The 72,089-nt window shown below is 38.0% G+C and overlaps 1 pseudogene; it reads left to right on the top strand.

Annotated features, from left to right (window-relative positions):
• The first annotated feature begins 21,924 nt into the window (after window positions 1–21,924).
• Window positions 21,925–45,803, top strand: LOC114203218 (eukaryotic translation initiation factor 2A pseudogene; annotated as a pseudogene).
• The last annotated feature ends 26,286 nt before the right edge of the window (window positions 45,804–72,089 follow it).

Here is a 72,089-nt window from a genome sequence, read left to right as displayed (position 1 = left end):
CAAGTGTAACAACATTCAAATTATAGGGATCCCAGAAGGAGAATAGAGGGGGTGGGCAGAAAATGTATTTGAAGAAATAATAGCTGAAAACTTCCCAAATCTGGGGAGAGAAACAAAGATGCAGATTCAGGACACACAGAGATCCCCCTACAAATTTAACCTGAGGAGGTCCACACCAAGACACATTAGTAATTAAAGGTCAAAAAGTAGTAATAAGAAAAGAATTTTAAAGGTTGCAAGAGAAAAGAAGACAGTTACATACAGAGGAAACTCCTTAAGGCTATCAGCTGATTTTTCAGCAGAAATGTTACGGTCCAGAAGGGAGTAGTACGACATATTCAAAGTGCTAAAAGGGAAAAATCTGCAGCCAAGAATATTCTATCCAGCAAAACTATCATTTAGAATAGAAGGAGAGATAGTTTCCCAGACAAACAAAAGTTAAAAGAATTCATGACCACTAAACCAGCACTGCAAATAATGTTAAGGGGGACTCTGTAAGTGGAAAACAAAAACCATAAGTAAGACTAAGAAAATACGGCAGCAATATATATATATATATATATATTTTTTTTTTTTTTGCAAAATTCAGCCAAGAGAAGCACAAAAAATGCAATGTAAAATATAATACCAAATATCTGAAACCTGTAGGGGAGAATATTTAATGAGTTTAAAATTTAGAGATCCTCAGCTTAATATAGACTGCTATATGTGGATGTTATATATAAACCAAATGGTAATCACATATCAAAACCTGATAATATATATGCAAAAAATAAAGAGCAAGGAATCCAAGTATACCACTAACAAAAACCAGAAATCCATGAAAGAGATTAAGAGAAGCAAGGATCAGAGAAAAACTGCAAAAACAATCACAGAAAAGTAACAAAATGGCAATAAATACATATTTATCAATAATTAGTTTGAATGTAAATGGACTAAGTGCTCCAATCAAAAGACATAAAGTGACAGAGTAGATTAAAAAAAAAAATAAGACCCATCTATATGCTGCCTAGAAGAAAGTCATTTCTCACCTAAAGAAACATGCACATTTAGAGTGAAGGGATGAAGAAATATTTATCATGCAAATGGATGTCAAAAGAAAGTTGGAGTAGCAATACTTAGATAAAATAGACTTTAAAACAAAGACTGTAAAAAGAGACAAAGCAGGACACTATACAATAGTAAGTGGGGCAATCCAACAAGAAGATATAACAATTGTAAATATTTATGCACCCCACATGAGAGCACCAAAATACATAGAACATTTAATAACAAACATAAAGGAATGAATTGACAGTAATACAATGATGGTAGGGTATTTTAATGCCCCGGTTACACCAATGGACAGATCATTCAAACAGAAAATAAACAAAGAAACAATGACTTTGAGTGATACACCACGCTAGATGGATTTAATAGATATATTCAGAATATTCCATCCTAAAACAGCAGCACGCACATTCTTCAAAAATGCGCAGAGAACATTATCCAGAATAGATCACATATTAGGCCACAAAACAGACATCGACAAATACAAGAAGATTGAGGTTACACCATGCATCTTTTCTGACCCCAACACTATGAAACTAGAAGTCAATCAACCACAGGAAAAAATCTGAAACAGCAACAGACACATAGAGGTTAAACAACACACTACTAAATGATGAATGGGTCAACAAAGAAATCTAAGAAGAAATTGAAAAATACATAGAATCAGAGAGGGAGACAAACCATGAGAGACTCTTGACTCAGGGAAACAAGTTGAGGGTTGCGGAAGGGGAGGTGGGTGGGATGATGGGTCAACTGGGTGATGGGCATTAAGGAAGGCATGTGATATGATGAGTACTGGGTGTTATATGCAACTGATGAATTATTGAACACTACATCTGAAACTAATGATGTACTATACGTTGGCTAATTGAATTTAAATTTAAAAAAAAGAAAAAATATATAGAAACAAATGAAAATGAAAATACATGGTCCAAGACCTTTGGGATACAGCAAAAGTGGTCCTAAGAGAGAAGCACATAGAGATTCAGGACTACTTTAGGAAACAAGAAAAATCTCAAACAACCAACCTAACCTTACATCTAAAGGAGCTAGAGAAAGAACAACAAACAAAGCTTAGGCCAGCAGAAGGAAGGAAATAATAAAGAGGAGACCAAAATAAATGATATAAAAATTTAAAAAAAGCAATAAAACAGATCTATGAAACCAGGAGCTTATTCTTTGAAAAGAGCAACAAAATTGAAAAACCTCTAGCCAGATTTTCAAAAATAAAAAATGAAGAACTCAAACAAACAAAATCACAAATGAAATAGGAAAAATTACCAACACCACAGAAGTACAAATAATTTTAAGAGAATACTTTGAAAAACTATATGCCAACAAATAGGACAACCTAGAAGAAACAGATAAATTCCTAGAAACACATTATCTAACAAAACTGAAGCAGGAAGAAATACAAAATTTGAAGAGATTACCAGCAAGGCAATTGAATCAATAATCAAAAAAACTCCCAATAAACAAAAGTCCAGGACCCCACAGCTTCACAGATGAATTCCACCAAACATTTAAAGAGTTAATACCTAGGGGCGCCCAGGTGGCTCAGTCAGTTAAGCCTCTGCCTTTGTCTCAGGGCATGACCCCAGGGTCCTGGAATAGAGCCCCATGTCAGGCTCCCTGCTCAGTTGGCCTCCTGCTTCTCCCTCTCCCTTTCCTCCTCCCCCAACTTGTGCTCTCATTTTTGTGCATGCTCTTTCTCTCTCTCTCAAACAAACAAAATTTTTAGAAAAACACTTAATACCTATTCTTGTCAAACTAGTCCAAAAAATAGAAGCAAAATTTCTAAATTCATTCTATGAGGTCAGCATTACCTTGATGCCAAAACCAGATAAAGACTCCACTAAAAAAAAAGGAACTACAGGCTAATATCTTTGATGAATATAGATGCAAAAATCCTCAACAAAATACTAGGAAACCAAATCCAACAATATATTTTAAAAAATCAAAAACTATGATCAGGTGGTATTTATTCCCAGTATGCAAGGTGGTTCAATATTCCCAAATCAATCAACATGATACATCACATCAATAAGAGAAAGTGTAAAAACCATATGATTATTTCAATAGATGTAGAAAAAATATTTGACAAAGTATAACACCCAATCATGATAAAAGCCCGCAACCAAGTAGGTTTAGAGGGAACATACCTCAACATAATAAAGGCCTTCTGTGAAAAACTGACAGCAAACATACTCAATGGGGAAAATTGAGAGTTTTCTCCCTAAGGTCAGGAAAAGACAAGGTTGTCCACTCTCACCACTTTTATTCAACATAGTACTGGAAGTCCTAACCACAGCAATTAGACAACAAAAACAAATAAAGACATCCAAACTGGTAAGGAAGAAGTACAACTATCACTATTTGCAGATGACATGGTAATATATATAAAAAACCCTAAAGACTCTACCAAAAAAACCCCAACAAACAAACAAACAAACCTACTAGAACTGGTAAATGAATTCAGGAATGACATAGGATAAAAAATCAATATACAGAAATCCATTGCATTTCTATACACTAAGAATAAAGTAGCAGAAAGAGAAATTAACAATCCCATTTAAAATTGGACAAAAAGTAATAAAATAACCTAGGAATAAACTTAACCAAAGAGGTGAAAGAAGATCTGCTCTCTAAAAACTATAAAATACTAATGAAAGAAATTGAAGACAAAATAAAGAAATGGAAAGATATTCCATGCTCATGGATTGGAAGAAAAAATATTGTTAAAATGTCCATACCACCCAAAGCAATCTACAGATTTAATGCAATCCCTATCAAAATACCAAAAGCATTTTTCACATAACTAGAATAAACAATCTTAAAATTTGTGTGGGATCAGGAAGACCCTAAATAACCAAAGCAATCTTGAAAATGAAAAACAAAATTGGAGGTATCACAATTCTGGACTTCAAGTAATATTACAAAGTTATAGTAATCAAAACAGTGTGGCATTGGCACAAAGATAGACACATAGATCAGTGGAACAGAATAGAACACCCACCCCAGATAAACCCACAATTGTATATTCTATTGATCTTCCACAAAGGAGGCAAAAATATGCAATGGGAAAAAGGCAGTCTCTTCAACAAATGTTTTAATAACTGGACAACAACATGTAAAAGAATGAAACTGGACAACTTTCTTATGCCACACAGAAAAATAAACTCAAAATGTATTAAGGACCTAAATGTGAGACCTGAAACCATAAAAATCCTAGACCATAAAAATCCTAGAAGAGAGCACAAGCAGTAATTTCTCTGACATTGGTCACAGCAACATCCTTCTAGATATGTCTCATGAGACAAGGGAAATAAAAGCAAAAATAAACCATTGGGACTACATCAAAATGAAAAGCTTCTGTATGTGAAGGAAACAAGCAATAGAACTAAAAGATGACCTATGGAATAAAATAATATATTGCAAATGACTTATCAGATAAAGGGTTTAATATTCAAAATATGTAAAGAACTTATACAACTTAACACCCAAAATCATCATCATCATCATTATCGTCCAATTAAAAATGGGCAGAAGACATGAACAGACATTTTTCCAAAGAAAACATATAGATGGCTAACAGACACATGAAAAGATGCTTAACATCACTCATCATCAGGGAAATGAAAATCAAAACTGATGAGATAATTTCTCACACCTATGAAGACGGCTAAAAACAGAGGCTTAAGAAACAATTAGTTTTGCTGAAGACGTGGAGAAAAAGGAAAACCCTTATACTGTTGGTCGTAATGCAAACTGGTGCAGCCACTGTGAAAAACAGTCTGGAGGTTTCTCAAAAAGTTAAAAATGGAACTACTCTATGATCCAGTAATTGCACTACCTGGTATTTATCCAAAGAATGAAAAATACTCATTTGGAGTGATGGAAGCCCATAAGTGTCCATTGTAAATGGATAAAGAATATGTGGTATATATATATATATATATATATATATATATATATATATATATATATGCAAAGGAATATTAACCAGTCATAAAAAAAGAGTGAAATCTTGCTATTTGCAACAACATGGATAGAACTAGAGAGTGTAATGCCAAGCAAAATAAGCCAGTCAGAGAAAGACAAATACCATATGCGTTCACTCATATGTGGAATTTAAGAGACAAAATAAATGACCAAAGGAAGAAAAGAAAAGAGACAAACCAAAAAAGAGACTCAACTATAGAGAAAAAATAGAGGGTTACCAGGGGATAAATGGGTGGGAACATGTGTGGGCTAGGTGAAGGACACTCATCACTTACCTTGATGAACACTGAGTAACAAATGGAATTGTTGAATAGCTATGTTTTATACCTGAAAATAGTACAACACTGTACGTTAACTGCAATGTAATTAAAATTTTAAAAATGGCCTCCCTTGTCAAGATAATTCTTATCTTCCTTCCTTCTGCTGGTTATGCAGACTGCAACAAGTGGTACATGTATCAGAGCTCCCCCTTCAGGGGCTCTTGACTTCATTTTAAATGAGTTTTTTTTTTTTTTAACTCATTTTTACAAAAGTCACTCACTAAATAATGCATTCCGACACAACTGAAGTATCTGTCAGAGCACTTAGGGTATTCAGAGAATGCCTGGTAGGAAATAGCAACATTATGATACTTCAAGGATCTTCACCACCACCCCCCCAAGAACTTTCCCACTCAACTTCGAAACAGTCTGAAATAAAGATTTCTCCAGTGAAGAAGTGGAGCCATGGCAGGATCTTTGAATTTTACATCATTGGGATAGCTTACTGTGATAATTATATATAGAAACTGTTCCAAAGACTAGAGAACAGTAAGAGAACCATCAATGACAGACAATGAAATCAGCCATGTGCCTGAGGGCCAGGATAGTGGGGTTTTTCCTTCCCTGGAAGAGTGGGACAGTCAACTGTTGGAGCTCAGGACAATACATACATGTTAACCAGATCAAACTCTGGGATTGGCACCACAGTAAAGAGAGGAGAACAGACAGTCCCATTTTTATGATTCAGTGCTTGTGGGCCAGAAGGAAGTATGTGTAACATGCAGTAGTAGACTGAATGAAGAGATCAGGTCCTATCCCTAGAATACGTAAATGTTACTTTATGAAGAAAAAGATTCTTTGTTGATGTGATTGAATTAAGGATTTTGAGATTGAGAGGTTATTTTGGATTATCTGGGTGGGCCCTAAATGTAACCACAAGTGTACTTATCAGAGAGAAACAGAAGAGCCTTGACACAAATTGCAGAAAAAGCAATGTGACTGAGGCAGAAATTGGAGTGGTGCAGCCACAAGTAAGAAATGCTGGTAGTCCCCAGAAGACTTAAGAGGTAAGGTATGGATTCTTTCTTAGAATCTCTGGGAGGAGTGCACCCCTTCAACACCTTGATTCTGCCCAGGGAAAATTATTTGGCATTCTGGCCTCTAAGTTGGTGTTAGTTTGTTATAACAACCACAGGAATCTAATACAGATGCCTACCATGTATGAAAACCTGTAACAAGTGCTTTGCATATATTCATCAGTTGTTGGCACAACTGCAATTTTAAGTTCTAGTGTTCCATGATTAATTTTTAGAAATATGAGGAGCACCTGGGTGGCTTAGTTGGTTAAGTGTCTGCCTTTGGCTCAGGTTGTGATCTCAGGGTTTTGGATCAAGCCCAGAGTGGGGCTCCCTGCTCAGTGGGGAGTCTGCTTCCTCTCCTCCCTCTGCCCCCTCCCCACTTGCATTCTCTCTCTCTCTCTCTCAAAGAAATAAATAAAATCTTTAGAAATATGAAACCTTAGACAAAAAGATGCTATATAACTCACCCTAACTTCTTGGTAGGTGGCTTAGATTGGGGCAAGCACACAAATAAATAGAATATAAGGTCAACTCTTTCCTTGTAGATTTTAGTTATTTATTTGACAGAGAGAGAAGGAGAGCACAAGCAGGGGGAGCTGCAGGCAGAGGGAGAGGGAGAAACAGGCTCCCTACTGAGCAGAAAGCCCATTGATAGAGCCCTGGGTTCTATCCCAGGACCCTGGGATCATGACCTGAGCCAAAGACAAACACTTAACCACCCAGGCACCCCTAGGTCAACTCCTTCTATGTCTCTTTTGTGTTCCAATGCCAAGGTCACATAAAGAGATGCTTAATATGTGTTCATTAAATTAATAAAGTTATATAAAGGGCATAAAATTTTTAAAAAATAGTGTTCCAGGGATTTTAGGGGGAAAGGAAATTAGAGAAGGCTTAGAGAGACTGAAAAGATATAGAAGAAGTGGAGAATATATAAGAGATGGAACTGTGAAGGGAGAGATGGGATGGTGGAGAGGAAATTTGAAAAGAGCACCTCCACTGTGCAGTGATCTCTTGTTAGGCCAAGCCTAATTCTGCCTTTGTTGTCTTCCCAAGTGATTCATCCCTGCCTCCCTTCCTGGACTTAGCTCAAGCTGCTTCCTATTTTGGGGAGCCCTTATTTTTCTGGGTTGTCTATTCAAACTCCAGCCTTTTCTCAAGTCTCAGTCTAAAGCTAAGAAGTCTTCTCAGACACATGCACTTCTCCAGTTCTCCCTCTCAAAAGTGCCTCATATACACCTTGGTGGCCCAGTCAGTTGAGGGACCGACTCTTGATTTCAGCTCAGATCATGATATCACGGTCCCGGAATGGAACCCCACATCCGGCTCCACACTCAGCAATGTGTCTGCTTGAGGTTCTCTCTCCCTCTCCCTCTGCCACTCTTGCTTGTGCTCGTTTTCTCTGTCTAAAATACATGAACCTTAAAAATAAAGTGTCCCATATGAATGAGTCTAGAACTCCCCAGCCTAACTCAGCTGAATCAGAGTCACATTAATTAAAATTAATCTTTACATGCCTTAAGACTGTTATTATGGTTCACTCATATATCAGGACACAAAATACGGATTCAGAAATGATTCAGAATTGACGGGCTAAAGCCAGGAATTATAAAATTACACATTAATTCACTTGACCAATTTATTCCAGAGCTAATGTCAGTTTCTGGAGGAACATGTAAACAAAACACATGCTCCTCCCCGCCAACCTGCTCCCTTTAAGGAAGGAGGTCACAGTCTTACTCAGACCTGCCATTGTAGTGTGAAAGCAGCCATGAGCAATATATAAATAATGTGTAATAGAGGTATAACACCGTTCCAATAAAATTTTATTTAACAAAACAGATAACTGATCCATGGATTAGAGTTGGCTGATCCCTGAACTAAGTTATAAGTCATTGAAAATTGGAGGATATGGCAATAAAGTGATGAAAGGATGGACATAGCTATGGAAAGAGAAAAAGTTCAAGTTTCCAAAGATAATCAGTAGTTCTTATTAAGCACTCAAAATGAAGTAAATGCTTAATGACATTTCCCTCCCTAAACCCTTTCAGAGATTCTCCTTTATTTATAGAATAAAGACCAAAAATTATCTGTCTGGCACTGAAAGTCAGCACTTTGATTGGAAGTGGCTATGTGAGATAGGATTATGACTAACCCTTATCTCAATTCTGTATTTGTTTTATTGTTTATTTGTTTGTTTGCTTGTTTTTGTTTTTTAAGATTTTATTTATTTATTTGACAGAGAGAGACAGAGCACACAAGCAGGGGGAGGGGCAGGAAGAGGGAGAGGGAGAAGCAGGTTCCCAGCTGAGCGGGGAGTCAGATGCAGGGGTCAGGGCTCAATCCCAGGGCACTGGGATCATGACCTCAGCCAAAGGTAGACGCTTTACAGACTGAGACACCCACGCACCCCAAAGCTTCTGTATTTGTAATGTAAGATAGGATAAGATTATAAATTTACAAGAATGACACCAAATATAAAATGAGTAAGAATAAAGATGAGAGCAATAAATGGATGAGAGTATGTGAGGCAATGGCTGCTTGAGAAGCTTTGCTTTTTAGGCAAGGAATGGGGTTGATAGGACTAGTTTTAAGGTCTGAAGTTTCATAGGGTCATAGATGAAAATTAGCGGGATAAATTGAGTTGAATCTAATTTCAATATTTTGTTCTCTCAATAAAACATGGCCATATCATCAAGTTTTCCTTATTTTTCATTTTATTTATCAAAAATTTCCTTGTTAAAAATATAATAAAATGGCTAGTAGCATGAGTTACAAAATCAGACTTCTTGGGATCAACTCCTGGTTATTTCATTATATATGGATCCTAAGCAATTTGTTTAAATTCGACAACATAAGGTTGTTTTTTTTTTCCAATTATAATTGTTTCTTCTTATTGCTGTGAAGATTATTTGAGGTAATGCTTATAAGGAACTAGAACAATGGCAGGCTCCTAGTACTCACTTAATATATGGCTGTGGCTTAGAATTATAATTATTATTAATTACTGGGTCCTCCATGAGATTCTTTAGAGATTTTTCAATGAATAGGAGGCTATGAAGGTTGCTGAGGACTTACCTCAAGGCAGCAGGTCCTCCACAGTTTTGAAGAGTGCTGCTGAGTTGGTTATGTCAATGATTCTAATTAGAGTATTTTTTTTCCACTGTGCTAACCCTGTAGGATCACAGCAAAGCAAATATGAGAATGACAAAGCCAAAAATTTATTAGGAACTGAGATGAGTCTTTTTCTAAATATTTCTTAGGCACAGAATGAAGGTCTTAGGGAATTTTCTTTAACTCATTCTCACATATTATTTCACTAATAAGCTTGTAGATCAGGTAGAAAAAATAAATTACCCCCATTTTTGTGAGGAAACCAAGGCTCACAGGGTTTTGACAAGTTGCAAGGATTTAATCTTACCCATTTCCTGTAAGGATTTAAAATCACCCAGACTTGGAGTCTATTTCTTCCTTCTCTGAAAATCCAAGGTCCTAGAGCAGGGAGTTTTTCTTATGGACCCAGTGAAGTTATCTTGATAGTATCATATGTTCTACAGAAGGAGAGGGATAGACAGAAATTCTATACACAGAAATCTCAGATTGTAATTGGAGGAGATTTTTCTCCTAACTTTGAGACCATGGGTGGGGGCACATTCCTGACAGCTGGTTTTAGCTTAAAGCTGAGGCCCAGAAGTGGAAGATCTGCTGGGGCATGTGCAGTGTCTTCTTGGTCCTCTCTCTTTCTCTGCTCCTTGTCCTCATCTTTGAGAGTGAGTTAAGGCCCTGAACTGCCCCTAAGATGATAAATGAGTAAGCTCAGAACAGAAGCTCCCCTACCTTATCAGTCGTCTTTCAAGTGGAGATAGCAGTGAGGCCTGACTAGCAATGAATCCTCCTAACAAGAGGCTCCTCGACATGTAGACACTTTAATGAGACTGCCCAGATCTGTGGCCTGACACCAGGGCAGAAGGAGAGAGAGAATAACGAGATACCTCTGTCACAGGGACAGGGAGAAATAATGCACATGGTCAGAGGGGCAGTTAATTCAACTAAAATATAAACCTCTTGTCAGGAATCAATTACTCCTTGGTAATGGCAGGTTGATTGTTTGGCAGGGGCTGGAGGTGGAGACCAGAGGGAAAGGAGAGTGGTTGTATGGAGTCAAAGAGAGGGGACACTCACTTACCACAGGGCTCTATAGCAGTCTCAACTGTGCTCATAGCACCCCCTTCAGGAAAGCTTTATTGACCAACTCTATTAAAAAAGTAACTTTTAGACTTTTGAGATTGTAGCCATGAAAAATCCGCCACAATTTTTATAATTTATTATTCTGCTTCCAACACTTGACCTTGCCTAGTAGGAGTGGATGATAAAGGTAGATTCTCAGTCTCAATAATAATTCTCAAGAAGGCAATTTTCCTACTTCCCTAGAGAATCCATTCTAGTAATACCAAAAGCCCTGAAATGTTTGCCAAAAAGTGAGATTATATTCAAATAAATGAAAGATTATTTTTCTGATCCTGAGCATTTGAATGCTGATGGGTCAATTTAGAAATATTATGAAAACATAGGAAACTTGGAGGTTGCAAAAGAAAAGAAACTGAGGAAGTGAAGATCACGGAATGTGGGGGAGAACATGGTGTTTCAGAGTTTGGATTCTAGGGTGGATTTCTGGCTCTCAGTCCCAAATCTGTTGCTGTGTAAACTTGGGCAAATTATTAAGTCTTCTGTCCCTTGGTTTCTTCATCTTTAAAATATGGAAATATATGCTTAGGGTTGAGGATGCAATGATATGTGTCAAAAGCTACCTACACAAACAATGATTTTGATTTAATAGGAGAAAGATGGTTTATATTTTGGGGAGAAATAAAAAAATTCATGAAAATTCATAAACCTCCAACCCTGTCCTAGTTTATTCAGACTGGTATAATAAAATATATGATAAATTGGGTGACTCAAACAACAAACATTTATTTCTCACCATTATGGAGTCTGGGGAGTCCAAAATTAAAGTACCAGCAGATTTTATGTCTGGTGAGGACCTGCTTCTTGGTCACAGATGGTTGTCTTTTAGCTGTGTCCTCACATGGCAGAAGGGGCAAGGGATACTTTCTATAAAGAAACTAGTCCTATTTGGGAGAGTTCTATCTTCATGAGCTAATGAAGACCCCACAAACTAATAGCATCACATCAGGGATTAGGTTTCAACACATAAATTTTGGAAAGGCATAAACATTTCATCCACAGCAAACTCTCACCTCTCACTTGAGATGTTGAAAAAGTGCCTGTCTGATGACTTTTATTTTCAATGAGAAGTGAACCCATTTTATCTGCTAACACTGGGGATGGGATGAGAATACAAAATGGTTAACAAGGAGAAGAATGTTGTAAAGTAGACATTATGGAAGTGGTAGAGTGAAGTTGTCTGAGAAACATGGTAAGATAGTGAACTGTGTTGGGGTAGGAATCATAAATATGTAGTGATATTAAAAGTATAGGCAGGCAAAAAGGCATATTTGATATCTTTAAAAGTTGGTGTTGAGCAAAGAAACTACAATGCAGTGAGGATGGGACAAGAAAGTTGAATATTTCTGTAAGGAACACAGATTTAAAGTATTTAATGAAGAAAATAAATTTTACAAGGACCACATGGATGGATGGATGGATGGATGGATGGATGGGCAGATGGACAGACAAATGTATAGATAGTCAAAACCAATGGACAGCAGGTCTTAATGAGAGTAAATAGTCATTGCAACTAGGCTACTTGAGCTTGTGGGGTAGAAGGAAAGGATATGGTCAGAGTGGGCTATTTGAATTCATGTTGAAGATGCAACAGAGTTTGATGATGACAAAGTGTAGGGCATGACCATGGGTGTGGCTGTGAAGTTGAGAAAAGATCCCTAGAGATGAAAAAGTTAGGATTGAGAGGCCAGGTTTTCATGTTTAGGTGTTCACATGGGTAGTGAAAGTCTCAAGATGACAGATCTAGAGGAGAGAGGGACTGTGAATGGGTGCTGGCAACTTCAATAAGGATAGGGATAAAGGAATAAGAGGCCAGTGGGTGACTATAACTTGGAGGGAGGGTATTGGGTTCCTACAGAACCTGATGGCAGCAGCCTTAAAGGAGGCTACAAGTATCCCACTAACAGCAACATCTGTCCTTTGTCCTCCTACAACTCCCCCCAATCACTACTTTCCTCTCACAGATGCTGGTTTTGACTTCTTGTTTTTTGTGCTTTATTCTCTAGTGTTGTGGTAGTCTCAGGAAATAGTATTTTACAAAATGCAAATGCATTCAGTTTGCTGCCTCATTTACAAAGATAATTTTCCCATTAAAATCAGCTTTGTCTTAATATTCTTAAAAACTTAAAAATGACCTATCTCTTAAGCATTCATTATTATTTTTTTCTATATGTTTCCCATTAGATTTTACATGATTTGGGCTTTATACTTTTTAAACAATTGATAGTCTGGAAACAATCATCTATTTACCAGTGGATGAGAATCTTCCCAGCTCAAATTCCTCTCAGAGTAGCAGGAGGTTAGTGTGCTATCTTAAAGATCTTGTAATCCTTGTAACTAAAACATTACTTGAACTCTAGTGTGAGACTTTTAAGATGACTGAAGGAAAGATTTCCCTGCAGGAAAGATTTGTAGCAGCCTATAACCTAATTTTCGTGGCCACTATGGTAGGACAGCATCTCCCTTGCTTATCTTCTGGAGGCCAGCACCCTTATCACAAGCTATTATATTTAGGATATAAATAAAGAACCATTTTTGGCAGAGGCCCTAGCTTAGGTGACATGTCTTCACTTTTACAAAGTGCTGAGATGCAGAATCCCAGAGCAAAAGGGACAGTATCTTCTTTAATCTTTGTATATCAGTGGTTTAGACACAGTGATAATAATAAGAGCTACAATGTATTGAGCATTTATCTTCAGAGCACTAAAGAAACACTTAACATGCATTTTTCTTCTTCTCCTTCTTGTTTTCATTTTTCTTTTCTCCTCTTTCTTCCTCTTCTTTTTCTTCTTCTTCCTTTTCTTCTCCTCTTCCTCCTTCTTCTTCTTCACTATTGTTATTATTGTTAGTGTTATTTGTGAGAACACTTAAGATCTATTTCCTTAGCAAATTTCCAGTGTACAATACAGTATATTAATTATAGTCATCATACAATACATAAAAGCCCCAGACTTGATTCATCCTGCATAATTAAAACTCTGTAACCTTTAATCAACATCTCTCCATTTCTCCCACTCTCCAGTCCCACTGTTCAACTGTCTGCTTCTATGAGTTTGACTATTTTAGATTCCATGTATAAATGAGATCATGAAGTATTCGTATTTCTCTGTCTGGCTTATTTTACTTAGCATAATGTCCTCCAAGCTCATCCAAGCTGTCTCAAATGGCAGAATTTCCTTCTCTTTTTAGGCTGAATAATATTCATTGTATGTGCATACCATTATTATTTATCCATTCATCTGAGAAAGGACACTTGGGTTGTTTCCACATTTGGATATTGTGAATAATTACATACATGCACATTTAGTTCTCACATCATCCCTTCAGGTAGATATTTCAATATTCTTTGCTTTGGGGATAAGGAAACTGAGCCATGAAATATTTTAAGCAGGTGCTCAGACCCCACAGTTAGTAAAGTGAAGAACCCAGGAGATTTAGATCAGAAATGGAGACAGGCCTCTGTCTCGAATCCCAGTTTTTTCCCCTACATTCTACTTGTGAAGATGATCATACACTGGTATGAGAAGCTGAAGATTTTAAGTAAGAAGGGGGTTGTGAGTCTCATTTCCCCAACCTTTTCCTTGGATGATCCATGGGAAAACCCTACTTGTGGCGGTAAGCTGTTTGTGCAAAGTTGGTGATCTAGTTTTCTCATTCTAAGAGGAGATGAGAATGTGTGTCTTTTAGCAGCCAGAATGTCTGTGCCCACCAGCTCATTAATTCAAGGACCTCTCTATGTCCACAGCCACCCAAAGGCAAATACGTTGCAATTTAGGTGATCCCTACAGGTCCTGAGGTGCTAGAAGTGATAAATGTTTCCATGCCAGTATCCTTTCAGGCAATAAATGATGGTTCTGTTTGTCAAAGATCCCAGTGAAAAAGCCTCAGCCTAGAGTTAATATTAAAGAAAAGTGGAAATGCTCCTTCTTAAGCCTGAGTGAATACCACATTGCTTAGAACCCTAGTGATGAATGACCTTTTCTTCCTTCATCTTTGTCTTGACACCCCAACTACCCCCACGTACTCATGAGAGCTTACCCAGCCCCCCTTCTTCCTGTCAACTTGTGGAAAGCTCTTTAAGTCCCACTTTTGCTATCAAAAGGTGTTTATGTCCCCAGAGGCTGAAGAGAATATTTGCTTATCTCCTTTCTTCAGCTTCACCTGGTTTGAAAATGAAACATACATATGCCTCACTTCCCCTACTTCTTACCTCTCTCATACACCACTCTGGGGAAGTTTCCTAGGAACCTCTGCATGCATGTCCTTCCCTTTATTTTGTAGACAGTCTTGTTAGCCTCACAGCCTTTCCCTAGGACCCAATGGCCCCTGGATTGCCAGCTCTAAAGCATTCATAGACCAAGATTCCTCACTGAAACCTGACACAAACCATGCATAGATGAGGTAAGATGCAAGCATTAAGCTTAGTCAGTATATCCAGCTTGTCCAGCCATATATGGGAATCTGGTTCCCATTCTTGGAAATGATCAATGACCTTGATTTTTTTGTGACCCCAATCCACTGGCACAATTCTGCCAAAATTATCTTTTTAATTTTTCAGGCTACTTTTTTGGACAAAAATCTTCAACAAGAGTAATTAAGAAATATATGGAGTGCTACCATGGACTGAATTTTTTTTTCCTGATACCGTCTCCTTTAATGCTCAATATTTGCACAAAATCACAAGCCAATAAGTGGTAACTGTGGGATTGAGGTACATGCATTCTTATCCCAAATTTGCAGGAATTTTAAAGCATGATCTGCATATACTGACAAGGAAAGGAATCAGTGACATAGTATTCTTAGCAAGTAATAGTAAAATAAAATGTAGAATAGTATATCATTAAAAGTTCAAAAATCCAAAATCAATAGCAAAAAATATATTTTTTTATTGACAAGTGGGCAGAGGAACTGAACAGACATTTTTACAAAGAAAACATAAAAATGGGCAATAGGTACATAACAATGTACTCAACATCACTAATTAACAGGGAAATGCAAATCAAAACCACGATAAGACAACACCTCACATCTGTTAATGGCTATTAAGAAGAAAAGAGACAAGTGTTGGTGAGGATGTGGAGAAAAGGGAACCCTTGTGCACTGTTGGTGGGGATGCAAATTGGTTCAGTAACTATGGAAACCGTAAGGATGCTCCTCAAAAAATTAAAAATAGAACTATAATTTACTCCAACAATTTCACTTTTGGATATAGGAATCAAAATTACTATCTTGAAGGGATATCTGCATTTACATGTTCATTGCACCATTATTTACAACAATCAAGACATGAAAACAATCTCAGTGCTTATTGATGGATGAATTGTTAAAAAGAAAGAAAAAGAAGAAAGAAAGAAAGAAAGAAAGAAAGAAAGAAAGAAAGAAAGAAAGAAAGAAAGAAAGAAAGAAAGAAAGAAAGAAAGAAAGAAATCATAGATACAGAGAGCAGATTGGTGGTTGCCAGAGATGGGGGGGGGTAAGGGTGGGCAAATGGATAAAGGTAGGCAAAAGGTACAAACTTCCAGTTATAAAATAAATAAGTTCTGGAAATGTAATGCACAGTGTAGTGACTATAGTTGAAAATACATTATTTTATATTTGAAATTTGCTAAGAGAATATATCTTAAAAGTGCTCATCACAAAAAGAATGAAATTGTGAAAGATGATAGATATTAACAAAAATTATGTGGCAATCATTTCACAGTAGATACATATATTAAATCATTATGTTGTATATCTAAAATTAATACAATGTTACATGTCAATCATATCTCAATAGAACTGTGAAAAATAAATAAAAGATCCATAAAACCTATCCTCTGTCAGTATCTGTACTATAGTCATGTCTCTGCCTAGATGTGTGTTTGCCCAGATGTCTGAAAGGGTGCACTTGACTGCAATACAAATACCCAAACCACTCCTGCAGGGTGGAATTTTGAATAATGCAATAATGAGGCAGATGATTGGTGAAGACTCCTTTAGATTTGTTGGGGCTCAGGGAAGTCTGCCCTAAGGTATGTCACAGTGACATATTGATTATTTTGAATTAAAGTAACTTAAGAAATAGCCAGTGCAAGAACACCCTGAGTCTCCTGTGTTTCCAGGAAACAGAAAATAAATCTCCCATGTGAAAAGTACCCTCCCTGCTAGAGAAGGTAAAGAGACATCCTTATAGGCTGAAGCAGGAAATTCAGGGCCAAGGATGCCCATATAAGCAAACTTGTTACTTTTATTAAAATTACTATTCCAGTCCAAATTCTGTTTAGAATTTCTTACTAATTGAAGTTCCCAAACATAAATTTTCTTTGTCTTATCAATTCCTCACAAATTTACTGTATCTTTGTCTAAAAAGTATAAAAGCAGCCTGCCTGGGCACCTGGGTGGCTCAGTCGTTAAGCATCTGCCTTCGGCTCAGGTCATGATCCCAGGGTCCTGGGATCGAGCCCCGTATCAGGCTCCCTGCTCGGCGGGAAGCTCCCTGCTCCCCGCTCCCCCTGCTTGTGTTCCCGCTTTCACTGTGTCTCTCTCTGTCAAATAAATAAATAAAATATTTAAAAAAATAAAATAAAAGCAGCCTACCTTGAACTCTTCTTATGTCCCATATTTATGAGATTGCTATATGTATGGATTAAATTTAATTTTCTCCATTTATCTGTCCAATATCAATTTAATTCTTAGACCAGCCAGAAGAATATTGAAAGATAAAGAAATTTTTTTCTCCTCAACAAGTTTTAAATCATAATTTAACCTAGAGTAGGAAGGGGGTGGTTATTGACTGGAAAAAAAAAATTGAGAACAGGCACAATTAAACTGAGGGCTCAAGTGATGTCATCAGCATCCCATCTCTCCCTCTCTCCATGCCTTGCTTACCTAATACTCTGTGCTGATATTATTTTCAGACAGACTCTTTGATATGGAAAATAAAAACAGAAAGCCAAAACTGACTACTGGCACCTCCAGCCTTAGGTGACCCTCTCAGGTCATGCTGAATCTCCAAGTAGTAGCAGATGAGTTCAGAGAGATAATGGGTGGAGAGAGCAGATATTATTTATGCAGCCTTATAGGTCATATCAGGGCCTTAGATGTAATTCTAAGTACATTGGGAAAACATGAGAGGGTTTTAAGCACAGGTGAGAACCAAACTGTTGCATATGTTTAAGGACACTTTTATCTGTCATGTTGAGTCTGGATTGCTGGGTGGCAAGAATGGTTGGAAAATAATGATTGAGGAAGCCATTGCCACAGTTCGTGAGAGGGGACCACTTGGGCCAAGGTGATGATAGTGGAAATAGGTATGGACAAAATCAAGAAATAAATGTTTCCCAGAAGACTGATGGATTGATTATGCAATTTGAGGGATAGAAATAAACAATGGAAACCAGAATGACTAAAGTGAAGGAAAAAAAGTTCTTGCCTAATATAGCTTCTTTCTCTAATATTTCCCTCCTCCTTCAAAATCCTACAAAGCTCAGTGTCTAAACTATTAAACAGCAAGTGTACAGCCCTGGACTGGAGACAGAGAGGGAAGGGATCATGAAATCAGTGCTCCCAAGGGCTTTGCAATATAGGTGGAAAGGCAAAATTGGACATTGCAGGCAATGAGTTTCATTGACATCTAGTTGGCTCTAAGTCAGCCTGAGGTAAGAATAAAGGGGAGCTGGGGTGGAGACAAGTTTGGAGAATTTAGAAGATCTGAAAAAGCTCCATGGAGCAGAGAGGAAATGAGCTGAATCCATAAAGATGGGAAAGGCTTGGATAGGTGGAGTAGGTCCTCAAGATAGAAGGGGTAAAGAGAGATGAGTCTTCAAGGTAAGAGGGAAAGATCAAGTAAAGGCTGGAATCAAGATAGAGGCTGGATTAATTTGCATTAAGAAAAGAGTTGGTGAAGTAGTTTGATGTGCATAAAGGATAAGAGCTCTAGAGTTAGACAGACCTGGGTTTTAATCCCAGCTCAGACACAAGCCTACTCTGTGATCTGGGACAGTCTCCAAACACAGGAGGGTCTCAGCCAAAGAGGATAAAAGTGTCCATCTTTAAAATAGCATATGTAATGCTCTTGAAATGAGCCTGGAACTTAAGACCTTTGATCAATGCTGACTATTAATATTGGAAATATAGTATAAGACAAACATAAGAACATCGATTTTAGAGTTAGAAGTACTGGTTGATCAGCAGAATCATTGCTAACTATCCTGGGAAGCTTCAACCTGGTGCGCTGGTTCAGGCAATAGAAAACTCACAAGACTTTTCAAGCAGACTCGAATAAAATTCAAGAAATTAGATATATAGGTGTTAGAAGACAGATGGGAGAAAAAGTAGATACTAAGGTAACCTAGATATTCAGAACTTAAAAAGAACTGTTATTCCTAGTCTTTGGGGAACAAAATAGAAGTGGCATTACAGAATTCAGGAGTCAGAAAGAGGTACCATCTGTCAGGTGCTGAAAACTTTGAGGGTATGCCCATTATCTGATTCTCAGAACTGTGGAGGTCTAACTCGTACTAGGGTTAGGACGTCTAAGAAAAAACTCGTGTCTTGGATCCTAAGACATCACATGTAGCTAATGCCCTGATTTGTGTCCTGAGAAGTACTAAGGAGGCCAAAGGTAAGGAGCTGCACTTACAGATTGCTGCTGCAAAATGACAATAGGAACCAGAACAGAGAGACCCTTCCCATCTTGCAGTCTCCAGTCACATTCCAATGCCTCTCGTTGTCAGGACCTAAGTGAAAGTCAGTTGATAGGTGTCTATAAAAATGTAGTTTGAAAACTTTCAGCCTAGCATCACAGAGCAGACTATGCAAGGGTGCTCTAGATTGAGAGTTTGTAGTCAGAGAGTTTGTAGTTTGTTTTCTTCTTTGTATTGTGGGTATAATACCTTAGTTGCAAGAATTAGAAGTTGTTAAAAAGGAAACCACAGGCCAAAAATGTAGCCATTTGTCCTAGGCCACATCACCAAACCAGAGCATAATACCTAGTCTAATTACAGTTTCAACCTCCCCCAGAAATTGTTGTCTTCACTGGTCAGTCAGAAATTTTCTGGTCAGCACCATTTAGATGCTGTCACATGGGCCCTCCTCATCACTCAAAGGAATATGAGGTAATTCACCTAAAAAGATACTTTTGTCCCCAAAAGATGACTACATCTGAAATAATCCTTTTTTTTTCTGTTTATTACTTCCTTATTCTGCCTTTAATAACATTTTCCTTTATGTAGCCCTTTGGAGATGAGATGCTGTCCAATTCTTGAATTGATTACTAAAGTTAATTAGATATTTAAAATTTACTAGGTTGAATTTGTGTTATTTAACAAGATAAAGCAAGTATAGCATCCAGCAGAATGCTTGGCCTGTGGTATAATCAATGGTATTATGATTGTGTGATTAACAATGCTTACATTTGAATAGCTATTTAAAATTTTCTAAAGCATGCTTACATCTATTCTCACATTTAGTACTCAGAACCCTCCTGGGAAAAGAAATAAATTTGGATACTAATGCTCATGTTACTGAATGATCTATCATAGCTGCTAACTCAGGAAATAAATGTGTAAGCCCTGGTGCATTGCCATAGCCAACTGCCCCAACACAGGAAATCTTGAGGGCCTGGAGAAATAAAAACACAGCTCCTGGCTGGGCTTGCCTACACTGTTGAGCAAACTCTGATAAACGTGTTGTAAGAGAAACCAATAACTCAAGAGATGAAGGTTTGAAAAAGAGAAAAGGAGAAATTTATTTTGGGTGTCCACTGCTGGGGGAAGGTGGCAGTCTCAAGATTTAACCACCAACCTCTCCACCTACATGATGGAGACCTAAAATTTTATAAGGAGAGGTTCAAGGGGGTACATGCTAGAGAGTAGGCAGAGAGCTTGTGTCATGGGTGGGGGTCTGTATGTGTCCAGCACATAATCATGGGCAGGGAAGGGATCATGTGGGGGGTGGTCTTCTAGGCATTCTATTGCTATCAGGATTTTTCTGGCCTAGTGGTATTTCCAGTCATTGCAAAACACCTTCATCAATGCCTCAAGAAAGTGCAATAAGAAATAAGTACAGTGGGTTTTAGTTAGAGCATAAGGTAAGCAGTATTGTCTCTTTCTGGTTTTAACTTTTGGGGTCTATAGTTAAACAAGAAGGCTCACTAACATTCAGATTTTATTTTGTTTGTTATTAGAACAACTCAGCAAAATAAAATTCCAGTTTATTGTTGGAAAACATGGTTTCACAAATACATCAAAGGCCAAAAAATAAATAAGTAAACAGCAACTTCATAGACAAAAGAGGAAAATAAGAAGCCTTTTATCTTTGCCTTTTTAACCATCTCATAACAAACCAACTACTTATAGTACAGCTAAGTACAGACAAAAAAATTTTACTGGAATGCTCAGAATAAGATTTTTTATTGTTGGTTTTGCTTTTTTTTTTTTTACAAGTTTTTTTTTCTTCTTCTTCTTCTTATTTGAGGTATAATGAACATGGTCACACCGCAAGTAAAGTAAGAAGCAAGACAGAGAACGCTCTGAAGCCTGGTTTGGTCATCCAAGATAATTAAAAATGGCAGACCACTAACAATGTGTACAAAGATACAAAATGTAAATAAAAAATAGAAACACAGTTTCTTTTTAAAGTACTTTTAAGAAAAAGAGCAAGACCTTGGAAGTTTGGGTTCTTTTTCCTCCCCCATTGCAGATTCCCATTATGGCTTAGGGTGGCAGGGTGCGTGTATCACCTGCAGTGGCACTGGCTGCATGGGGCGGCTGGGCAGGACTGTCCATTTCAAGGTGGACTGCATTTAGATTCTCACATGGGAAGCGGAGGGTGAATATGTCATGGGAGTGTTTGTTTTTATTGTTTGACTTTTCGTTTTTTTTGTTGTTGTTGTTTGTTTTGTTTTTTTGCTGTCTAGTCATCCTCATCGGTCTGCTTCTTGGTGTGGACATCTTTATCCTCATCATCTTCACCTGCTCGTGTGCCCGCAGCTGTCTCAGCCTCCTGGTCTTCCTCTCTACCCTCTTCCTCACCATTCCCTTCCTTCTCTTCTTCCTCCTCCGTTTGCTCCTCCCTTCTTCCTCTTCTTCATCTTCCTCTTGTCAGCCTCCTGCTCCCCATTTTCCTCTTGAGCATTCCCATCAACATGCATATCTCTTCCATTCTCACCCCTGCACAATTTCCTTTTTCTCCTGTAAGTCCTTGGTGATGATTTCAGAGCTGGTGTCCACGGCTGTGTCTGACATGACAGGACAAGCCAGTAACTCGGTGTAGCAGATTAAAAGGAAAGCAGGAGTTGGAGGACTCTGATGATGAAGCTGCTGGAGTCTGCAGTGGAGGTGGTTGCAGTGAGCGAGGAGCTGGACTGCAAACAATGCAATGTTGCTGTTTCAGAGCAGCCAGTGGGGTCAGATACATTTTAAATGATGATGTCCTTCAACAGATGAATGGATAAAGAAGATGTGGTCTATACATGCAATGGAATATTATGCAGCCATCAAAAAGAATGAGATCTTGCCATTTGCAATGACGTGGATGGAACTGGAGGGTGTTATGCTGAGTGAAATAAGTCAATCAGAGAAAGACATGTATCATATGACCTCACTGATATGAGGAATTCTTAATCTCAGGAAACAAACTGAGGGTTGCTGGAGTGAGGGGGGTGGGAGGGATGGGGTGGCTGGGTGATAAATATTGGGGAGGGTATGTGCTATGGTGAGTGCTGTGAATCGTGCAAGACTGTTGAATCACAGATCTGTACCTCTGAAACAAATAATGCAATACATGTTAAGAAAAAAAAAAAAGAAGATAGCAGGAAGGGAAGAATGAAGGGGGAGAAATCGGAAGGGGAGATGAACCATGAGAGATGATGGACTCTGAAAAACGAACTGAAGGTTCTAGAGGGGAGTGGGGTGGGAGGATGGGTTAAGCTGGTGATGGGTATTAAAGAGGGCACATTCGGCATGGAGCACTGGGTGTTATGCACAAACAATGAATCATGGAACACTACATCAAAAACTAATGATGTAATGTATGGTGATTAGCAAAACAATTAAAATTAAAAATAAATAAATAAATAAATGATGATGTCCTCCCTGGTGCTCTGGAACTCAGACACTAGGAAAGAGGATTTCCTCATATAGGTAACAAATATCAGTAGGAATAATGGGTATTCCTCTCCAGAGTGAAATATAAATCTGCCTTTATCTGCATAGGCTACTCTCACTAAAAGCCTCTCCTTTATCTTCCCCCAAATTAGAACATCATCCTTTGATTAAATCAATTCCAAATAACCTTGAAAATCTAAGATATTGAACTACTATTATCTTCTAAAAAAAAAAAGTTCCACAAATTTATATACTTTATAAAATACGTTGTCATAAACATGGATCAGGTAAGTTTTGCTACAGAAGCGGAAACTAGATCTGGAACTTGTATTGTGTGAGAAGGTAAACTTGAAAGTGGTGTTACTGTAGTAGATTCACAGGTTGGCAAAGTAGAGCATAAAGCCAAAGGCATCAGGAGATGATAAGAAGGAGCCTCCAAAGAAACTCAATAGTTCCCTAATAGGAGGAGCAAGCTCTGGAGACAAGCTCTGCCATTTCATTGATTGGACCTAACCTTGCTTCAGGACTGAGTGACTCTTAGAATACCAGTCTGGGTCTGGATTTGACAGAAACTAAATCTGAGGAAGATATAATCTTCAATGTTTGTTTGCTTGTTCTCTCCTGGAAATTTCTAAATGCAGCTGCATATAACAAACCTGGAATACCGAGTTGACACTTTGTGCTTGCAAAAACTCACATTTCTCTCTTGGGAAACTTGGAATGAGGGCCTTGTGTGTGTGTGTGAGAGAGAGAGAGAGAGAGAGTTGTGGAGTGGGGAAGAGGAGGGGATGTGAAAGAAGGCAAAGGACAGGGACCATCTGTGATCTCTCCCTCTTTCCTCTTTTCTCTTAGCTATTGTAGGTATCATGGAGGAAGGATTTCCTCTGCCCTTTAAGTTCTCTCTAGATGGACTAAGAATCAACTTAATGTGAGACAGATTAACAGGAGGAAATAAAATTTAATAGCATAAGTACAGGGAATCCACACAGACATGAAATTCTAGATTGTCAGGCAACATGTTGCTTATATGAGCTAAGGAGAGGGGTAGGGGTCTGAGGATACAAAGGGGAGAAAGACCATTAGCAGGAAGTTGAGAAGAGATGTTTGGAAAACAAAGATTGCTCTATGATGTAGATAATTTTCTTAGGTAAAGAGGAATCTCTGTTAATAGCTCTTCCTGGTATAAGCAAGCAGTTGAGGATATGGTAAAGAGCTATTCCTGAATCTTCGGGGTTTTTTGTTTTTAAACTCAAAATAACGTTCATGCCAAAGTGGCCCACCTTGCGGTGACCTGCTCCTACATAGGGGAAGATAAATAATTTTTTCTCTACCTTTCTAGGTTCTTGTTTGAGATACCCATCCCCCCACCCCTTTTAAAAACAAAACAAAACAGCTTTACAGGAGAAAAACCAACAAAAGTTTAATAACATGTACCCCCTATATACATGGGAGAGACCCAGGAAAATTGAGCAACTTTCTGAAATGGTGGCATAAGCCACCACTTCACATACCATCTCTAGTTAAAAAAAAAAAAAATGTTGGAGGTGAGGAACCAGTTATGAGAGGCTACCAGGAAAAGCATAGTAAAGAAGGGTAAACTGTTACACAGATTTAGGCCCTTGCCTTTGCTACTGACAAGACTTTCTAGAGATTTAGTCATCCTTCTCTTCCTGGTACAGGCAGGGGGACACCCTTGCAAATAAATATTTTTCTTATAAGTGTAAAACTCCTTTACAAAAGGGTAACTTAGTTTTCAGAGCTTTTTTGTGTCTGCTACTTCTTAAAAAAATAACTAACTCAAGATAATTCTTATGCCAAAGAAGCATATTTTGGGTTGGCAAATTCTGCTCTCCTTCAAGAGATACCCAAGAAAACTGTGTAAGTCTCTAAAATGGTTCAAGCCATCACCATAAACAGCATCTTTGGGTAAAAACAAAAGCAATATTTGGGTGGGGGAGAGTAAGGCCAATTAAGGGAGGTTATAAGGAAAGCACAGTAAACAAGGGTAAGGTTGTTGTACAGATTTAAGTCATTGCCTTTACCGTGGACAAGATTCTCTTGTGATTTAGAGTCTTCCTTTTGTTCTTGGTAAAAAGAGAGGGAGACACGTTTACAAATGGAGATTTCCCTTATAAATGTAATTTTATTTTACAAAAGTAAAACTTCTAATCAGTTTTCAAAGCTTCTCTGGTATCTGTTATTATTTATTAAATGATGTACAATGGAATATTACTCAGTCATCAGAAAGGATGAATACCCATCATTTGCATCGACATGGATGGAACTGGAGGAGATTATGCTAAGTGAAATAAAACAAGCAGAGAAAGACAATTATCATATGGTTTCACTTATTTGTGGAACATGAGGAATAGCACAGAGGACATTAGGAGAAGGAAGGTAAAACTGAAGGGGGGGAGATCAGAGGGGGAGATGAAGCATGAGAGACTATGGACTCCAGGAAACAATCTGAGGGTTTCAGAGGGAAGGGGGGGGAATGGGTTAGCCCAGTGGTGTGTATTAAGGAAGGCACGTGTTGTAACGAGCACTGGGTGTCATACACAAACAATGAATCATGGAACACTACATCAAAAACTAATGAAGTACTGTATGGTGACTAACATAACATAATAAATAAATAAATTAATTAATTAAAAATAAATACATAACTGCATGATAGGTAATATGGTATGAACTAACCTGATCCTAAATTAAATAGCCTGGTGATGGGTATTAAAGAGGGCACGTTCTGTGTGGAGCACTGGGTGTTAGGCGCAAACAATGAATCATGGAACACTACATCAAAAACTAATGATGTAATGTATGGTGATTAACATAACAATAAAAAATTTAAAGAAAAAAATTCATTGAGAAAAAGAAAAATAGGATTAATAATAAATTGCTTAATAATAATAAACAAAAATGATTTAATAGTTTATTTTTTTCTGGTTTCTTTTTCTGTTTGTTTTTTTCAACTTATGTTATTTAAAAGTAACCAGCTCAAGATACTCCTTATTCAAAAAGGCAAATCCTGGGGTGGCAAGTTCTGCTCCCCTTCACTTTCTCTATGTTATTGTCTCTAGTCAGTGTCCACTCAGAAAATGTTATGGGGCACCTGGGTGGCTCAGTCAGATAGGCAACCAACTCTTGATCTCAGCTCAGGTCTTGATCTCATCAAGGTAGGGAGTTCAGGCCCTGCATTGGGCTCCATGCTGGGTGTGGAACCTACTTTAAAAAAAAATGAACTTCAATAACATATTTGGGGTGCCTGGTGGCTCAGTCAGTTAAGCATCTAACTCTTGATTTTGGCTCAGGTCATGATCTCAGGGTCTTAAGATGAAGCCCATCTTGGGCTCTGCAGTGGGCATGGACCTTGCTTAAGATTCTTTCTCTCCCTCTCCCTCTACCCTTCTTTCCCTGCTCACACTCTCTCTCTCTAAAAAAAAAATATATATATATATATATATATATATATATATATATATATATATATATATATATATGATATGGGGGAATTCCCAAAGAGCAAGCTCCAGTGGGTTCCTAACACACAACTCTCAAGTTGGGCTCAGGCTGCCAAAATTTGAACAAAGCAAGAGGATCATAAATAGGATTGTCAGGTGGATAGCTCTAAAGGATTACTATCAGTCCCATTTGCTGGGAATTAGTGCTCCCAGAAGCAATGGAGGGTCACTTTTCCACTTGTGGTTTACATGAAAAAAAGAATAGGTGGATGCTGTCCTCTGAGGGATTCCCTGAACACCCTTGAGACTGCTGGCCAGAGTCTATATGGAAGGGAGAGCTGACTGTACATATTTAGAGTGATATCCTAGGCATTGGGAATACATGAAGAAAGACCACAAGTTATATGCAGTCTATGGTTTTGTTTTCCCAAGAGTTCTTTTGGGATTGGTTTAGAGCAGGGGCTTGACCCTGTTAAAAGTTAGTTTGGCCAAAGAATGGAACCAAACCTATGCCCATCTAAGGAACTAATGAAATAATAAACTGGTTGAATAAGCCATATATATTCACAGAATGGAGTATTATTTAGCTATAAAAAGGAATGAATATCTTAATATAGAAAATATCTTTATATAGTTTCATCTTCAGGATAAATGTTAAGTAAAATGAAGTAGAATAGAAAATTATGTGTAGAGCAGGCAACCATTTCCCCAAGAAAAATATAAATACTAAAAACATACAAATTTTTCTTATTTTAAAAAAGGCATAAACTATATTTTAAATATTATTTATCTATGATTCAAGGAATGGAATAGTTTGGAAGGCACCTAGAGAAACTAGACTTTTATGCATATTTTTAAATATCCCTAAAATTAAAATCAAATTAATTAATTTAACTGTATATATAGTTTGTGAAAAATTCACAGAGAAGGCATATTACAAGTGACCTCAAAAACATACTAATTGGATTGAATATCTCTAATTTTCTTAAAGATTTGATTCTTAAGGATTAAAAGACCACTCTTTCCACCCCCAAAATATCCTTCTATAGCATTCTATGATCATTTTTGTTGCATAGTGGTGGTATTCTTTTTTTTTAATTAAGAAAATAATATTGAGTGATTATCAAGAACAAATTATGTTGTGGAAGACAGGCAAAAAGTTAGAAGCCTGAGGAAAATTTTATGAAAAACAAACTGGGGTCATTAGTTATTTAATAAAGAGGAAAAGATTAAGCTAACAAATAAGAACCTTGGAGATGAGGTAAATATAAATATTGCCATTGGAACCCAAGCAAGCGAAATTTAGTGGTAATGTGTTTGTTTTCATTTGTTTGTTTGTTTGTTTGTTTTTAATTATGAAAAGATTTCAACTTTACAGAAAAGTAGAGAATAGTATAGCAAACAACCATGTATTTACAACTTAAATTTAATAGTAATGTTTTATTGTATTGCTTTCTCTCTCTCCCTTTCTCTCTTTTTCTCTCTCTCTTTGCAAATATATTTTAAAATAAAGATATCATTACATTTTACTCTGAAACAAGGTAGTATGCTTCTGTAAAAAAAATCAAGACTTACACAAATACAAATTTTACTCTTGGGATCTGAGAACCCCTAGAAGACATGCCTGAGGGCTTTAGTTTGGAGACTAAGGTGTGCAAGCTATGAACTCCATAATAGTTTGGGATAGTAAAGGGGATTTTTAAAAGTTGTTTAAAAGATTTAGAAATGGAAAAATACTTATCTGAATGCAAGGAACTGGAAAAGAGACAGAGATCTAAATCATATGCTATTTGGTGTATGATTTAACCATTTTTCCTATCTCCAACAATGTCTTAATTTAAATTTGCATATATTTTTAAATGTAAATGTAATTGACATATGGCACTATATTAGTGTCAAATGTCTACCACTATGATTCAATGTGTACATATTGCAGAATGATCACCATGAAAGTCTAGTTAACTTCAATCACCATACATAGTTATAATTTTTTTCTTGAGATGAGAACTTTTAAAATTTACTCTTAGCGACTTTCACATATACAATACATTATTGTAAACCATAGTTACCATGCTGTATGTTACAGCCTTTTGACTTATTTATTTTATAGCTGGAAGTTTATATCTTTTGACATCCTTCACCCATTTTGTCTACCACCACCCCCTGCCTCGGTCAACTACCAATCTGTTCTCTGTACCTATGAGTGTTTTTACTTTCTTTTTAGGTTCCACATATAAGTGAAATCATATGGTGTTTGACATTTACACTCCGACTTATTTTATTTAGCATAATGTCCTCAAAGTCCATCTATATTGTCACAAAGGATGAGAGTTCCTCCTTTTTGATGACTGAATAATATTCCATGTGAGATATATATATCTCACAATTTCTTTATCCATTCATTTGTCAATGGACACTTAGGTTGCCTCCATGTCTTGCCTATGGTAATTACTGCTGCAGTAAACATGAGGTGCATACATCTTTTTGAGTTAATGTTTTTATTTCTTTCAGATACGTATCCAGAAGTGGAATTGCTGGATCATATGGTAGTTCTATTTTTAACTTTTTGAGGAAAATTCATACTGTTTTCCTTAGTGGCTACACCAATTTACATTCTCACCAACAGTGCATGAGGGTTCCTTTCCTTCACATCCTTGCCAACATTTCTTACTTATTACCTTTTTGATGTTAGTCATTCTCACAGGTGTGAGATAATATCTCATTATGGTTTTAATTTACATTTCTCTGATGATTAGTAATGTTGAGCACCTTTCCAAGTACCTGTTGGTCATCTATGTGTCTTATTTGAAAGACATGTCTTATTCACTTCCTCTGCCCATCTTTTAATCAGATTTTTTCTTTGCTATTGAGTTATATGAGTTCTTTATATGTGTTGTATATGACCCTCTCATCAGATATATGGTGTACAAATATTTTCTTTCCATTCAGGAATTTGGCTTTTTATTTTGTTGATGTAGTGATGGTATACTTATTTTGAGATGGTTTTGATTGTATTTAAAGGGGAAATTAATAAATTAACCTGATGTCACTGAAAGCCAGGAATTCCAGTGAAGGAGAAAGATTTAAAGATGTAGCATTGAATAAGGCTAAATAAAAATCCAGTAGTTATAAATTTGAATCGGGATTACCAACATGAATATATGATTTATTTTATCTTTAAATCAATATATATTATCTACAAATGCTTGGACACAATGTCCATCTTAGTGACAGTGGGCACATAACTTCCCAGGAAAAGTTATCAGGGTTGCATTAAGCTATAACTGGAAATATACCGAATGAACCTAGAACATCTTACCATACTAGAAAGCAAGGAGTTTGTTAGACTATAGTCCTGTTAACAGACTCAGAATCAACCAAAATAGGCTCCCACTGGCCAAAGAAGGGATAACTTGAGAACCAATAAAGTCAGTAACTTCAATCAGTAGAAACAACTTATGCGTATGAGTCCAAAATGTTATTAAAACAAAAATAATGGCTTGGTTAATAATGTTATTAGAGTAATATTTTTGGCAAAAAATTTGTAAATAAATTCATCATATTAAAAACTATAAAGAGAAATATGTAAACACTAACTTGCCTTTCCTATGCAAACTTCAACTGAAGAAAATCTAATAGTTTATGAAGGTAAATTTATCTTCATAGAACTATCCCAGCTAGTTAATAAAAATGGAATGACAGAATTAGAATATCACATTTTGGCAACTCCCTAACAAAATAATGAATCAAAACTGCAATCACTAATGACTGCTAACATTTTTTTAAAGCTATTATATACTTTCTGATAGAAGTACACAATAGAACCTAGAAAATATTTTTGCCCAAAACTTAAACCTGAATTTAAACATTTAGATATTATTGACAGCATATATAGGACATAGAAGAAGCTATATATTATCAATAACACAGGAATACAATCAGTAAAATCCATAATATGGGAAACTTCACATTGAAAATTCCTTTCTTATTTAACAACAACAACAAAAAAATGCAAGGAAAAAAGGATAGAGGAAGCAACCTGTACATTAAACTAATTTTAACAAATAACACCAATGAAATTTCAGTATATGAATCTTATATGGGTCTTTTTTAAAGTGGTTTTTTTTTTTTTGTATTTTATTTCCAGTTAGTTAACATATAGTGTTATTAGTTTCAGGTGTGCAATATAGTGATTCAACAATTGTATACATTACTTGGTGCTCATCATGACAAGTGCACTCCTTAATCCCCATCACCTATTTAACCCACCCCCCCTACCCAGCTCCCCTCTCTTAACCATCAGTTTGTTCTTTATAGTTAAGAGTCTGTTTTTTAGTTTGTCTCTCTCTCTTTTTTCTTTTACTCATTTGTCTTGATTCTTACATGCCACATATGACTGAAATCATACTGTATTTGTCTCTCTCTGACTGACTGACTTCATTTAGCATTATACCCTCTGGCTCCAACCATGTTTTTGCAAATGGCAAGATTTCATTCTTTCTTATGGCTGAATAATATCCATTCTTTCTTATGGCTGAATAATATCCGATGAATAATAATTGCATCAGATATATAAGACCCAGTGTCTTAACACAATATTCAGCACTGCTTGACAAAAATATGACTCTAATATCCAACCATAATAAAGATTTCATTCTTATAGCTGAATAATATCCGATATATATATAATGTATAAATATATGTGTGTGTGTATATATATATATTATGAGTGTGTGTGTATACATATATGTTTATATATGTATAGTATGAGTGTGTGTGTATATATGTATATATACACAACATATTCCATACCTTCTTTATCCATTCATCTATTGATGGATACTACTTAGGCTGCTCCCATTATTTGGCTATTGTAAATAATGCTGCAATAAACATAAGGGGCCATGCATTGCTTAGAATTAGTGTTTTTGTATTTTTTAGTAAATACCCAGTAGTGAGATTACTGGGTTGTAGGATAGTTCTATTTCAAACTTTTTGAGGAAACTCCATATTATTTTCCACAGTGGCTGTACAAGTTTACATTCCCACTAATGGTTCACAAGGATTCATTTTTCTCCATTTCCTCACCAACACTTGTTGTTTCTTGTGTTTTGATTTTAGCCATTCTGACAGATGTGAGATGATACCTTGATTTAAAGAAATAAGCATGTAAAATTGAATTTATTTAAAAATATTATTTAAGATATCATTGTTTTTTAAAGTTTGGTAATAATATTACAGTTATATTTTAAAGCGATGTGAATGTGAAATTTGAATATAAATCATATGTTAGATAATTACAAAATTAAATGTTGAGTTGGGTCACTGTATTTAAGAATGTAAGAATGTTCTTATTTTTAGAATTTAGTTCCTAATCAAAATGGCTAAAAATTAACGTCAGGAAATGACAGATGTTGGTGGGGATGCAGAGAAAGGGGAACCCTCCTACACTGTTGGTGGGAATGCAAACTGGGGCAACCACTCTGGAAAACAGTATGGAGGTTCCTCAAAAAGTTGAAAATAGAGCTACCATAAAATCCAGCAATTGCAGTACTGGGTATTTAACCCAAAGATACAAATATAGGGACCCAAAGGGGTATGTGCACCCCAATGTTTACAGCAGCAGTGTCCACAATAGCCAAACTGGAAAGAGCCATGATGTCCATCAACAGATGAATGGATAAAGAAGATGTGGTATATATACACAATAGAATATTATGCAGCCATCAAAAGGAATGAGATCTTGCCATTTGCAACGATGTGAATGGAACTGGAGGGTGTTATGCTGAGTGAAATAAGTCAATCAGAGAAAGACATGTATCCTATGACCTCACTGATATGAGGAATTCTTAATCTCAGGAAACAAACTGAGGGTTGCTGGAGTAGGGGTGGGGTGGGAGGCATGGGGTGGCTGGGTGACAGACATTGGGGAGGGTATGTGCTATGGTGAGCGCTGTGAATTCTGCAAGACTGTTGAATCACAGATCTGTACCTCTGAAACAAATAATGCAATATATGTTAAGAAAAAAAAAGAAGAAGATAGCAGGAGGGGAAGAATGGGGGGGTAAATCAGAGGGGGAGACGAACCATGAGAGATGATGGACTCTGAAAAACAAACTGAGGGTTCTAGAGGGGAGGGGGTGGGGGGATGGGTTAGCCTGGTGATGGGTATTAAAGAGGGCACGTTCTGCGTGGAGCACTGGGTGTTATACACAAACAATGAATCATGAAACACTATATCAAAAACTAATGATGTAATGTATGGTGATTAACATAATAAAAAATAAAAAAAAGAAGTTAGTTGCTAAAAGACTTATGGTGAAATATCAAGATGTATACAAGTTACTTTCAGGTAGTTTAGCAAAACAAGAAAAGAAAAATATCACTGCTAATATGGCACATTGGTAACATTTTGAACATGCATCAAAGACTTGGTCTCTGGCCTTTCAGTAGGAAAGACAGGTAGTCCAGTTATGAGAGATGGGGTAAGATCACTTCACTCTGCCTCTCCAATTAGTGCAGCTATAAAAACCTGGAAAGAATTCATGGAGTTATTCTGAGAGGTAAATAGTAACAAGGTGATTGGAGGAAAAGGTCAAAATTTAAACTAACATCAAACTTATGGTTAGTTTTTTTTACCTGTTATTTCCTTCCAACATCCCTCAGTCAGGTCATTCTGTGTCTCTAAGTACAGTCTTTAGCTTAAAATCTAATTTGTCTGATACAAGAATTGCTACCCCCACTTTCTTTTGAGGTCCGTTGGCATGATAGATGGATCTCCATCCCTTCACTTTCAGTCTGGATGTATCTTTAGTTTCAAAATGAGTCTCTTGTAGACAGCATATGGATGGGTCCTGTCTTTTTATCCAATCTGCAACCCTGTGCTGTTTTATGGGAGCATTTAGGCCCTTCACATTGAGAGTGATTATTGAAAGATATGAATTTATTGTCATCATGTTGCCTGTGAAGTCCTTGTTCCTATAGATCGTCTCTGTAAATTTCTGTTCTATATCCCTCTTGGCATCTTTCTCCTTTTATAGAACCTCCCTTAATATTTTTTTCAGGGCCGGCTTAGTGGTCACATATTCTTTCAGTTTCTGCTGGTCCTGGAAGCTCTGCTTCTCTCCATCCATTCTAAATGACAGCCTTTCTGGATAAAGTATTCTTGGCTGCATGTTCTTCTCATTTAGTACCCTGAATATGTCTTGCCAGCCCTTTCTGGCTTGTGGGTAGGTCTGATGTTATTCTGATCTTCCTCCCTCTGTACATAAGGAATCGCTTCCCTCTAACTGCCCTTAAGATGGTTTCCTTGGTTCTAAGATTTGTGAGTTTTAGTATTACATGCCGCGGTATTGGTCTGCTTTCCTTGATCTTGGGAGGCGTCCTCTCTGCCTCTAGGACACGAATATTTGTTTCCCTCATTCCCCAGATTAGGGAAGTTATCAGCTACGATTTGCTCAAATACATCTTCTAGTCCTCTCTCTCTCTCCACCCCCTCAGGGATCCCAATAATTCTGACACTGGAATATTTCATGTTGTCATTTATTTCTCTAATTCTGTTTTCATGTATTTTAAGCTGTTTTTTCCAGACCTCCTCCTGTTCCTTCCTATCAGTTGGTCTTCTAGATCACTAATTCATTCTTCTGCATTGTTTACCTTAGCTGTTAGAGTATCTAGATTAGATTGGATCTCACTGATAGCATTTTTATGTTCTGCCAGTTCAGCTTTCATTTCTGCCCTTAGAGACTCTATGTTGCCATTAATCAATTTCTCCATTCTAGCTATTGTCTTCATAACTGTTACTGTGAAGTCCATTTCTGACATACTGGTTATATTTGTATCCATTTGTAAATCTGTGGCAGAAGTCACAATCTCTGAGTCTTTCCTATTTTGGGTATTCCTCTTCCTAGTCATTCTGTTGAGGGGTGGTTGAGGGAATGTACAGAGTCCAGATTATTGACCACAACCCAAGCAAGATGCACTTGTTTTGTAGGGACCTTAGGGTTGTCTGCCTCTTGTTCTCCCAGCCTGTCTTCTGAGGGAGGGCCTGTTGCACTATTGCTCAGGCAAACCTGTTTGGGCAGAGTTGTCCTACCCCCTGTGCAGGGGGATGGGCTCAGTGAAAGCAGGTTTTTTGGGGCTTTTGTTCTCTGGAGGCTTTCTCTGGCAGCTTTCCAAGTCTCTTCCGAGAATCAAAGCAGAAGAGACCGTTTCCAACCCTCTGCCTCTAACAGAGAGATTGCAGTTTGTTCTTCAGTGAGCTCTCCAAGCCACACTATCTCCATTTCTGTCTGTGCTACTATAAACTGCAGCATCCTGGGTTGTGCGCCCCTCAGCAGCACTGCCATTGCTCACCTCCAGGTCGGGGAATGTGTCTGGCCTTTGTGCTTCTACAACTGCCAGCTGCCCCCAGTTCGCTTGCACGGTCCTGCCACTCAGGGTTTCAGTCCAGCGGGGCTACCCTAAAGTCCTTTTCCCATTGCTACCAGTCTGTGAGTCTATGCCCCATCCCCAGTGCAGGAAGCTTTTGTGCTCTAGCAGTGCAGGATCCCGACAGGTCCCTCCCCCTTCTGTTTATCTTCTGATATCTGCCTGGGGAATCATGACTCCCCACTTCATACCTCAGAACCAACTGCCTGTGATATTCTGTTTGTAGAGATCCAGATATATCTTCTTACATCTCAGGCTGATTTTGTGGGTGTTCAGAGTGGTCTGGTAGATATCCAGCTCAATTCAGAGGACCAGTTGGAATAGGGTCCCCTACTCCTCTGCCATCTTTCCACCTCTGCCTCAATAATATCTTCTTATAGTGGGTTGGTTTGAATAGGAATCCTCAGTCCACACTGCTTTCTATTATGTTACTTAAATATCTTTTATTTTGTAACATCCCACTCTACATTTTTGAAGCTATTGACTAGGGTATTTTCCCTATAAATTGTCCCATGTTATGAACTTGGCCAATTGCTTCATTGTGATTGTCACACTGGCCTTGTAAACTAGTAATTAGATCTAGAAACTTGGCAAGATTTAGGTTTTATTTCAAAGACAAAAATACTTTATAGTTGGCACTGAACACTTCCTATTGCATTATATCATAAGTCATGTACAATCTAGTTATCCATATTTAGTAATTCAAGATTGATCAGTGGCTTAAGTGGTGTCAGTTTAATTTCTATTAAAGGCAATCTATTCTATAGGGTATTTTTTATTATCAAATCCTCCATTGAATTTCTGCTTAATGATCTTGGCATATACTGTTGATCACTGTCTATATCATTATTTCATTAATGGTTGAGAAAATGTTGATTTTTAAAAATCAGTCTCTTTTGCTCCTTTTTTTGGAAAAAAAGAATAATTTTACTCATAAAGTATTTGGACGTGCTACAATACAGTTTATTGAAAAAAGGCAAAAGAGTGAAGATACATAATTATTTATATTGGTTTATCAACATTCAGAGTAATGAGTAATGAGTTGGTGCACTAGCACTAGCATGAAACAATATTTTTAAAAAATTATTTTATGAACTCATGAATTTGTATATATTTTATTGTTTCAATCTGTGGCAGTTAATTTTCTTTTTGATTCTCAAATGGTCTCATCTTAGACCAATGGGAGCCCTGTTAATGGTAGACTGCTGTTTCTTTCTCACATGACATCTTATTTTATGGGGCAAAAATACTTCCTAGGATTATCTTGTACATTTTCACACCTGGAATTGACAATTTCTCTGAGGAGCTATGCCTTCTTTTAGTGGGAAAAAGCATTTAGAGGTTAGAATATAGGTATCAGGAGTATACAGTGTTATTTAATCTTCAAAATGATTCTGAAATCTGCTTATAATATCCAATTTTAGTAAAGATTCTGAGGCTTAGAGAAGTTGATAAACACAATCAAGGTCATAGAATTACTTAGTGGCAGAACTCAAAACTTTTATGTGTGCTACAACAGAGTACACAATACAGAGTTGAGAGATTGGTAATTGGTAATCTAATTGATAAGAAATGAAATGATTCAAGTGCATTATGAGATGACCAGCAATCACAGATTGGATTTCATGGCAATAGAAATATGGTTACTGGCATAAACTATAAAAGTAAAGATGGTAGGGGAGTCTGGATGGCTCAGTCGGTTAAGCGTCTGCCTTTGGTTCAAGTCATGATCTCAGGTTCCTGGGATTGAGCTGGCATCAGGCTCCCTGCTCAGTGGGGAGTCTGCTTCTCCCTCTCCCTCTGACCCTCCTCCCCAATTGCAGTCTCTCTCTCTCAAATAAATAAATAAAAATCTTTAAAAAAATGTAGAGATGGTATTTGAAGAGTGGGCTTATGCCCTATTGGTAGATTAACTTGTGAGAGAGAAACACCAATATCCCTGGTGTCTTAGTTTGAGTGATCTTAAAAACAGGACCTGAGATAAAAATTTGTGTGATAATGGTTTATTTGGGATGCTAGGAAGTTGAAGTAAGGAAGCAGAGAGAGTGAGGTAGGAGAGAATAAAGGCTAATAAAGGGTACATTATCAAAGTTGCTGCAGAGTTTCAAGGGTTCAATTCCATCTCTGAGAAGTGTACAGATTACTACCTAAACTCTTCATCCTGACATTGGTACATGGACTTTCCTACATGTTTTGAATAATACCCTTTGAGCTTCTGGGCAGCACCTGGTTGCATGTAGGTCAAACATAAGGAGAAAGTTTTAGAGAAGAACCTCAAGCAAAAAAACAATGAATGGGTCTGCATTTAGGTTGGACTCTGTCGCTGTGCAGGCAACTATTTGCTACAACTGTATCTAAAATGACTTGTGAGGATGTGGGTGGTCTTTGACCCCAGTTCTACGACCTTCTTCTATTCTGTCTTCTCCAGGTTGTCCTACCCTATTCTTACTACTGCTTAGGGGTTCCTTGAACAGAGCAGCTTCAGAAGGGATAAGAGTGAGAGGACTGAATGTACATATGACACATGTTTTCCAGGATAAATATACCCTGTCTGTGAGCCTCCTTTGATCCCCTTTGGGAGGTGTAGTCCACAGAATAGGCCCATTCTTAGCTCTAATTGGAGATGAGGAGAGAAGGGAATGAGGGCTCTTCCTTCATAAGCTCAAGTCTCTGTGTCTTCTAAAGATTCTGTTCCTATGTTCTTAGGTTTAGAGCACTCCATTTAAGTAGTGAAACAATTAGAATTCTTAGGGGACAGAAAACAAACATTGAACTTGTCTACACTAATCATACAGAAGAAAGAGGGGGAAACAAAATGGGAAAGGCATAGTGAGGAAGAACAGTGAAGGCAGGTGAGCAAATGCCAACAGGAGATCTGAAAAATATATCTTCCCACGCCTTTCCTAGAAAAATCTCCACCAGCTGAGTGCCATGCTCCACCCTGCCCAGCATCCTCTAGCATTCTTCTTCTCCCTTCTTTTCTCCATACCATCCAGTCCTAATGTCTTATTAACAACACTCCCAATACCCCTCTTCACATCCAAAAAGAAAGAAGAAAATAATAAGGTCCTGAGCCCATTGAGAATGTTTTTTTCTGGCAAAATGTCACTATGTCTATGCAAGAATATGTTGCTGTGTATCTATGTGTGTGTGAACAAGCTCAGGAGTCCTTGTTGTATATTCTTTTTCTATTAACAATTATAAACGTTATATGGTCTGTCACCATGTCTTTCATACACCCGAGACAGTACACAGTAACTCTGTAGTAACAGTCATTTAATAATAAAGACAATGGTGATGATGATTGATGCTGCTGACTAATCCAAATATCTCCAGGGAAAGAAGGACAGACACTCTTTTGAGAGAGAACAGAGCTAAGGAACTGCCAGAAAAGTTTGCATTTTCTAGCCAATTTATCAAGTTTCCATTTATGATTTTCTTCAAGCGTGACACAAATGAATTGCTTTCCTTTCTGAAAGAAAACAAATGAGAAAGTTTATTTATACATTTTTAACAGCACTCAATAAAAATCACTTTCATGTTTCAATGTGAACTAGTCACATTATAAATATTTGAAAATGTTTTTTGCATGGATAAATAATAAAGGGAAGCTTTGAGGAGAACTTATATTTTTAATATCACTCAAGGAACAATTCATAAATACCTATAATCTGTTCTCTGGCACTCATTGTCCAAAATCCATAGCAACTTCAACTTTATACGATATTATAGCTTTATTTTGCCTTGACAGATCTTGTAATCACAATTACTACTTAACTCAAATTGTTTCAAGGTTCCAGATGAAACTAATATCATTAGGGGCACCTGGGTGGCTCATTTGGGTAAGTGCCTACCTTCGGCCCAGGTCATGATCGCAGGGTCCTGGGATCGAGCCCTGCATCAGGCTCCCTGCTCAACGAGGAATCTGCTTATACCTCACCCTCTGCTGCTCTCCCTGCTTGTACTCTCTCTCTCTCTCTCTCTCTCTCTGCCAAATAAATAAATAAAATCTTTAAAAAAAAATACTGTCATTACTAGTGACTACTGTTTCTTCAAGGAAGCCGCTCTTAGTGGTTCTTTTCAGCTAGGTTTTGTAAAGTACTGTGAACTAGGCCCCTTCTGTCCCTGCTCCTTCTTCTGTGAGGCTGGCAAACAGCTGGTGTCTTCTTTCCCATTCTCAGGGCTTCATTTGCTAAGACACCATGGCAGCTCAGGCAGCTCCTACTGTGATATTTTTCCCCCATTTAGATAAGTTCCACTCAGCATGAAAGAGTAAAGGAGCTGTACTTCAACCCCAGTCTGATGGGGAGAGGTCCTTGGGGAGTGAAGGTGGCAGAGTGATTTCTTCTCAGAAAGTTTTTCCTCCATCTAAAAATTTCTCACCAAGAATGGTTATTCATTTCTTTTTTAATTTGTATGTTCATTCAGTGTATGAATAATTATTTGCTAGGTATTTTTGGCATTATTCTTGGTGCTCAAGTAACAATATATGAAATGATAAAAACAGGAATAAAGTGACTTCATTGTTTAAATGCAAATCCAATGATACCGAAAACATTGTCCATAAAATAAACTAACTAAAAATTAGACTTTATCAAAATTGAAAATTATTTGTCTGGGAAAGATACTGTTAAGAGAATGAAAATCACCCACTGTGTCAGCAGGAGAAGTTACCTTGCAAAGCACATATCTGATCAAAGACTTTTATTTAGAATTTATAAATAACACCTGAAATTCAACAATAAAATAAGCAAACAACTCAATTTTTAAAATAAACAAAAGAACTGAATGGACACTTCACCAAAGAAGATAGGCAGATAGAAAATAAGCATAAGAAAAGATGTTCCACATAATTTGTTACAAGAGAAATGAGATACCACAACATACCTATTATAATTGTTTGAAGAAAAAAAATGACAATACCTCATTTGTTACTAGTGGGAGTTTAAAATACTACAGCCACTTTGAAATACAGTTAAGCAATTTCTTATAATATTAAATGTACACATCAACATACCAGCAATCTTACTACTGGCTATTTGTCCAAGTGCATTGAAAAACTACATCCACACAAAAACCTATGTGTGAATGTCTATAACAACTTTACTCACAAATGCTAAAAACGGAAAACAACCATGATGTCCTTCAAAACATAAGCAGATAAACCAGTTCTAGTCCATTCGTCACGTGGAATACTACTTAGCAGTAAAAAGAAAGGAATAATTTATTCATGCAACAACACAGAGGACGCTTAGCTGCATTTTGCTAAATGGAATAAGCCAAACCACAAAGGCTACATATTGTATGATTTCCTTTATATGTCATTCTGGAGAAGGTGGAACTATAAGAATAAAAAACAGATCAGTGGTTGCCAGGGATTGAGGGAGCAGAGTGATTCACTGCAATAGTTCACACGGGGGTTTTTAGGTTATAGAACTATTTTAGCATGACTTATTGATATCTGTGAATACATGATTAGGATACATATGTGTATTTTGTATCTCTGTCCACTGAGAAGGTCTAAGAACAGTGACACCCTAGTAACAATGAGTATATCCACCATCCAGATTTTTGTTTCTAAATACCAATTTACAGTAAAAGAAAAGGGTCCTTGGAGAAATGGCCAATTTTAATGAAGGCACATGAAAAATGCAGGATGACCCTAAAGTATCTGGTAATGTCAGAAAGTAAAGAAGTGTTAAAAACGTTATTGGAAATATAAGCAAAATATGAATGAAGTTAATATTGTACTAATTAAATTTCTTAGTTTGGGCAATTATAACACAGTAATGTGTCAACACTGAGGAATTTGGGTAAAGGGTATACAGAATCTATACTACCTTTGCAATTGCAACTTTTCTATAATTGCATTAATCCTGGCAATCACCTGGCAAATCATTTCTTCCTGTCTTCCTGCTCCAACGTGAAGTTTCTGAGACTCATACACATGCATACATATGTGTGTTTATGTGTTTGTATGCCTGTGTTTATGGTGCAATCAAAGCCAGATGCATGGGCAGCACTGAGGGAGAACTAGAGCTGGACAAAAATGACTCCTCAGTTTTCATTTTGAATTTCAGTGTGAATGAGCCAGGCAGAGGACAGGACACTACATCAGGAAGCTGGCCATCCCCTCCAGGCTGATGTGGCTATTAATTTGCACATTTCAATCAACAGGTGATGTACTTACTATAAGATCATTCCCACTTGCCTTTATCCATCTTGTTTATCAGAGCCTCATGCAAATAATTCTTGAAAGCCATATTGAAATACAGATCTGCTGTCTAAACAAACCTCTAACATTTCAAGAAATCCCATGGAGGCACAAATAAACTCCCTGGAATAATGAAGCAGCACAATAACTTACTTTAATAAAACCAGCCTCTGAAAATAACATTGCTTCATTTCCCTCTCCCTTCCCCACCCTCACCTCTTCTAACATCAGCCATGAAGCTTGTTGGCGCTCTCCTAGATCAGCCAGGGAAGCTGCAGAGGCCTGAATAATTAAGTAAATAAACCCTGTTGATTTCTCCTCTCATCTTACCCACCTTCTCTCCTGGGGTCCTGGGTCAGGTCCTGTTTGACATCTTACTATCCCCTAACCAGGGAACCCACTTTGACTGACATTATACAAGGGATGAAAATGCAACTGAGGAGGTGCCTCCAGTGTGGGAGCTCAGCTGACAGGTGGTCATCAGGGGCAGAAAAGGTAGCAGAGCCAGCATGAGCCTGAAGCAACAGTTGGGGGAGGTGCAATTGGGAGAAAGAATTTCAATCAACATAACAATCCTTCATTTAGAGAACAGGAGAGCTTCCTGAGATGTTCAAACATAATAAAATTTTTAAAATAAAAGTGGCTAGTCTTAACCCTTCTGCAACTGTTCCTGTGCAGTGACCCCTTGAGTCAACAGAATGAGTAAGCTTAGGGAGAACTTCCAATGCTGTCCAGTAAGGGCTCAGATCTCCATGGCTGCCATTTTGCCAGTGTCCACCCCCACAAAGGCTGAGCTGCATCCTTATCATACCCCTGCCCTGCCTGATCTCTTGTTCTGTCTTATGATTATTCCCTCTTGTCTTTTCCAGCTGTCTTCATGACATTAATGTTCTTGTAAGGGTTTGGGCACCTTTTTATTAGAGAATTATAATCCCCTGAACAGTATATTAAAAACCTAGCCAATGCGAGCTATGAAAATATATTTTATCTGCATTTTGTTTTATTTACCTTTAAAATATAAGATACAATCCCAGAAGCTACATCTTGATGGCCCTAGAAAACTTATTTTTGGGTTGCCTTACTTGAGGTTTCAAGGTGACTTCTCTGAGTCTGTCTGCTCCTGTATCTACCAGCTCAGTCCCTGTGTGAGACCATGGGGTATGAGTTTTCCATTAGGAATCTCCTCCCCCAAACATCATCTATTGATAATTTTAAGGAGTTTTTATGATATAGGAGTGCTATTATGATGCCAGTTTGGTCAGTAGATACAAGAATACACAAATTCCTTCCTGTTTTACAGGTCTGTCCTTCCCCAAGCTCTTCAAAGGAAGATGCATGTATAAGTAACAATAGCAAAGAGAAACATAACACTTTTTGTTTTTATGGCTTTTGCTCTAATTCCCAATCATAATTTCATCAATCTTTATTTGACTCCGTGGGAAATTCTTTGTGACTAGATAAAGGCAGTTTAGAACTTAGAGTCAAAGGCTAGAGAGCCTATGATTTCTCTTTCACCCAAAGTCAAACCTCAGATCTTACCAACGGTGGACAGATCAGTTATATATATATATATATATATATATATATATATATATATATATATATATATATATTATATTATATATATGGTATTATAAGTATTATATTACTTATAGAGATATCAATTAAGGTTATTTGGTTGTAGGTGACTAACAATGCTTTCACTAACAATTTCAGAGAATTCCTTCAAGGCCAGAGGAAGTAGTACCACAGAGAAAGAGGCCAACTTGATCCCCAGTGTTCAGTGCTAAACTGCCAAAGGCTGGAGAAGTAGATACAGGTCTGTCTTAAAAAAATTAGTGTCCAAAGAGTGGGAAAAAAAATGGCTGTTTGCCATGCACTTCTCAGTATAGATTTATGGATTGATAAGAAAGAAAAAGGGGTTGCTTCTACCTGGGTTGTAAACTGCATCCTCTGAAAACTCTATATTTGGTCTATATGAGCAGTCATTGACCTATACTTTTGTTTCCTGTTCTCAGTTCTGTTTCATGTCTGGTGAATAATCATGTGTATGTATGGCAGCATGGGAGAAAAGGGAAGAAATGCAAGGAGACTTGAGATTTGCCTAGAGATTGATGATACTAGCCAGGTTTGAATCTCAGTGTTAGAATCACTACTCTGACACAGCACTTGGAGCCTCTGAAAGTTGTAAGGTATGTACTGGCCTTTGATGTCCAAGCTTGAACCAATCACTCAAATTGACTATCTACTATCTTAGAGAGCAGAGAGAAGAATAGTGAAACAAGATTTGCAAATCCCTCCCAGTGAAGGGTATTGAGACCAGCCTAGCATATGAGTTCCTAAAGGGGGAGAGCTGAGGAAGCTGAAGGTAGAGAGCAGAAGTTAGCAAAGAACTGGAGGAAAGGGAAGAAGAAAGTTACTATTCAAATAATATGCCTGCTTCAAATTTTGACTACGATGAGTTATTCTAGGAAGTCTGATTCAGCTTGCACAGGAGTTGTTTTTTCTTATGTGTGAGACTCACTTAACCTTTCAGTCAAATATCTGGTCTAAAAATATATCTCATATAAAGAGTCAGGCCTTTATATGAGATGGGGTGGATAAAAGATATATTCCAAGGTTCTGGAGTGCAAGTCAGAGTGGAGGAGAGATGGGAGTCAAGGTAGATAGGGTGGACTCCATTCCTCTTTTACAAAAAAACAAAAGACTAAAATGTAGGTTGAGCATAATTATATAAAGTTATATATTACTTATAGAGATATCAATTAAGGTTATTTGTTTGTAGGTGACCAACAATGCTTTCATTAACAAGTCAAAAGTAAACTCTTGGAAGGATATGGAGGAAATTACAAAAAGAAAATCTGGAGAACTTATCTCAGAAAGGACAACAACAATATGGGCTACAGGTATCAGAATTTTAGAAACCAATTATTGTCTTTTTTGGGTGTCACATAACTTAACTATTTCCATTCTTTGTGTCATTGAACTCAAAGTTCAAGTTTTAGGGAAAGAATATCTGACTGGCCAGCATGAGTCACATGGTCACTAATTGAGCACAGCAGGAGATTCTTGAGTTATAACACCACCAAAGCATTGTGCAATGAGAGAAGAACCTTTCCCCAAAACAAAAACAGAGTTTCTAAAAGAGAATTGAGCTCTCAATGCCAGGCACATACACAATGACATGTTGACAATACATTACATAGGGTAGCCCAGAATCCCTTATCAGATGCAGCAATATTGAAAATAAAGTCTCAGCTTCATACATATCATACAGATTGTTTTGCTTGTATGTTGGGACTTTAGTCAGTTATGATCAAAGACACAGTACCAGAAAGTTGAAATGGCTTCAAAAATTAGAATTTTAGTTTATGCATTTTCAATAGGGACAATATGGTCCACAAGAGGGGAAAAGAGGCTTGCGGGTGGGGGAATAAAACTTAGCTATTATAGTGAATTGTGTCCTTCCAAATGGCCACAGTACACAAAGAGATATATAAAATATCCATGGTAATAAAATTTCATGGGGGGAAAGAATAGGGTAATTAGGAGAATAAATTCTTGTTTTACTTTTTTTGCATGGAGGTGGGTAATAATGGGAAAAAAAAAAAGGTTCAGAAACCATGTTCTAGACCACTACTTCTCAACTTTCCATGCCATCAAAATACCTAGGGACATTAAAAAATTCTGATACATGAGACTATGTTCATAGGCTCCGATGAATTATTCTTGGGTGTATCCTGGGCATTGATTCTGAAATGCAACAAAGGCTGAAAATCACCCATCTACATCCTTGTAGTTATGGTGAGCATCAGGGTCATCCACTAGGAGTTTGTCAGAAGTGTAAAATGTAAACCCACTCCATGTCTGCTGAATCAGAATCTACACTTAAAGAAGATTGCCAGGTAATTCATATACACATTATATGTTTAGAGCATTGAACTATGCCAATGATTATCAACCATCCAAATCACTGATGGAGACTTTTTAACCTTACAGCTGTCCCAGCCCACTCCAGAGTCATCAAATTAGAATTATTGGTCCTGTGTTTGACTTTGGAACTTGTCCTCGTAATGCAGCCTACTATAGCCCACATGGACATATATTAGTACTAGCTGGATTTGGAAATCTGAGGGGAGAAATGGAAGTGTGGGATGTTAAAAACTAAAAACTTATTTCTAAGACAGTGGCCTCTGATTCTACCTATTTTGCTTGGTGCCCTGACAGTGAGCATATTTCAACAGCCATGTGTACTCTCAGGTTATGTGTTAATAATGGGTACAAGATTTGGCATTAGACTGACTCTGTCTTACACAAGTATGATGTGCCATCAAATGAAGAATTATGGCAGGTTTCTTGGCAGCCATTTTTAGATGGAATATTTCCAGTAAAAACAATAACTTACCAAACAGTTCCAAGTGAGGTACCCAGTGAAGAACCTAAAGTTGCAACAGCTTATAGACCCCCAGCTTTAAGAAATAAGCCAATCACCAATTCCAAACTGCATGAGGAGGAACCACCTCAGAATATGAAACCACAAGCATGAAAGGATAAGCCATTATCAAAAACAGCCCTTAAAAATCAAAGAAAGCATGAGGCTAAGAAAGCTGCAAAACAGGAAGCAAGAAATGAAAAGAGTCCAGATTTGGCACTTACTCCTGCCCCACAGAGCACACCACTAAATACTATCTCGCAGTCAACCTCTGGAGACCCTGAAATAGACAAAAAAAATCAAGAACCTAAAGAAGAAACTGAAAGCAATCAAACAACGGAAAGAACAAGCAGCAGCTGCAAAACAGCTAGAAAAAAATCAGTTGGAGAAAATTCAAAAAGAGAAAGCTCTTCTCCAAGAGCTGGAAGGTTTGGAATTGGGTATTTATAGATTCACAGAGAGCAAGTTGTTATCAGAAATAAGTGCAAACACATTTTCTGTTAAACCCACTGGTGGACATGAAATATATCCATGTGCCCACATTTAATGTTCATCTATAATTTTAACCATTTATCCAAGATTCTGCATATGTGTGAAATTATTTAATAATGTTTATTAAATTGATTTTTACATCCTGCATCCAATACCATGTCAACACATGATATAGAAAAGAAACACATGAATTTTTTAGTAAGTTTGACAGATTGAAAGACAATGTCGTTTTTTTTATTAGGGGATAGTATTTACCATACATGTGAATAAAAACATTTAAATAAAAAAATTAGAATTATTGGTCTTAGGACAGTGCACTACTGACTTTAAACAAACCTGCAGATGATTGTGATGCATATTTCTGGATAAAATCCACAAATTGAGTTAAAGAACATTATATTAATATAAGGACATTGAAAGTCAAAGAGGTAAAATTACTTACCCAAGAGTTTTAACCACCTCCAATTCTCCTCATTGATGAGGGAGGAATTCCCAGTTACAGTTATGGGGATGGCCAAGTACATGACACTTGACAGTGGACTGCTGAGATTGACAGCTATTTATTAGTCACATATACTCACAGCCTGGGGGAGGAAGATACCACATACCATGCAGGGCCACATAAGGCTGTACAGAGTGAACATCAGGAGCTGTGGGAGGAAGGCTCTGTAGTATCAAGAATGTAGGGTCCCCATTAATTACTGTAAAGGGATGTGATGAGCTTGTTTGAATAATTGTGGGAGCTGGCAGGACAATGGAGCTTACTACTCTGGGTTAGGCAGAAATTGTTTCTAGTATCCTTGATAAGGAAGGTTATTTAGCTAGAGGACCTTATCTGTATGAGAACAATAAGGAAGGAAACAGGATTAGGCCATTGACAGCATTCTGCGTTTCAGAGGTCAAGGCAGTACATATATTGAAAGTAAATTTCAGGACTTCCTCTACAACTGAGCTTTGATACCTTAATATCAATTTAAATCTTGGTGACTGGGGTACCTGGGTGGCTCAGTTGGTTAAGTGTCTGCCCTCAGCTCAGGTCATGATCCCAGGGTCCTGGGATCAAGTCCCACATCAGACCCCTTGCTCAGCGGGGGACCTGCCTCTCCCTCTCCATTTGCGTGAGGTTGTCCTACCTACTTGTGATCTCTGTCAAAAAAAAAAAAAAAAAAAAGGCTCCTCTATCTCCAGGAGTCTCTTAAAAATAAATACATAAATGAACCTTGGTGGCTACTGAGACTTTCAGAGAGTAGAAGAGTCTTAATAGAAATTGAAGGAGGAACTAGACCAGAGAGAGAGAGGGCCACAATCACATGACAGGTAAATGTCTAAAACATGAACTTTAGAGGTGTTTTTGTTTGTTTTTAATGACCATTAAAAGTAATTGAGGAGGGAGCAAGATGGCAGAGGAGTAGGAGACCTGGATTTCGTTTGGTCTCAGGAATTCAGCTGAATAGGGATCAAACCATTCTGAACACCTACGAACTCAACAGGAGATCAAAGAAAAGAATAGCAACAACTCTCTGAACAGAAAAGTGACCACTTGCTGGAAGGTAGGACGTGCGGAGAAATGAATCGAGGCGATATTCGGGAGGATAGATGGCGGGGGAGGGGGCCTCTGTCAGCCGCTTCTGGCAAGTGATAGAGCTGCGGAGCACAAAATCAGAACTTTTAAGAACTCGGTTCCGCTGAGGGATGTCACTCCAGTGGCTAAGCTGGGGGTGGAACCCTCGTGGGACAGTGTGGTCTCAGGACCCTCGGGGTCACAGAAAGACCGGAGGTGCCTGAGTGCAGCAGAGCTCCCAGGTATCGGAGCAGGGAAGCCGGCTGCAGAGACGGAGCCAGGGCGCAGGCTCTCAGCTCGGGGTTGCCATAAACTGTGATCCGCGGCCCAGTCGGGCCACTGCTCCTCCAGTAGGGACCCAAACAAGCAGCAGAGCTGGGGAGACTCCCCTTCCTCCCCCGTGAGGGGCGGCATGGGAGTGCACCGCAGGGATCTGCTGGGTTTGGAGACTCCACACGGGGTCGGGTGCCAGACATAGAAACACAAAGTCACAGGCCAGGTGAGGATGGAGTGCAGCCAGGGACCAGGGACACGGGAGTGACGACTATTCTCTGGGGGCGCACTGAGGAGCGGGGCCCCGAGTTCTCAGCTCCTCCAGGCGGAGACTGGGAGGCCACCATTTTCACCCTGGTCCTCCAAAGCTATACCGAGAGCTTGCAGGGAACAAAAGCCCCTGAGAGCAAACTGGAGCAGCTTGCTTAGCACAGACTCACAAGGGCGGGGCAATTCAGCCTCCGGCAAAGACATTTGGGAACCACGGCAACAGGCCGCTCCCCCAGAAGATCAGCACGAACAGCCAGCAAGCCAAGACCAAGTTTACCGATCAAGGAGAACGGGAGAACTCCAGAGCTAGGGGAATACTGCACATAGAATTCATGGCTTTTTTACCATGATTCATTAGTTTCTCAAAGTTAATTTTTTTAACTGTTTTTGTTTTATTTTGAATTTTTCTTTTTCCCTTTTTCAACCAAAATCTTATCAATCCCTTTTTAAAAAAGCATTTTTTCTTTTTCATTTTTAGAGTCATATTTTATCCCTTCATAGTAGTTACCCTTATTTTTGGCATATATATAAGTTGTTCTCTCTTTAAAACTTTGAGATACAGTTTCTTCTAACAGATCAAAATATACCCTAAATCACTAGTGTATGGCTTTGTTCTAGTCTCCTGCCTGATCACATTCTCTCCATTTTTCTTTTCTTTTCTTTTTTTTTTAATCTTTCTTTTTTCAAACAACTTATCTTATCAATTCCTTTATAAAATCTTTTATAATTTTCATCTTTACAATCGTCTTTATCCCTTCATTATATCAACCCTTATACATATATGTCTTTCTTCCTTTAAAATTTTAGCAGGTACTTTCTTCTAACAGACCAAAATACGCCCAAAATCTAGTGTGTGGCACATATCAATGACTAGCCTGATCATATTTGATCATATTCTGTTTTATTTTGTTTTGTTCTGTTTTTGTTTGTTTTTATCTTTTTCTTTTTCTTTTTTATTTTTCTCTTTCCTTTTTCTTTCTTTCGCTTTCTTTTCCCCTGGTTTCAGGTCTTTTCTGATTTGTATAGAGTATATTTGCTGGGGACATTGTTAACCTGTTAACATTCTGTTCTCTCATTCATCTATTCTCCTCTGGACAAAATGACAAGACGAAAAAAATCACCTCAGCAAAAAGAACAAGAGGTAGTACCGTCTGCCAGGGACCTACTCAATATGGACATTAGTACGATGTCAGACCTAGAGTTCAGAATCATGACTTTAAAGATACTAGCTGGGCTTGAAAAAAGCGTGGAAGTTATTAGAGAAACCCTTTCTGGAGAAATAAAGAACTAAAATCTAACCAACTTGAAATCAAAAAGGCTATTTATGAGGTGCAGTAAAAAAATGGGGGCACTAACTGCTAGGATAAATGAGGCAGAAGAGAGAATAGCAATATAGAAGACCAAATGATGGAAAGTAAAGAGGATGAGCAAAAGAGAGATAAACAACTACAGGATCACGAGGGCAGAATTCGAGGGATAAGAGATACGATAAGATGAAACAACATGAGAATAATAGGGATCCCAGAAGAAGAAGAAAGAGAGAGAGGGGCAGAAGGTATATTGGAGCAAATAATAGCAGAGAACTTCCATAATGTGGGGGAAGAAACAGGCATCAAAATCGAGGAGGCACAGAGAACCCCTCTCAAAATCAATAAAAATAGGTCAACACCCCGACATCTAATAGTAAAACTTACGAGTCTCAGAGACAAAGAGAAAATCCTGAAAGCAGCTCGGGAGAAGAGATATGTAACCTACAATGGTAGAAACATGAGATTGGCAACAGACCTATCCACAGAGACCTGGCAGGCCAGAAAGGACTGGCGTGATATCTTCAGAGCATTAAACAAGAAAAATATGCAGCCAAGAATACTATATCCAGCTAGGTTGTCATTGAAAATAGAAGGAGAGATAAAAAGCTTCCAGGACAAACAAAAACTAAAGGAATTTGCAAACACGAAACCAGCCCTCCAAGAAATATTGAAAGGGGTCCTCTAAGCAAAGAGAGAGCCTAAAAGCAGCAAAGATCAGAAAGGAACACAGACAACATACAGTAACAGTCACCTTACAGGCAATACAATGGCACTAAATTCATACCTTTCAATAGTTACCCTGAATGTAAATGGGCTCAATGCCCCAATCAAAAGACACAGGCTATCAGATTGGATTAAAAAACAAGGCCCATCCATATGCTGTCTGCAAGAGACTCATTTTAGACCCAAAGACACCCCCAGATTGAAAGTGAGGGGGTGGAAAACCATTTACCATGCTAATGGACACCAAAAGAAAGCTGGGGTGGCAATCCTTATATCAGACAAACTAGATTTTAAAACAAAGACTGTAATAAGAGATGAGGAAGGACACTATATCCTACTTAAAGGGTCTATCCAACAAGAAGATCTAACAATTGTAAATATCTATGCCCCGAACATGGGAGCAGCCAATTATATAAGGCAATTAATAACAAAAGCAAAGAAACACATTGACAACAATACAATAATAGTGGGGGACTTTAACACCCCCTTGACTGAAATGGACAGATCATCTAATCAAAAGATCAACAAGGAAATAAAGACTTTAAATGACATACTGGACCAAATGAACTTCACAGACATATTCAGAACCTTCCATCCCAAAGCAACGGAATACACATTCTTCTCTAGTGCCCATGGAACATTCTCCAGAATTGATCTCATCCTAGGTCACAAATCAGGTCTCAACCGGTACCAAAAGATTGGGATTATTCCCTGCATATTTTCAGACCACAATGCTTTGAAACTAGAACTCAATCACAAGAGAAAAGTCAGAAAGAACTCAAAGACTTGGAGGCTAAAGAGCATCCTACTAAAGAATGAATGGGTCAACCAGGAAATTAAAGAAGAATTAAAAAAATTCATGGAAACCAATGAAAATGAAAACACAACTGTCCAAAATCTTTGGGATACAGCAAAGGCAGTCCTAAGAGGAAAGTATATAACAATACAAGCCTTTCTCAAGAAACAAGAAAGGTCTCAAATACACAATCTAACCCTACACCTAAAGGAGCTGGAGAAGGAACAGCAAATAAAGCCTAAACCCAGCAGGAGAAGAGAAATCATAAAGATCAGAGCAGAAATCAATGAAATAGAAACCAAAAGAACAGTAGAACAGATCAACGAAACTAGGAGCTGGTTCTTTGAAAGAATTAACAAGATTGATAAACCCCTGGCCAGACTGATCAAAAAGAAAAGAAAATGACCCAAATCAGCAAAATCACGAATGAAAGAGGAGAGATCACAACCAACACCAAAGAAATACAAACAATTATAAGAACATATTATGAGCAACTCTATGCCAGCAAATTAGATAACCTGGAAGAAATGGGTGCATTCCTAGAGACGTATCAACTACCAAAACTGAACCAGGAAGAAATAGAAAACCTGAACAGACCTATAACCACTAAGGAAATTGAAGCAGTCATCAAAAATCTCCCAAGAAACAAAAGCCCTGGGCCAGATGGCTTCCCAGGGGAATTCTATCAGACATTTCAAGAAGAATTAATACCTATTCTCCTGAAACTGTTCCAAAAAATAGAAATTGAAGGAAAACGTCCAAACTCATTTTATGAGGCCAGCATTACCTTGATCCCAAAACCAGACAAAGATCCCATCAAAAAGGAGAATTACAGACCAATATCCTTGATGAACATGGATGCAAAAATTCTCACCAAAATACTAGCCAATAGGATCCAACAGTACATTAAAAGGATTATTCACCACGACCAAGTGGGATTTATCCCTGGGCTGCAAGGCTGGTTCAACATCCGCAAATCAATCAACGTGATACAATACATTAACAAAAGAAAGAACAAGAATCATATGATCCTCTCAACAGATGCAGAAAAAGAATTTGACAAAGTACAGCATCCTTTCTTGATCAAAACTCTTCAGAGTATAGGGATAGAGGGTACATACCTCAATATCATAAAAGCCATCTACGAAAAACCTACAGCGGATACCATTCTCAATGGGGAAAAGCTGAGAGCTTTTCCCCTAAGGTCAGGAACGTGGCAGGGATGTCCGCTCTCACCACTGCTATTCAACATAGTATTAGAATTCCTAGCCACAGCAATCAGACAACAAAAAGAAATCAAAGGCATCCAAATCGGCAAAGAGGAAGTCAAACTCTCACTCTTTGCAGATGATATGATACTGTATGTAGAAAACCCAAAAGACTCCACCCCAAAACTGCTAGAACTCATACAGGAATTCAGTCAAGTAGCAGGCTATAAAATCAATGCACAGAAATCAGTGGCATTCCTATACACCAACAAGAAGACAGAAGAGAGACAAATCAAGGAGTCGATCCCATTTACAATTGCTCCCAAAACCATAAGATACCTAGGAATAAATTTAACCAAAGAGGCAAAGGATCTGTACTCAGAAAACTATAAAATACTCAGGAAAGAAATTGAAGAAGACACAAAGAAATGGAAAAACGCTCCATTCTCATGGATTGGGAGAACCAACATTGTGAAGATGTCAATGCTACCTAGAGCAATCTACACATTCAATGCAATCCCCATCAAAATACCAGCCACTTTTTTCAAAGAAATGGAACAAATAATCCTAAAATTTGTATGGAACCAGAAGAGACCCCGAATAGCCAGAGGAATATTGAAAAAGAAAAGCAAAGCTGGCGGCATCACAATTCCGGACTTCCAGCTCTATTACAAAGCTGTCATCATCAAGACAGTATGGTACTGGCACAAAAACAGACCCATAGATCAATGGAACAGAATCGAGAGCCCAGAAATGGACCCTCAACTCCATGGTCAACTTATCTTTGACAAAGCAGGAAAGAATGTCCAGTGGAAAAAAGACAGTCTCTTCAACAAATGGTGTTGGGAAAATTGGACAGCCACATGCAGAAGAATGAAACTGGACCATTTCCTTACACCACACACAAAAATAGACTCTAAATGGTTGAAAGACCTAAACGTGAGACAGGAGTCCATCCAAATCCTAAAGGAGAACACAGGTAGCAACCTCTTCGACCTCAGCCGTAACAACTTCTTCCTAGAAACATCACCAAAGGCACAGGAAGCCAGGGCAAAAATGAACTATTGGGATTTCATCAAGATAAAAGGTTTTGCACAGCAAAAGAAACAGTCCACAAAACCAAAAGACAACCGACAGAATGGGAGAAAATATTTGCAAATGACATATCAGATAAAGGGCTAGTATCCAAAATCTATAAAGAACTTATCAAACTCAACACCCAAAGAACAAATAATCCAATCAAGAAATGGGCAGAAGACATGAACAGACATTTTTCCAAAGAAGACATCCAAATGGCCAACAGCCACATGAAAAAGTGCTCAACATTGCTCGGCATCAGGGAAATCCAAATCAAAACCTCAATGAGATACCACCTCACACCCGTCAGAATGGCTAAAATTAACAAGTCAGGGAACGACAGATGTTGGCGGGGATGTGGAGAAAGGGGAACCCTCCTACACTGTTGGTGGGAATGCAAGCTGGTGCAACCCCTCTGGAAAACAGTATGGAGGTTCCTCAAACAGTTGAAATTAGAGCTACCATTCGATCCAGCAATTGCACTACTGGGTATTTACCCCAAAGATACAAATGTAGGGACCCAAAGTGGTATGTGCACCCCAATGTTTATAGCAGCAATGTCCACAATAGCCAAACTGTAGAAAGAGCCAAGATGTCCATCGACAGATTAATGGATAAAGAAGATGTGATATGTATACACAATGGAATATTATGCAGCCATCAAAAGGAATGAGATCTTGCCATTTGCAACGATGTGGATGGAACTGGAGGGTGTTATGCTGAGTGAAATAAGTCAATCAGAGAAAGACATGTATCATATGACCTCACTGATATGAGGAATTCTTAATCTGAGGAACAAACTGTGGGTTGCTGGAGTGGTCGAGGGTGGGAGGGATGGGGTGGCTGGGTGATGGACATTGGGGAAGATATGTGCTACGGTGAGCGCTGTGAATTGTGTAAGACTGTTGAATCACAGATCTGTACTTCTGAAACAAATAACGCAACATCTTTTAAGAAAAAAGTAAAAGAAGAAGATAGCAGGAGAGGAAGAATGAAGGGGAGTAAGTCAGAGGGGGAGACGAACCAGGAGAGATGATGGACTCTGAAAAACAAACTGAGGTTTCTGGAGGGGAGGAGGGTGGGGGGATGGGTTAGCCTGGTGATGGGTATTGAGGAGGGCACATTCTGCATGGAGCACTGGGTGTTATGAACAAACAATGAATCATGGAACACTACACCAAAACATATTATGTAATATATGGTGATTAACATAACAATAAAAAATTAAAAAAAAAGAAATAGGCAGAATACATGAATAGACATTTTTCCAAAGAAAACATCCAAGTGGCTAACAGACACATGAAAAAATGCTCAACATCCCTCAGCCTCAGGGAATTCCAAATCAAAACCTCAATGAGATACCACTTCACAACAGTCAAAATGGCCAAAATTAACATGTCAGGAAACGACAGATGTTGGTGGGGATGTGAAGAAAGGGGAACCCTCCTACACTGTTGGTAGAAATGCAAGCTAGTGCAGCCACTCTGGAAAACAGTATGGAGGTTCCTCAAAAGTTGAAACTAGTGCTACCAAAGGATCCAGCAATTGCAGTACTGGGTATTTACCCCAAAGATATAAATGTAGGGCTCTGAAGGGGTACGTGCACCCCGATGTTTATAGCAGCAATGTCCACAATAGCCAAACTATGGAAAGAGCCAAGATGTCCATTGACAGATGAATGGATAATGAAGATGTGGTATCTATATACAATGCAATATTATGCAGCCACCAAAAGGAATAAAATCTTACCATTTGCAATGACGTGGATGGAAGTGGAAAGTATTATGCTGAGCAAAATAAGTCAATCACAGAAGGACTTGTATCATATGACCTCACTGATATGAGGAGTTCTTAATCTCAGGAAACAAACTGAGGGTTGTTGGAGTGGGGGGGTGGGAGGGATGGAGTGGCTGTGTGATAGACTTTGGGGAGTGTATGTGCTATGATGAGTGCTGTGAATTGTGTAAGACTGTAGAATCACAGACCTGTCCTTCTGAAACAAATAATACACTATATGTTAAAAAAAACAAAAAGAAGATAGCAGGAAGGGAAAAATGAATGGGGGAAATTCAGAGTGGGAGACGAACCATAGAGACTATGGACGCTGAGAAACAAACCGAGGGTTCTAGAGGGGAGAGCGGTGGGGGGATGGGTTAGCCTGGTGATGGGTATTAAGGAGGGTACATATTGAATGGAGCACTGGGTGTTATATTCAAACAATGAATTATGGAACACTACTTCAAAAACTAATGATGTAATCTATGGTGATTAACATAACATAATATAATTTTAAAAAATGATAAGCCAAATACAATCAGATGATATTTTAAAATACTGAATGAAAAAATGCGCAAAATCATTCAAAAGTAAATATATATAGTGGTGTCCTAGTAGGCCAGGATTTACTGGAAAATGGCACAAGAAACTTCCTGGGGTAATGGAATATTCTGTATCTTGATTTGACTGGTATTAATTTGTATGTGTATGCCCACATGTGTATGGTGGGTTATGTGTGTGAAAATCCTTTTTTTTTTACATCTAAGTACAATTGACACACAATATTACCTTAGTTTCAGGTGTACAAAATAGTGATTTGTCAACCCTATACATTATGCTATGCTCACCACAAGTGTAGCTACCATCTGCCACTCACCATTAAACACTATTACAGTAACATTTACTCTATTGCCTGTGCTGTCTTGTCAAAATCCATTTTGACTGTACATTAAAGATTTGTGTATTTTAATGGGTATAAATTATACTCCTATAGGCCTATTTCTCTTTGAAACACACACACACCCTATCACATATATACACAACACACAATACCTTTATTAGTTTATATTAATAATATATATATAATATACATAATTTTAAAATAATAATAAAACAATATATATTTCTTCTTCTTCTTAAGATTCATCAATAGCTTTCTTTGGCAGTTTGTATTAATCCTGAATGTCTTACTCTTGTATACATGGTCTCAGATAGTATGATCTCTGCCTAAATCATCAGCCTTATCATGCATCTTTACTTCTACAGCTCAATGCCCTCCAGTCACCGTAAACTTCCTTTTTTTTTTGATAGTATCATATTGTCTCCTAATTCAAGGTCTTCATGCATGTCATTCTCTGTACTAGAAATGCTCTATTTTCCATTATTCACCTGGCTGACCCCTTCTCACCATTTAGAACTCATATTGGATATATTTCTCCAGTGAGACTTTTCTTGACCCTTCCCTAATCAATATATACCTCTTCTGTTAATATCTCTTCCAGAATTATAATTCTGTTCTTCCTTGAACTTTATATGATATAGATATAAAGTTTTTAGTAACTTTGTAAATAGTGTGTACCTTCTGCCTGACTTTTTTCGTAAGTGTAGAAGTGTCTGATTTTCTCACCACTAAAATCCAATGCCTTATTATAGTAACTGGTTCACAGTAGGTACTCATAAATATTACAATTAGTGAATAAATAAAATATCTAGTATATAGTAAAATAACCAACCAAGAGACTTGGATCAAGAATCAAGATATTTGGGTTCCATTCATGGTTCTGCCTCTGACTCACCAAAGGACCTTGAACAAATTACTGGACTTCTCTAAGTCCCAGCTTTCTCATCTGTATATAAAGGGTTTGAAGTCATGTAATTTTATAACTCTGAATTATATAGCTATAAAAATTTAAAACTTTCTATTTCCTGAGATACTCTGTTGACCCCTATTTTGTGTACAGGGACCCTTTGTGGAGCATTTTTGCTGTGCTTCTCTTTCCCTTTGGTTTTAATTTTCTAGTGTATTCAAACTTACATATCAGAAAAAATATGGTGTGCTAGCTTCTAGTTCTGAGATGATATATGTTGAAAGCAGCCTACTACTGATTCTCCAATTCCATTGCACTCATATAATAATCAGATTGAAAACTTCTTTAGATTAAAATTAGACTCATGACATATTCATGCATACATATTTCTACCTAAACTTGTCTATATGCAAATAAGACTATTTGGTATGGAACAAAATGAGCAGAAATATTGTTACTTATTGATTTTTATAGAAGGAGTACACAAATGAATTCAGTGAATAAACATAAAATGTTTGAATCAATGGCCTGTGGAAATAGCTGAGGTGTTCAGTGCTGGAGATAATCACTCTCATCTAGTGAGTGTAATACACTGATTCCACATCAAGAAGAAGCAAGCACAGGACCCTGTGTCTCCTTATTGGAGTAAATGTAAATAAGGTTCTCTGTTAAAGAATCTGGATGCTGGGGCACCTGGGTGGCTGAGTTGGTTAAACTTCTGCCTTCGGTACAGGTCATGATCTCAGGGTAGTGGGATTGAGCCCTACATCTGGCTCCCTGTTCATCGGGGTGCCTGCTTCTCCCTCTCCTTCTGCCTCTCCCCCAGTTGTGAGCACTCTCTCTCAAATAAATAAATAAAATCTTTAAAAAAAAGAAGTTGGATGTTTATCCATGAATTTGACAAAAGAAGGTCAAAATGAAGTAATAAGATGATACAATAAAATAAAAGGGGAAAAAAGTAGCTTTTTATATTACTGTTGTTTCCCTAAATGAGAATAAGCATACAGCATCAGAGATTAAATGGCAATCTAGAAATCAAGCAGAAGTACTAGCCACATTTTCTTCCCTAATGCTGTCTGAGAAATTGTTTTCTGAAAAGAAATAGACATGTTCCAAATAATTTTATTTTTTGTTCCTTGATGGTGTTCAGGGCAGGCCACCCCAGGATGTCCCCTTTGGCATTTGAATTATGTGGAGCTAAAAACAATCAAGGCCCAAAAGCCTCAGAAGAACCTTTGACCTTTCCCTTAACTGCCTAAAAGAATTTAGATAGATTTGTTCCTGCAAGGGAGCTATCCCCATAGATAACTACAATATAATATGAGCTAAGTGTGGTAGAGAGGGAAGAACCTAGCAAAGTCTGTTTGTTAAAATTCCTCTCTGTGCCCCATTGTTTTTGTACAACCTAGCAAATATTTGTTTGCCAGCATTTACTATTCTTCATCTTGCTGTGAATTTCCTTACTTACCCCCTTCCCCCTTCTCCTTATTTCAAGATGACATATACCTCATTTTGCCTGTCATTAGAATACCTCATATTTATGTGGATTCCCCATAAGTAGGTAATTAAATGTAGTTTTCTTCTGTTAATCTGTCTAAAGTCATTTTAATTATTTCACTGATCAAAAGAACTAAGAGTTTAAACGAGGGCTTTTCTCTTTCCCAGCACCCTTCAGATAGTTATTTCAAAAGGTAATGAATCTGCCAATCTAAAAAATTCCAGAAGGTCTTGATAGAAAAACAAAACAAAACAAAACCTCTTGGCTTTTCTGTTTCTGACTTTCTCTTACCCTTGAAGAATTTAATATTTTCTTAGTTCTCTTTCTTGCCTCAAACACAGATCTGTAATCTGAAAAATTTGAGTAACACACACATTTTTTTTTCTTGATGGAAAACAAAAGTGATAGAGAAAAAAATGGAAAAAAGAAAAACTAGGGAATAAGGGCAAGAGGGAAGAAAAAAGGAGGAGAGGAAACAGAGGATAAGAAAAAAAAAAAGAATTAAAGGAGATGAGAGAGAGTAAAGAAAAGAGATAAACCCAAGTTGTAAAAGAAAAGAGAGAGACAAGCAGGAGAATAGGAAGAGATGATGAAGAAGATTAAGAAGGATGCATAACTTGCATGCTTCGAAACAATTTCCCAGAAATAGATAAAATCTATGGAACAGTATCTGAAATGGTTGTTGTTACAACAACAAAAAATACCAAAAAACAAAACAAAACAAAAAAACCCCACCAATCTTGCAATCTATAGCAATACTCAAATGGCTTAATGAACTATTTAGCAATCTCTAGATACAGAGATATACAGGGCAGGGAAATAAACATACACTCTACAGATCCTATCTGTCCCTTGTACCACCCCAAATGCCAAAAAAAGTTACTTTCATTTGATGAAAATTTCCCTTAAAGTTGATGTTCATTTTTAGTTTCAATCTAAACAAAACCACTATTTATGTACTTGTCTGTGTTATGAAATATCTTACAAATGCGACTTTTCGATTCTGAGTGTAAGCACATTTGACAGCTCCCAGATTCCACAAAACACCAGAACTTTATCTTAAAATAGGAAAGCTTCCACCAGGTTTAGTAAGTGAGGTCCATGACCAAAGTCTTAGTTATAGACATCGTGTAGTGTGTGTGTGTGTGTGTGTGTGTGTGTGTGTGTGTGTGCGCGCGCACTTGTTCATTCCTTAGCCCTGGAATATACTATTTCTCAGAAAAGAACGACTTACTTTTTCCTACTAATTTTTCTGGGATTACATTCAATGTGATTATTAAGACATGACAAATAGAAAAACTTATTCTTTGTGTCCAAGTTGGAATTCAAATGATTTATATGGAAAATGAGATTCACAAGTGATTAAAAATAAAATATGCCTATGTTTAACTTCTCAAAATACTTAAAATTCAAAGGTATCAGTCACCATATCTGGCACATAGTGTCACATACTTTTTGAGGCTGCCTTTCTTCCCTATCCCCAAGTGCCAAGGGAAGGATGTACAGTTGATGGAAGCTCCTCATTAGTGTATCTTCCTGAACCCCAGCCCTCTAAGTGGCTATTCTGGTAGATACTAGGAAAGCTGGGCTTAGCTAGATTTCAGTTTCCATTGGTGTTAATGTGTTAGCTATGCCTTATATTTTTGTATATCTAAGTTTTTACTTATCCTAGGACTGCCTTTTCTAAGGTTAGTCAATCCCTAGAGCAAACAACTCTAGTAAACAACTTGCCCTAAAGTAAGATTTTTCAAATGAAAACCAACCAATCTAGAGTCTACATCCCAACCAGCTCCTTTATCAGGCACTCACATTCTGAGCCACTATCCACCTGCCCTAATCAGCCCAAGGCCAAGTACCAGACAAAAGATGACTCTATGCCTAGAACCTGCTGAAGTTTTTTCAAACTAGCCAATTTCAAGCCTACTTATTTTGCTTTGTCTGTTTCTTCACACCAAAACCAAAATAAAACTCCTGCTTTTTCCCTACTCTCCTTCAGCCTCCTGACTGACCATTATGCTTCTCCCATAATGCAGCATGCCCTCTCCTCTCAGGACATCTGAGTATAACCAACTACCTTTTCAAAGGCAGTCATTTCCTGATCTGTTGGCCTTGCCATGCCTAAATTATAATATTATATTTTAAAACACCTAGGTGGGTCCACATAGATTCAGACAAATTCTGTCTGAATACCTCTTGAAAATTCAGAAGAAACAGACAATCCTAATACAGTAGGCTGAATAATGAACTCCATACCCTGAGAATATGTTACCTTACAGGTTAAAATGGACTTTGCATATGTGATTAATTTAAGAATCTTGAGGTAGGAAGATTATTTTGGATTATTTAGGTGACTCAATAATCATTTTTTACTTGTAAGAGGGAAACAGGAAGGTCAGAGTGATAAAGACAGATTGGAAGATACCTTTCTATGCCCTTTGAAGATTGAGGGTGGCACCAACAGCTAAGCAATGCAAGCAGCCTTTAGATGTTGGAAAAGTCAAGGCAACAGATTTTCCTTTAGAGCCTCCAAAAGGATCACAATGCTGCTGATACTTTGTCTTAGTACAATAAAACTTACGGATTTCTGACCCCCAGAACAATAAGAGAATAAACTTATGTTGTATTAAACTTCTAAGTTAGTGGTAATTTGTAAAAGCAGCAAAGGGAGTGGTACTGAGAGTGGTATCTGCTGTAACAGTGGTGTTTGTGGTGTTAATAAGTAGCCGGAAATGTGGAAGTGGCTTTGGAATTGGGTAAAGGGTAGATAAATTTTGAGAAGCATAATGTAAAAAGTTTATATTGCCTTTAACATATTGTATAAATAAGGATGTTAAATACACTGCTATTGAGAGCTTAGAATGAAGTGAGGAGCATGGTACTGGAAACATATATCAACTTGTAGAATACACAGATCATCATAAACAGACAATTGAACATAGAATGCACTGCTGTTGAGACCTCAGGAAAAAATGAGAAACGTGTTATTGAAAATGGAAGGGAAAAGAATACTTGTTATATAATGGCAGAAAGTTTAGCTTTATTTTGTTCTACAGTTATGTGGAGAGCACAAATTGTAAGCAGTGAATTTGCATATGTAGTCAAGGAGATTCCCAAGCAAAATGTTAAAAGTATGCCTGGTTTCTTCTTGCCATTTATAATAAAATATAAAAAGAAAGAGATAGATTGAAAGAACTATTAAGCAAGAAGAACTATTAAGCAAGAAGGGCTTGATGATTTGGAGAATTCTCAGGTTATTCAGATTGCAAAATATTAAAATTAAGAGATTCACTGTTAAGAAGCATGTTCTGGAGGGAAAGCCATGGCTGGATGACTCCTTGAGAATGCCTGGGAAGACTCAAAGGATCAGAGTATCCAACCACACAGAGGGGTATTTGAAGAGCTCAGGCATTCAACTCAAGGATCTTCTCAGCCATATAAGTACAAGTCAGAAGCAGAGGTGGAATTATCCAGGAAAGATCTGTGAAGGAGGAACTTCATATCTAATGAAATGAGTATCTAAGAAATACATAGGAGACCCACAAATTCCTGTAGACTGTTATACCAGCAGAAATACTGCCAGCTTGGACTGAAAGGGACAATGAAAGGATGAATAAAAGAAAGCTGTCAGATCCCCAAATTTTTACAGACAGGAAACGGACTGATAAAAACTGCCACAAAAACTTGCTTTCTCTCAAGAAAACAGAAAGGATGACTCTGTGGACAGATCTGTGAGTCCAGAGATCATAGTTATGAGCCACAAAGGATTTTTCCAAGGTCTAGAAACCTAATGCAATTTGCCCAGTTAGATTTTCAAATCTCTTGGGACAAATGACTTTTTTTTTTTCTTATTTCAATTGTCTACTTTTTTTTTTTAATAAGTATGTCTGGAATATTTATAACTATGTCTGGCCCATTATTACATTTAGGGAGCAGACAACTTGTTTTCTAGTTTCAGAGGTCCACAGATAGAGAGGAATTTTACCCCAAGATCAAAATACTTTGGACATAAATTGATCCTGTGATGGGTTGAGACTTTTGGGAAATTTGGGATGGAGTAAATGTATTTTGTGTGTGGAATAATGTGAATCTTTGTGGGCCACAGAATTAACTGTGGTGGGCTAAATGATGTCCCTCTGCAAAGATGTCTCCATATCAATCACACAAACATGTAAATATGTTACCTTAAATGGCAGAAGAGACTTATAGAGTTTTAAGAGGACAAGGAAAGAGTGGTGGCAGTCCTCCCCAAGGAAAGAGATTCTGCCCTAGAATCTCTAGAAGGAACACAGCCTGGCTTACACCTGTATTTCCCAATAAAATGCATTTCAGACCTCTGAAGATGGCTTAGATCTGTAAGGTAATAAAATTTAAGCCACTAAATTTGTGTTAATTTGTTACAGCAAGAATGGGAAATTAAAACAGAGAAGGAGTAGAGAGAAAGAGAGAAGAAAGAGGGAGGGAAGGAGTAGAGAGAAAAAGGGAGTAGAAAGAAAGGGAGAAGAGCAGATTCCCCATTCTCACCTATAGAGATATCAGGATGTGAGGGCACAACTGACACCAGGGATCCCTTTCTTACCTCTGGTTATACAGGTAACATGGAGAACTCTGTGTTCTTGGATAGAGAAGATATGAAACTATAAATGGAGACCTATACTGCTGTGTCTTCACTACCCGCTGACAAGGATAACCTAAGGAATAAAATAGCTGCAGGCTCTTCATATATCTCCCTTTCTCAAAGTCTTTCTCAATACCTTCCCCCTTAATGCCCAGAAATAGTTCTTCTTTGAGATCCTAGGGTCCCCATAAAATGCTTTCTTGTCATCACTTCCTGAAAATCAAGTATATGGTATTTAGCAGGGAGAAAACCTGAGTTGCGCTACTGTAATATGTTTCTGAGAAACCATAAGTGCCATGTCTGGGTTTGGGCAGGTGTAGTGTCTGTGAAGATCTGAGATAGGAAAAGAAGATATCGTTTTTATTAAGCAGGAAGGAGACAATATGGTGGGACAATAAGGGACATCATTTTATCTGGTCCCTTAAATTTAGCTATATAACTACCAAATCATTCTGAACACCTATGAATTCAATCTGAGATGTGAGAAAAGAATTGCTGGAATTCTACAAATAGAAAAGTGACCACTTTTTGCAAGGTAGGAGGTGCAAAGTGAATCTGAGGGGTTATATCAGAAGATAATCTGAAGGGGGAGGGGCTGTCCGAAAGGCAGCTATGGAAAGTGATATAGACCTGGAGCTCAAAATCGGAACCTTTAGAAATTTGCTTCAGTGAGGGCGCCTGGGTGGCTCAGTTGGTTAAGCGACTGCCTTCGGCTCAGGTCATGATCCTGGAGTCCCGGGATCGAGTCCCACATCGGGCTCCCTGCTCGGCAGGGAGTCTGCTTCTCCCTCTGACCCTCTTCCCTCTCGTGCTTTCTATCTCTCATTCTCTCTCTCTCTCAAATAAATAAATAAAATCTGTAAAAAAAAAAAAAAAAGAAATTTGCTTCAGTGAGAGACGTGGCAACCCTCTGCATTCCTCCAGGAGGGTCAGCATGGGAACATACACAACCAGGCAACAGCTCTCTGTGAGGGGGGCTTGCAAAGGACAGAAATGCAGCAACCCACCACCTTTCTCTGGAGGATTTGTGCAAGCATGCACCACAGGAGACTGCAGATTTCAGCACACACACAAGTGAAGACTGCTTATCCCTGAGGGTTTACTAAAGAGAGGGGACTGTGATCTTTCAGCTCTGGGGCAGATCGGGGTGCATTTTTATTTTCATCCTCTAAAGGGTCTCAGAAAGACTTCAGGGAGCAAAAGACACATAGAGCAACTAGAAGCAGTTTACACTGAGCTCGGCCCGCTGGCAAGGGGTGGTGCAACTTTGTGCAGGCAAAAACTTCTGAGAATCAACACAGCAGGCCCCCACAGAAGACCAGTTGAAAGAACAGGCAAATGCCAAGTTTACAAGAACACAGTACTGAAAAATTCCAGTGCTAAGAGAAAAATAGTGTATAGAATTTGAGGTTTTTTTCCTCATGATGCCTTAACCTTTCAGTTTAAAATTTACTTTTTTTCTTTTTTTTTCCTTTTCAACTAGTTTCTTATTATAGTAACTGTTTTTTTAAGATTTTTTCTTTTACTTTCCAATTCTACATTTACATTTTATAGATTTATTCATCATTTTTGGCTTCCTTTCATGGTAGTCAATTATATATATATACATACATATATATATAATTTTTGCATTTTTTTTATTATGTTATGTTAATCACCATACATCATTAGTTTTTGACATAGTGTTCCATGATTCATTGTTTGCATATAACATCCAGTATTCCATGCAGTACGTGCCCTCTTTAATACCCATCACCAGGCTAACAGGTCCCCCCACCCACCTCCCCTCTAGAACCCTCAGTTTGTTTCTCAGAGTCCATAGTCTGTCATGGTTCATCTCCCCTTCTGATTTCACCCCTTCATTTTTCCCTTCCTGCTATCTGTTTTTTTTTAAACATGTAATGTGTTATTTGTTTCAGAGGTACAGTTCTGTGATTCAACAATCTTACACATTTCACAGCGCTCACCATAGCACATACCCTCCCAATGTCTATCACCCAGTCACCTCATCCCTCTCAACCCCCACCACTCCAGCAACCCTCAGTTAGTTTCCTGAGATTAAATATTCCTAATATCAGTCAGGTCATAGGATACATATCTTTCTCTGATTGACTTATTTCACTCAGCATAAGACCCTCCAGTTCTAACCATATCATTGCAAATGGCAAGATTTCATTCTTTTTTTGGCTGCATACTATTCCATTGTATATATATACCACTTCTAAAACCATTTATCTGTCGATGGACATCTGAGCTCTTTCCATAGTTTGGCTATTGTGGCCATTGCTGCTATAAACATCAGGGTGCACGTAACCCTTCGGATCCCTACATTTGTATCTTTGGGGTAAATACCCAGTAGTGCAATTGCTGGGTCATAGGGTACCTCTATTTTCAACTTTTTGAGGAACCTCCATACTGTTGTCCAGAGTGGCTGCACCAGCTTGCATTCCCACCAAAAGTGTAGGAGGGTTCCCCTTTCTCCACATCCCCGCCAACATCTGTTATTTCCTGACTTGTTAATTTTAGCCATTCTGACTGGTGTGAGGTGATATCTTATTGAGGTTTTGATTTGTATTTCCCTGATGCCAAGCGATGTTGGGCTCTTTTTCATGTGTCTGTTGGCCATTTGGATGTCTTCTTTGGAAAAAATGTCTGTTCATGTCTTCTGCCCATTTCTTGATTGGATCATTTGTTCTTTGGGTGTTGAGTTAGATAAATTCTTTATATATTTTGGATACTAGCCTTTTATCTGATATGTCATTTGCAAATAACTTCTCCCATTCTGTCAGTTGTCTTTTGGCTTTGTGGACTGTTTCTTCTGCTGTGCAAATCTTTTTATCTTGATGAAGTCTCAATAGTTCATTTTTGCCCTTGCTTCCCTTGCTTTTGGCAATGTTTCTAGGAAGAAGTTGCTGTGGCTGAGGTCGAAGAGGTTGCTGCCTGTGTTCTCCTTTAGGATTTTGATGGACTTCTGTCTCACATTTAGGTCTTTCAACCATTTGGAGTCTATTTTTGTGTGTGGTGTAAGGAAATGGTCCAGTTTCATTCTTCTGCATGTGGCTGTCCAATTTTCCCAACACTCTGTTGAAAAGACTGTCTTTTTGACATTGGACATTCTTTCCTGCTTTGTTGAAGATTAGTTGACCATAGAATTGAGGGTGCATTTCTGGGCTTTCTATTCTGTTCCATTGATCTAGGTGTCTGTTTTTGTGCCAGTACCATACTGTCTTGATGAGGACAGCTGTGTAATAGAGCTTGAAGTCCGGAATTGTGATGCCACCAGCTTTGCTTTTCTTTTTCAACATTCCTTTGGCTATTCGGGGTCTATTCTGGTCCCATATAAATGTTAGGATTATTCGGTCCATTTCTTTGAAAAAAGTGGAAGGTATTTTTATACAGATTGCATTGAACGTGTAGATTGCTCTAGGTAACATTGACATCTTCACAATATATGTTCTTCCAATCCATGAGCATGGAAAATTTTTCCATTTCTTTGTGTCTTCCTCAATTTCTTTCATGAGTATTTTATAGTTTTCTGAGTACAGATCATTTGCCTCTTTGGCTAGATTTATTCCTAGGTATCTTACAGTTTGGGGTGCAATTGTAAATGGGATCGACTCCTTAATTTCTCTTTCTACTGTCTTGTTGTTGGTGTATAGGAATGCCAATGATTTCTGTGCATTGATTTTATATTCTGCCACTTTACTGAATTGCTGTATGAGTTCTAGCAGTGTTAGGGTGGTGTCTTTTGGGTTTTCCACATAGAGTATCATATATCTGCAAAGCGTGAGAGTTGGACTTCTTCTTTGCCAATTTGGATGCCTTTTATTTCCTTTTGTTTTCTGATTGCTGTGGCTAGGACTTCTAATACTATGATAAATATCAGTAGTGATAGTGGACATCCCTGCTGTGTTCCTGACCTTAGGGGGAAAAATCTCAGTTTGTCCCCATTCAGGATGATATTCGCTGTGGGTTTTTTCATAGATGGCTTTTATGATATTGAGGTATATACCCTCCATCCCTATACTCAGAAGAGTTTTGATCAAGAAAGGATGTTGTACTTTGTCAGATGCTTTTTCTGCATCTATTGAGAGGATCAGATAGTTCTTGTTCCTTCTTTTATTTAATGTATTGTATCACATTGATTGATTTGCAGATGTTGAACCAAACTTGCAGCCCAGGGATAAATCTCAGCTGGCCGTGGTGAATAATCATTTTAATGTACTGTTGTAGCCTATTGGCTAGTATTTTGGTGAGAATTTTTACATCCATATTAATCAAGGATATTGGTCTATAATTCTCCTTTATTTTCTTAATTTTTTATTGTTATGTTAATCACCATACATTACATCATTAGTTTTTGATGTAGTGTTCCATGATTCATTGTTTGTGTATAACACCCAGTGCTCCACACAGAATGTGCCCTCTTTAATACCCATCACCAGGCTAAAACATCCCCCCACCATCCGCCCCTCTAGAACCCTCAGTTTGTTTTTCAGAGTCCATTGTTCGCATGGGTCGTCTCCCCCTCCAATTTACCCCACTTCATTCTTCCCCTCCTGCTATCGTCTTCTTCTTCTCCTTTTTTCTTCACATATATTGCATTATTTGTTTCAGAGGTACAGATCTGTGATTCAAGAGTCTTGCACAATTCACAGTGCTCAACATAGTACATACCCTCCCAAAGTCTATCATCCAGCCACCCCATCCCTCCCACCCCACCCCCACTCCAGCAACCCTTAGTTTGTTTCCTGAGATTAAGAATTCCTCATATCAGTGAGGTCATATGATACATGTCTTTCTCTGATTGACTTATTGTAATTCTCCTTTTTGATGGGATCTTTGACTGGTTTGGGGATCAAGGGAATGGTGGACTCATTAAACGGGTTTGGAAGTTTTCCTTCCATTTCTATTTTTTGGAACAGTTTCAGAAGAATAGGTATTAAGTCTTCTTTAAATGTTTGGTAGAATTCCCCTGGGAAACCATCTGGCCCTGGGCTTTTGTTTGTTGGGAGATTTTTGATGACTGCTTCAATTTCCTTAGTGGTTATAGGTCTGTTCGGGTTTTCTATTTCTTCCTGGTTCAGTTTTGGTACTTGATACATCTCTAAGAATGCCTCCATTTCTTCCAGATTATCTAATTTGCTGGCATAGAGTTGCTCATAATATGTTCCTATAATTGTTTGTATTTCTTTGGTGTTGGTTGTGATCTCTCCTCTTTCATTCATGGTTGTGTTGATTGGGGTCATTTCTCTTTTCCTTTTCATAAGTCTGGCCAGGGGTTTATCAGTCTTTTTAATTTTTTCAAAGAACCAGCTCCTAGTTTCATTGATATGTTCTACTCTTTTTTGGTTTCTATTTCACTGATTTCTGTTCTGATCTTTAATATTTCTCCTCTCCTGCTGGGTTTAGGCTTTATTTGCTCTTCTTTCTCCAGCTCCTTTACAGGTAGGGTTAGGTTGTGTACTTGAGACTTTCTTGTTTCTTGAGAAAGTCTTGTATTGCTATATAATTTCCTCTTAGGACTGCCTTTGTTGCATCCCAAAGATTTTGAACAGTTGTGTTTATCATTTTCATTTGTTTCCATGAATTTTTTAAATTCTTCTTTAATTTCCTAGTTCCCCCATTCATTCATTACTAGGATGACGCTCTCTAGCCTCCATGGATTTGAGTTCTTTCCAACTTTCCTCTTGTGATTGAGTTCTAGTTTCAAAGCATTGTGGTCTGAAAATATTCAGGGCAAGAACCCAATCATTTGGTATGGGTTGAGACCTGATTTGTGACCTAGGATGTGATCTATTCTGGAGAATGTTCCATGGGCACTAGAGAAGAATGTGTATTCCGTTGCTTTGGGATGGAACGTTCTGAATATGTCTGTGAAGTCCATTTGGTCCAGTGTGTCATTTAAAGTCTTTACTTTCTTGCTGATCTTTTGCTTAGATGATCTGTCCATTTCAGTCAGGGGTTGTTAAAATCCCCCACTATTACTGTATTGTTGTCAATGTGTTTCTTTGCTTTTGTTATTAATTGCCTTATATAATTAGCTGCTCCCATGTTCGGGGCATAGATATTTACAATTGTTAGATCTTCTTGTTGGATAGACCCTTTAAGTAGGATATAGTCTCCTTCCTCATCTCTTATTACAGTCTTTGTTTTAAAATCTAGTTTGTCTGATATAAGGATTGCCACCCCAGCTTTCTTTTGGTGTCCATTAGCATGGTAAATGGTTTTCCATCCCCTCACTTTCAATCTGGGGGTGTCTTTGGGTCTAAAATGAGTCTCTTGCAGACAGCATATTGATGGGTCTTGTTTTTTAATCCAATCTGATAGCCTGTGTCTTTTGATTGGGGCTTTTAGCCCGTTTACATTCAGGGTAACTATTGAAAGGTATGAATTTAGTGCCATTTTATTGCCTGTAAGGTGACTGTTAACTGTATTTTGTCTGTGTTCCTTTCTGATCTTTGCTGCTTTTAGGCTCTCTCTTTGCTTAGAGGACCCCTTTCAATATTTCTTGGAGGGTTGGTTTCATGTTTGCGAATACCTTTAGTTTTTGTTTGTACTGGGAGCTTTTTATCTCTCCTTCTATTTTCAATGACAGCCTAGCTGGATATAGTATTCTTGGCTGCATATTTTTCTCGTTTACTGCTCTGAAGATATCATGCCAGTCCTTTCTGGCCTGCCAGGTCTCTTTGGATAGGTCTGTTGCCAATCTAATGTTTCTACCATTGTAGTTTACATATCTCTTCTCCCGAGCTGCTTTCAGGATTTTCTCTTTGTCTCTGAGACTCGTAAGTTTTACTATTAGATGTCGGGGTGTTGACCTATTTTTATTGATTTTGAGAGGGGTTCTCTGTGCCTCCTGGATTTTTATGCCTGTTTCCTTCCCTACATTAGGGAAGTTCTCTGCTATTATTTGCTCCAATATACCTTCTGCCCCTCTCTCTCTTTCTTCTTCTGGGATCCCAATTATATTAATGTTGTTTCATCTTATCATATCGCTTATCTCTCGAATTCTGCCCTCGTGATCCTGTAGTTGTTTCTCTCTCTTTTCCTCAGCCTCTTTATTTTCCATCATTTGGTCTTCTATATTGCTGATTCTCTCTTCTGCCTCCTTTATCCTAGCAGTTAGTGCCCCCATTTTTGATTGCACCTCATTAATAGCCTTTTTGATTTCGACTTGGTTAGATTTTAGTTCTTTTATTTCTCCAGAAAGGGTTTCTCTAATAACTTCCATGCTTTTTTCAAGCCCAGCTAGTATCTTTAAAGTCATGATTCTGAACTCTAGGTCCGACATCGTACTAATGTCCGTATTGAGTAGGTTCCGGGCTGACGGTACTATCTCTTGTTCTTTTTGCTGAGGTGATATTTTTCGTCTTGTCATTTTGTCCAGAGGAGAATAGATGAATGAGAGAACAAAATGCTAACAGGTTAACAATGTCCCCAGCAAATATACTCTATACAAATCAGAAAAGACCTGAAACCAGGGGAAAAGAAGGGGAAAGAAAGAAAAAAGAAAGAGAAAAGAAAGAAAAAAAAAGAAAAAAGATAAAAACAAAAAGAGAACAGTACAAAAAAACCAGAATATGATCAAATATGATCCGGCTAGTGCATAGATCAGTGCCACACCCTAGATTTTGGGCATATTTGGTCTGTTAGAAATAAGTGCCTCCTAAAATTTTAAGGGAAGGAGGACTTATATATGTACAAAATAAGGGTTGATACAATGAAGGGATGGAAGAAGACTGTAAAGATGAAAATTAAAAGATTTTATAAAAGGAATTGATAAGATAAGAAGTTGTTTGACAAAAGAGAGAAGATTTAAAAAAAAGGAAAATAAAAGGGAGAGAATGTGATCAGGCAGGAGACTAGAAGAAAGCCATACCCTAGTGATTTGTGGTATATTTTGATCTGTTAGAAGAAACTATATCTCAAAATTTTAAAGAGAGAACAACTTATATATATATGCCATAAATAAGGGTAACTACTATGAAGGGATAAAATATGACTCTAAAAATCAAAAAATAAAAAATGTTTTTTAAAAAAAGGGATTGATAAGATGTTTCTTGAAAAAGGGAAAAATAAAAGAATAAAAATACAGTTAAAAATTAACTTTGAAAAACTAATGAATCAAGGTAAAAAAAGCCATGAATTCAATGTGCAGTATTCCCCTAGTGCTGGAGTTCTCCCATTCTCCTTGATTGGTAAACTTTGTCTTGGCTTGCTGGCTGTTTGTGCTGATCTTCTGGGGGAGGGACCTGTTGCTGTGGTTCCCAAATATCTTTGCCAGAGACGGAATTGCCCCACCCTTGTTGTCCGGGCTAAGCAAGCTGCTCGGGTTTGCTCTCAGGAGCTTTTGTTCCCTGCAAGCTCTGGTACAGCCCTGGAGGACTAGAATTAAAATGGTGGCCTCCCAATCTCCACTTGGAGGAGCTGAGAACTCGGGACGCTGCTCCTCAGTGTGCCCCCAGAGAAAAGCAGTCCCTCCCACCTCCCTGGTCTCTGGCCGCACTGCGTGCTCACCCGGCCTGTGTCCGAGCGTTTCTATCTCTGGCACTCGACCCCGTGTGGGGTCTCCAAACCCAGCAGATCCCTGCGGTGTGCTCCCGCGCCGCTCCTCCCGGGGGAGGGAGGGGAGTCTCCCTGGATCTGCCGCTTGTTCGGTCCCTGCTGGAGGAACAGTGGCCCAACTGGCCTGCAGATCACAGTTTATGGCCACCCCGAGCTGAGAGCCCCGCCTCGGCTCCGTCTCTGCAGCTGGCTTCCCCACTCCGATACCTGGGAGCTCTGCTGCACTCAGGCACCCCCGGTCTTTCTGTGACCCCTAGGGTCCTGTGACCACACTGTCCCGCAAGGGTTCCACCTCCCACTTAGCCACTGGAGGGATGTCCCTCAGCAGAGCCGACTTTTAAAAGTTCCAATTTTGTGCCCTGTGGCTCTATCATTTGCCAGAAGCGGCCGACGGAGGTCCTCTCCCCCGCCATCTATCCTCCCGAATATCGCCTCGGATTCACTTCTCCGCACGTCCTACCTTCCAGAAAGTGGTTGCTTCTCTGTTCAGAGAGTTGTTGTTACTCTCTTCTTCGGTCTCCTGTTGAGTTCGTAGGTGTTCAGAATGTTTTGATCCCTATTCAGCTGAATTCCTGAAACCAGGCAAAATCCAGGTTTCCTACTCTCCGCCATCTTGCTCCGCCCCCTGGGCAGCATAGACATTTTAACAATATTTGTTCTTCCAATCCCTGAGTATAAATATTTCCCATGTATTTTTGTCTTCCTCAACTTCTTTCAAAAGTGTTCTGTAGGTTTTGGAGTACAAATCCTTTAACTCTTTGGTTAGGTTTATTCCTAGTTATCAAGTGGTTTTGAGTGCAATTGTGAATGGGATAGATCCTTAATTTCTCTTTCTTCTGTTTCATTGTTTGTGTGTGG

This window comes from Eumetopias jubatus, unplaced genomic scaffold (genome assembly GCF_037043125.1).
Source record: "Eumetopias jubatus isolate StellerSeaLion01/CBP00866 unplaced genomic scaffold, mEumJub1_p1.0 scaffold_13, whole genome shotgun sequence".
Lineage (NCBI taxonomy): Eukaryota > Metazoa > Chordata > Mammalia > Carnivora > Otariidae > Eumetopias > Eumetopias jubatus.
This window is presented reverse-complemented; position numbering and strand designations above follow the sequence as displayed.